Source organism: Eurypyga helias, unplaced genomic scaffold, assembly GCF_000690775.1.
Source record: "Eurypyga helias isolate BGI_N326 unplaced genomic scaffold, ASM69077v1 scaffold14963, whole genome shotgun sequence".
In the NCBI taxonomy this organism is placed as follows: domain Eukaryota; kingdom Metazoa; phylum Chordata; class Aves; order Eurypygiformes; family Eurypygidae; genus Eurypyga; species Eurypyga helias.
Genome location: NW_010243195.1, coordinates 28193 through 82723, shown reverse-complemented (window position 1 = coordinate 82723; position 54531 = coordinate 28193). Strand labels below are relative to the sequence as shown.

The 54531-nt window shown below is 46.6% G+C and overlaps 1 protein-coding gene across 1 annotated transcript; it reads left to right on the top strand.

The window, feature by feature from the left end:
* The first annotated feature begins 22069 nt into the window (after window positions 1–22069).
* MRAS (muscle RAS oncogene homolog) lies at window positions 22070–40616 on the top strand. The gene is made up of 5 exons (XM_010149320.1): window positions 22070–22283; window positions 31095–31248; window positions 34529–34628; window positions 35936–36015; window positions 39639–40616. Exons 1-5 carry the CDS (start codon window positions 22091–22093, stop codon window positions 39736–39738), a joined length of 627 nt encoding a protein of 208 aa, XP_010147622.1. The 5' UTR covers window positions 22070–22090; the 3' UTR covers window positions 39739–40616.
* Window positions 40617–54531: the final 13915 nt, after the last annotated feature.

The window sequence follows — 54531 nt, the reverse complement described above, 5'->3', positions numbered from 1 at the left end:
GGTGTGTGGTTCCTTCCCGGCTGAACCTCGGAGACGGGCTGTATGAACAGCGGTGGGCCCGCGGAGGGTCCCGTCTTCTTCGGGGTGCGGTGGGGAGAGGGGGACGGAGATGCACGGTGCGATGGGTTGTTGGGCTTTTGTTGGGGTTCCCCTCCCCGGCAGATTCAGAGCCGCGCTAATCTTTACTTTCCTACCCTTCCGTGTTCTGATCTGTGTTTCGCAAGATTTCTTGTCTTGTGTTAAAGCTGCTCTTGGACCACTCGAATACTCGGTGAAAGCTTCCAGGTTCGTGTGTTTGAGTTATCGGCTAGACTTTTAGGAGAAAGATACAGATGCTATCTTTAACTACAAACAAGAAGAGTAGGAGGTACTTTTTTTTCCCCCTTGTTTTATTTTTCTCTGGTTTAAGAAAATGAACTGAACCACAGCTGAAGGACAAGGACTTCTCAGCTCTCGTGCTTGGGATTAGGAAGAAAACTTTTAACTTCTTTTTTTTTTTAAGCTACTCAAGAGCCCTAGAAACAGTGTTTAGAAAACCCAGCTTCCCAGACAGAGAAGCTAAGATAAAGCCACACTGGCTACAAGCTGAGGAGCAAGTTAAGAGTTAGACCCTGGGTGGACCAGTCTCAGCATCCTGCACTGGGCTGCTCTAAGAACCCTCCCTGTCAAGCTGATCATCCAACACACCGGCACTTTACACCGACGTGGTTCGGAGTAGAGGCTGGGGTTTTGTTAGAAGAGCAAAGTGCCCAGTGGAGTCCTGACCCCCATGTGAGACTCTCCCCCAGTACAGGTAACGGCAGCACTTCTGCACCCGTCAGCTGGCACTTTTCTGCATTAGTTGCCTAATGTTAGAATAAGTGTGAAAATCTAAGCCACCAACTCCTTAGGTATCTTAAGTCATCTAATTCGAATGTTGGTGGCAGGCTTAAAGGGATGCTATTGACTGGAAATATTTATATCTTACCTGGAAACTGTTGTTAATACAATAGTTGGCACTAAGAACAAGTGCACTGATTTTGTAGTCATACCTGGATGTAGATGTGCTTTCTGAATTTTCACTGTGAAGTTACCCAGTTAGCTCAGGCCCATTCTGTACAGGAGAGATGCACTTCAAAAACCTAAGACTGCATGGGTCAGCTATCATTGTTTTTCTTTGTGGAAGGTGCTTGCCTGTTGCTCTGAATCTGATAGGGTCTATTAATTTAAGAAAAAAAACAGGAGAAGATAAGAGAGAGAACAAGGGTGTGGCAAGGAAATTATGAAGTAATAGCTTTAAAAGAAACCACCTCCCAGTAGCATAGTTTTGGACTGCCTAATAGAGATGAGATTTCTTTCTATGTACTTGAGTCTGAAAATACAAAGCTGACGGCATCTCTTTAAAAATAATAGTGCATATAGAAAGTGGGTATTCCTTGTGTTATGGTTCTGCATTGATTTGTTTGACTTTGATTTTGCTCCTCTCTTCCAGGAGATATCCCATACTATAGAGTGTGTAGCCCAGATTGCAGAGGGCCAAACACCCCACTAGCATGATTCCCAAATCAGAGCAGCTGCACCGGGGTCAGAGCTGGCCCAGCATCCATTTTCAGAAATGATGTGAAAGACAGTTTTCTATTTATTGAAGGTTTTGGTGGGTGCTTTCACAAGCTTTTTTTTTTTTTTTTCTTTGTGGAGGAACTAAGAATTACAGAAACAAAGCTTGCCTTCTTCATGGGGGGATTTCTTGGTATGTGTTGTGTTGGATTTTTTTTTTTCTTAAGGTTGCACTGAGGCTAACAAAAGGGAGGAATAAAAAACTGTATCACCTGGCAGTTAGAGAAGACTTCTTCTCCCCAGACATTTTTTGCACTGGGGAGACATGGCATTTGGGGACTGGAAGGAGGAGGATGAGTCTTGTACCTGAGCTGGTGTTGTCACTGGCAAAGTAGTACGCGAGGGCAACATAAGGACAAGTGAATACAGGACAAATGAATGTGATGATTCATTATTGCTGACATCGTGCTGTGGTTCCTTAGAGCTCTTCGACTGTGGATGGGAACAGTGTCCTGTACCTGAGACCTGCATGGCCCTCCAGCTTGTACCATGTGCTGTCAGTGGTGTTTTGCTGCTGGGACCATCAGGGCAGACACTCTACTCCCTTCTGTTAATTCTAGAGGGCTCCTTGAGGAAAGCTGCTTGGTTCTGTTAATTTCTGCCCTTTCCTTTTTATCTTCCCTATTTGGGTGTGAATTTTGTGGCTGGATTCAAGCCAAGGGCCTCTGCCTACCTCCCCTGTTGCCAAGCTGGGCATCCCTGCTGACCTGCTGGGTACAGGTGAGTCAATTCATTAGGATGAATCAGTCTGCCCTATGAAAGCTTTAGGCTCCAGACTTCAACTGGATCGGTCTTAATAGGGTTTTGCCTGGTTTGTATGCCTGGCAGTCCTTCTGTGATGCTGTCGCTCCGGGTGGCTCCTCGCTTCAGCATCGCTCAGCCTTGACAGCCTGTGCAGGGGCTCTGGGGCAGCGTGGAGCCCTGACACGTGGGAGCTGCCCTTGCCTCAGCATCCCTTCACCTCTCTCACCTGCAGAGGTGGAGGCAAGGGGGGATTGCACATCAGCCTGGGAATGTGCAGCCCTGGACGCAGAGGGTACTCCAGACTTTGGAGATGGAGAATATTGACATGAATCCACAGGAACGAAGCGAGGAGTGGTTTTGCATGGTTGCGGTGTTTGCAAAAGCTTTTTTGGTCATGAATAAGTAGATCAGGGTGGAGGGGACAGATTAAATGCAGAAAATGTGGAATTCATTTTCGGGTTTCCAAGACAGGGCTGAGGAAGAGAAGTGGTGTTAAAAGATATGGAAATGTGCCTTGCAAGTGACCTTTCAAAGATCAACAATATTATTCTTGGTGTCTGAGGCACCCAAGTTTAATGAAGCATAAAGCAGAAGGGGTTGGGAGGATTTGGTCCAAGTGAAAACAGAATGAGCGTGGGACTGGCAGATGGGAGGAACGTTAGCCCACTCCTTGGTGGAGTTATTGCTTCTTTCTCCTGTTGTTGCTTACAGAGGGACTTGACAGAAGATACTTAGCAGGGAGGGGAGTACAGCCTGCCTGTTCTGCTTGAATGTCACTGGCTGTATTTTTCTCCATGGGGAAAAGAAGGTCCAACGCTCCAGTGGGTCACATCCTGAGTGTTTGTATCCAATGTAAATCTAGAGCAAGTCCATCAACTTCAATAACATCTGCAATAAGCCATGACTGCCTCTTTCTGAACAGAGGGGAAAAATGAACAGCTGTAACTTCAGATGCTGAATTCTTTGGCGTACTCATTTTTTTGAGATTTACGACTCTTATTCTCTGTTTGAGAATGTAGTGGAGCAATTGCTGATCCATGCATGCACGTATATATGAGAAAAGGTCAGCAGAGGAGTAATACGCATGGAAGTCTTGCATGGACATACGGCACGCTGGCCACCTGTTCTTAGATGATGAAATAATGATACAAAAATATGTCTCTTGAAATAATGATGGAGAGAAGAGGTGGGGGCAGGGTTGGGGAAGGTTAATGTTTTTAAATAGTTTGCTGTACTTACTACTAACTCTTCTGATAATCTTACTGCTTCAGACACTAGTTCTTTAGTGAGTGATGGTTGGTGCTGCACGAACATATAGGTTTCATCAGAGAGACCAGTCCAATGGCTGGAGCTGGCTGAAGAGATGGGAAACCTGCCCCCAGGTCCCTTCTCTGTCACAAAAGGTGGGTTGGCTAAGGTCAGCCACTCTTACAGTACCTCTAGTTGTGAATATGCCTCTCGTTAAGCCCGCTTTTCTTCTGAAATGGGGTAGTAGAAATTTCCTCTTTGTGAGGTGTGTTGAGAGCATGAATATAGCAAATGCTGAGATACAGAAGGCATCTAGGTATCTGAGATACTCTGAGATTGCATTCCCCTTCCTGCTGTTTCTCTTCTGGCCAGAACTGACCAACAGAATTGCTCAGTGCTTCTACACTTGAGGTTTTGGAGGTTGTTTTTTAAATTTTTGGCTAAATCTTGTTTGTTTCAGAACTTGTTTGCCATTGATGAGCTTGCATTTAAAATCTTGAACTCCTTTCTTGTACTTTCTTCTACTATTACTACAGAGCAATTTAAAAGTATGCTGAGACCCCTTCACCTTCTCCCAGATAACATAAAGCCTGCCTTGCCTTCTCTTTCAGAAGGTCTGCTTCTGAAAAGAATGTTGTACCAAATATATAACTTTATGCAGAGTGGTAAAAATGGTTTATTCTTTCTTCATCCCTTACAGCTCTCCACTATCTAAGCCTTCTTTGTTGCTGCAAATTCCACATGGTTTCATATAAAGCCTCTTTTGAATGTACAACAGTTCTCAACCCGTTTGAATATGCTAAACCTACCTGAATTGGGGAGTTCATTTCATGGAAAGGAAAATCTGTGTATTTTCCCAAAACCCTCAAATGGTTTACTGACCTCTGCTCTCTGGTATTGCCAACTCCTGACTGCGTCTGCCTAGTTCTTGGTCCAGAGATGAGTGTCACTGAGGACTTCCTGTGGACTATTTCAGATCTGAATGGTGACCTACAGTGACCAAACATGGTGGGCCAGACCACTGTTTTATGTGGTGACGGGTGTTTAGTCCACTGAAGACCAAAAACCTGCTCCAAGTTTCCATCCTCTCCACTGAAAATGAGTACAAGTGCATCAGCTTGCAGCCAGTTTACAATAAACCTACTCCCTGGGCTGTGGGTTAACCTCGCTCAATGTCTTCTGGGGTCAGATCTGTTACTCCTGTATGTGAAAATAAGTCTTGGTGTGCTTTCTGGATTACTGGAGTGTAAATAAAGCAAAAAGGTCTTTCACTTACAGGCTCGCTCATTGGCATATATTAGTAATGCTTATCAGCTTTTCACTGGAACTTTGATGGCATAATTACTCCAAAAGGGTAACATATTCAAAACTACCTGTGTGACTTTGGGAGTTAGATTCCTAAGAGTCTTAGTCATTATTTTAAACAGGAATCAGCTTTTTAAGCCACACATACTCCTGGAAGTTTTAAGAAAAGGCTTCTGTTATCATGTCTTTCAAATGACAGTTTCTAGGGTGAGCGTGGCAGCTCTGCCACTCTGCTCATTTCAGATATTAAATAAGGAGGTTGAAGAAACAATTAGAAAAATACTGTGGAAAATAGGTTCTCATGGGTAATCTTACTAGAGGGGCCCAAGATGTAAAAATGTCTGCTCTTCAGTTCCCTGACAGCAGGATGGATGTGAGCACGTATTTTCAGCTATGTCTTTAGGACAGCTAGGGGGGATGACTGATGTCTTGGCCGTTACTGTAGACAGAACAAAACATACATTTCTCCAGCCATGATTTGGTGCACTGAATTCGAACAACTTGTGACTGGAACAGTTTGAGTCACCAGGGCAAACATGGTTATCAGAAGAAACAGATAAACTGAGAAAACAGTCTTGCATACTCCAGAATTTATGTGTGTGTAGGTAAACTTTAATTTGCTGTCAATCTCAGATTTCTTTTTGAGCAGTGATGGATTAGTCTTGGTATTTGTGCAATTTTTAAAGCGTTGCTGTAACACTTGTAATGCAAAATCTGTTTATTTTGTGACATACCTGTGAGATAGGGACCTGCTATTTATCTCACTTGTACAGCTGGGGAACCAGAGTATTCAGTAAAGCTAAACACAGCGCACAGGATCACGCAGTAAAGTCTGCAGCAGAACAGGCAAGAGGGTGCTGAAACTGAGTCTCCCATCCCAAGAAAACCACCAAGCTCTGGTCCATCAGGTTCCTCCTCAGTGCTTCTGAGGCAGCTTTGGGGCATTTCCTTGGTTAGACAAGGTGGGGTTTGGGTTTTCTAAGGAGGACAGCTTGAGCCTGGTGATGAAGGAAGAAAGACAATGTATGTCTGGGGGAAGATGGGGAATGGGGAGCATCCCCCATCCACCTAGAGATGCCACCACCACTCCTTCAGTGAGCCTGGCCTCCCTGATGCTGGAGCAGGCTGCTCTGCAGCTTTCAAAACTCCGTTCCTCTGGCAAATCCCTGTTCTTCCTGTGCCCAGAGCCAGCTATGCTCTTTTTATTGAAGTTGATATGAGTGGCTGGGTTGATGATGAAGCCCTCTGCCCAGCCGCTGCCTCCACCACTGCTGCCCCTGCGTTCCCTGATGGAGTAGAGCCACCTTCCCTCTGTCCTGGCCTTGTTGAGGTGAGGGGTACCAGTGTTCTGGTTTTGGGGGAAGAAGCTGATGCAAAGCCAGCAGGAGGAATTTTTTGTTTTGGTTTCATAGTGAACAGTAACAATGTGAGTTTTACTGCTCAGAATGTATCCACGTTTATAGGATGCTATATTTAAAAAGGAGAAAAAATGAGTCATGGGGAGCTATGCTAATGCTGGGTATTTATGTCTGCCTCTTGCAAGGCTGAAGGCAGCAGGAGTTGAGCAACACTCTTGTGAAGTGTCTAGAGGATTTACGGATCAAACTAAAGCCCACTGAAGTCAGCTGTAAGTCACGCTGTGCCGCGCACGGGGCCCACATCTTGTACCTTGTACTGGTTACGGTGAAATACTCTTCTTGAAAACCCTGGGAGCGCTCCATGCTGCTGACATCCCTGGGCTCAGGTGGGAGCTCGCTGGGCTGGGAGGTCTTGCCCTCCCAGGGGTTACTGCTTTGCCGGCGAGGGATGTCCTTGTGCCTCTCAGGCTGAGCCTACAGCACCACCTGAGCAGGTACCCCCACCCTGAGTGGAGCAGGTGGATCCTGGGCATGTCCCGGCTTCTGCCTGCTCCTCTGCAAGAGCTGTAGTCCCAAAAAGAAGTAAGGTGGGAGTCTGCTGTGCTACGAGCTGCCGGAGCTCTCCTCTCAGAGCCTGCTAGGGACAGAGGGTTTGGATACTGCCGCTTATGGCATGTCTTGACACCAACTCCATTGGCTTGCAGTTAATGACGAAGTGCCCGTGTTAGGTTTTGTTAGTGTGCTCTGAAGTTCGTTTAATGAAATACTGTTCTATCTCAGGGTGCCAGTGAATTCAGCTGTCCAAGCTTCTACTTGCCAGCATGGCTCAGCTCTGGTCACAGTTAGGGGAGGGACTGGGACCTCTCTGCTGGGTGGGCCAAGAACAGAGGATGGAGAACGCTATGAACAAACCCGGACGGTTCAGTGAGCCCGGAAAATGCAGATTCGGTTACAGCAAGGTGCTCTGCAACTCCTCTGTTTTGCTCACCTATTTGAGAGGAGGGGTTTTTGAAGTTAGCAGAAAATAATTATTAAAGTGAAATATTCAGGTTTATTTGTCCTTTTTTGTTTTAAGAATTGGTCATATCAGTATCAATATGAGCATGTTTAAGCTTCCTTCAGTGTATTTTTGAAGGGTGCACTGGAAAACTGGAAAAGGCTGTAATGGTGTGAGGCTGGCTGTGGTTTTTGAAAACAAATACTTGCTCATCTTGCAATCTTAAAAGGGGTTGAAAAGCTTTTGAATAGGGATCTGGTTTGTATTGCTGGAAGCACAGAGCCTAATGGTGAGCCTGATATGCAATAGCTGGAACAGAGACCCACCCAACCCGATTTGAAAGGATGTTAATGGAGATAGGTACAGTGGGAATCCCATCCTTTTTTTTTCTTGAACTGGCCTTCCCACTTAAAGGGCTACTAAAACATGCCCTGTAGCACGTCTCCAGGTTCCCAGTGACACCAAAAAGGCATTTAGAGGATTTTCTTCTGTAAGTTTGTAAGCCTGTGATACAAGCTCCTTTACCAATTGGTTGTTGCAACACAGACAGACTCCAAAAAGGTATGAAATGGCAAAAAGTAAGAGGATGCAGATGGAATTTAATCTTTCAGGCACATCCAGACATTGTTATCGGGTCTGTCCTCTGTACTTAACATACCCAAATAGCTCTTGAGTGGTCTGCATAGGCAGCTGGCAATTCACTAGAGATTGTGATCTTCAGAAAATATGTAGCTGATGTCTTGTGTAATACATGGTATGGAAGCATTAGTGCTACCAGTGTAAGTACAAGACTTGCTTCATGGGGGATGTCTATCTGTAAAGTAGGACTTATGGGGAAGAAGTTATCTGGTACCCAACACTCAATCCCAGAAATAGCTATCAAGGGTATTCACAGGGCTTGTGGTGTGGGGTGATGAACCGGGAAAAGGGGGAGGTCACCGAAGGAATCACTTTGTCTCAGGAGTGCTCACTGCTGGGCAGCAGACTGGAGGTTGGTTTGGTGGCTGATGGCATTTGGTGGGGACTCCAGTCTGCAAAAAACCTGGGAGGAGACCTGCCTCAGTGCTCTGGCAAAACCCCAAACTGTTGTGGATTGTTTTAGTGAAAACAGCAGTGCAACATGAAGTATTGCCATCGTAGCACTCGGAGTATGATCTCGTCGTAAGGTACCTGCCTAGCCACAAGTCTGCATCTGACGTAACTGTCCCTGGAGAATAAGGCAGGCATCGCCTGAGCCCATCCTGTGCTCGCTCTGCCTTGCTTCCATCTGAAGAGACCTCCGTGGTAGCTGGTGAAGGACTGTAACTCAGGCTTAAAAATCCAAAGGTTACAACGAACCATAGCAATGAGGTGGCCTTAAATGAGTACTTGCAGCTCTTCCCTCAGAAAATGTTTCATAGCTCAAGGGCAGAGCACTGTGAGGGAGACTATTTCCTCCACATGCTGTGGGTGCTTTTGAATTTAATCTCCAAACAGGCAAAATAGCAGGCATGAGGAGCTGAGCAGACCATATGCTTTTCTTCAGGTTTGGTCTGATCTGAAAAGATACTGGATGCTCTGCAAAAATGCTCTGTTGAGCACTGTTTCCTCTGCACATTCTGCACAATGGCTCCATGCAGCACAGAGATGCTGGTGCAATTCTGCATCACCCCTGTCCTGTGAGCAGCGAGTGCTTCGTTACGTGAGATTTACCTGTGGAGTGTTAAGTCCATCTTCAGTAGTTTGGCTTGGAGTGAATGCCTGCGGAGCATGCGAAGTCTTTCATGTTGATCACCAAAGTTAGCTAAGGGGATATAGAATTTCTTATTCTTTTTACCACCTAGCAAGTCTGTTTAATTAAGCATCTGGATTTTGAATTATTTAATAACAGAATGGTTTCAGTCAACTTTTCTGTTAGTAAAAGTCTCCAGCAACCCATTTTTAATCATTGGATTTTTAAATTACAAGCTTCGGAAACTCTTCGAACTTCAGGAGGATGACTTACTGGATCTGGGAGAGCAGAGAAATACAACTCTTTTTCTAAGGTCTCCTGAGCATTGCAAGTCTCTCCCTGTTTACATACCAGCCTCACAAGAATATGGGAATAAATGTGAAGTTGTTGAAGCAAAGCACAAAATTGTGTTTTCAGGCGTATGCTGACTTGAAGCATCTGTTTGATTTTGTGCAGAGCAAGGATAAATCCTTTTGCTGCACAAAACACTGGGAGCAATTCTCTGGTTTGGAGGTCAGATTGCCTGATCTGTTTTGAGGGGAAAAAAGATAGGCAGAAATAACATTAGTTGTGGTTCGCATGGTCTGGGGAAGACTTGCAAAGGGGTGGATGGGTCTGGCCGAGAGCTAGGAAGGCACAGAGAGGAGTTGTTTAAGCCAAAGAGATGAAGGGTTGCTGGGTGGAGGTCTGACACCTTCAAGGCAATGAAGGAGGAGCTGGGGAGGGTGAAGAGGTACCTGCTAGTGTCCTTGGTGAGGCAGGAGGGCAAGGTTTCCTCGTGGGCAGCAGAAGGTGAAGGACTTGCTGAGGAAGCTGCTTGGACCTGACAAGCTCCCAAAATACCTCCCACCCTCAAAGTGCTCCACCTCCCCAAGCCCTCCTGACCCCAGGCTAATGTGCTCTGAGAGGGGTGCACTTCAAAAGCTTTCACAAGCTTAGGGGTGGGTGGACACGGTGGGTGGAACTGATGACCCAAAATAGCATTTCCCCTTCCTAAGGCTGGGTGCATACCAAACTTGTGTCTCTGTGTGGTAAAAGAATATGAACCAAAAGTGCTGAGAGATGCAGTGGTTAAATTGAAACATGCTGTGGCAGGATGAAAGTAATCTTGTCCCTTACCAGCCTTAGTGCTTTGGGGCTATTTTTTTTTTTTTTAGTGGCTGCAATACATGCCGTCTCTATCTGTGCTTTTAATAAAGATATTTTTATATGCAGAAACATGTCAAGACACCATCAGAGTAAACTATCCCATGTTGTGTTGTAGCTCACAAGGTCAAGATAAGACATAAGGATCTCTACATTTGTCTTTCAGTTCAAATTTTATTGTCCTTGAATGTACTGAAGCATAATAAAAAGAACCCTGTGTGGAGTGAATGTCCCTTAAGGAGAACCCAGCAGTTCAAAAAAGGGTCAAATCCAAATTTCTTGCTCCTTCTTCTGTGAGTCCAGTATTTAAAATATAATCATAGAATGGTTTGGGTTGGAAGGCCCCTTAAAGATCATCCAGTTCCAACCCCCCTGCCATGGGCAGGGACACCTTCCACTAGACCAGGTTGCTCCAAGCCTCGTCCAGCCTGGCCTTGAACACTTCCAGGGATGGGGCATCCACAGCTTCTCTAGTCAACCTGTTCCAGTGCCTCACCACCCTCTCCATGAAGAACTTCTTCCTGATATCTAATCTAAACCTCCCCACTTTCAATTTAAACCCGTTACCCCTTGTCCTGTCACTACAGGCCCTTGTAAAAAGTCCCCCCCAGCTTCCTTGTAGCCCCTTCAGGTACTGGAAGGCTGCAATAAGGTCTCCCCGGAGCCTTCCCTTCTCCAGGCTGAACAAGCCCAACTCTCTCAGCCTGTCCCCATAGCAGAGGGGCTCCAGTCCTCTGAGCATCTTCGTGGCCTCCTCTGCACTCGGTCCAACTGGCCTATATTCTTCTTATGTTGAGCGCTCCACAGCTGGAAAATTAAAAAAACACTGGGTGCTTGGCGCCAGAAGCGAGATTCCCCCTTGGGGCTCGCCCCCCCACCTCACCGGGTAAGTGAAAAAATGATCAGAATGATAATGAAAATGAGAGATGTACCTGAGTTGCCAAGACTAAGGCTAGCATCTCTTGTTTAAAAATAATGGCACTATACAGACATAGGAATGGCATATGAGATCTACCATGAGATTAGAGCAATACAACACTGCATCCCGCCATTTTTGAGAAAAGACGTTCATGTCTTAACTGCATTGTGATTTTGCAGCAGGATGGGTGTTACTTCACAGCTGTGTGGTGGATGGAAGGAAAAAATGGATCTCCCTGAACTCTGGTGGTAGAGCCTAAATGTTTCTGTGAAACTTCTCAGCCAAGATCTGTAGGGGATTGAACTCATGAGAATCTGAGCAAGGAAACCTGTTTACACTGGAGAGCAGAGTAATTGAACTAAAACAATGCTCTGGAAGAGCTAATCAAGGACCAGGGATTCTTCTTTGAAAGTAGCTATTGACCTAAAAAGCAACTTTGGCCAGTTACTTCGCTTTATTCAGTTCATACATGGTCTTACCTGTGGAACGACCCTTGCCATTGCCCAGGTACTGCAGAAGTCTTGTACGAATGTAGTTGACCACGGCAGGTACAACTGCACATCGTACCACTCACAGTCAAGGAAAAGTGAGCGTGTCCAGCCCCAGTAAATGATGAGAAATGCAGTGATATTTGTGTTTAACCAGTGTTTTATCCTCTTGTCCCATCAAAGGTCCTTATCTGCTCCGTCACCAATACTGAGTGGTGTGTATGCTGTCTGCTTTGCTGCAGGGAGGGAGCTCCTCGGTGGGACCTCTCTTGGGGAGCCTGACTGTACAGTTTCTGGAAATCTTTTAGCGCCAACCCAGTGATTGGACCAAAGGCATCATTTTTGGTGTGGGGCACTGGCAGGCTGAGCACTTACAAGGCTGACTTCTGAAATGAGGATTATTGTGTGTGGTGTGTTTCCCCCATGTAAATGCTAGAACCAGTTTATAATGCAAAAGCAGAAGATGATGTCTGGTGTGTGTGAAAGATTTGTGGCAGCGGCAGGCATGCCTCACCCTTTTCCTTTAACTGGGGAAAGACTCTGCTGTCGCTCTTTATTTTCTTTTTTATTTTTTTTCCCCAAATGGCAATTGATTTTTGAGGGAGTTTATCTTTTCCTGAAGTTGGGAGTGAATTTCTGATGCGATTGCACAGAGGTAGTGGTGGTTGGAGCCCTGCTGTTGCCTCGTTTGTCGGAGGTGCTTCACGGGAGTGCAAAGCACTTTTGAGGTATGATTTCCCGTAGCACGTTAATCCAGTGAAGTGCTGTAGACTTGCTTACTGGCACTGTTTAAACCCATAATGCAGCACCACCTGCCAAACCACGGGGCATAATGGAAGTGTTAATGAATGTACATATATACCCTCCCACGCAGCTGCAAGTTGAATGACTTAAAAGTTGAGGCAGAGGGTTTAGTCTGAGCATAGAAGGAACCAGGCTTAGGATATCCTGATGCAGGTTTGTGCTGAAACTGGGGGGTGAGGCGTGGCCACAGGGGTCTAGAGTTGGTCAACTGACCTGTCGGGTGCTTTCAAAGATGTGTTGATTTTCAGCTGCTGCTCTCTGATATATGGAATCATGCACTCGTGACACCCAAGAAGAAACTTTAGCATTCAGGAGCAAAGTGCAGGTGCTGAGCAGCACCGGCTGGGACCCTGTACGTCTTTTCTGAAGGGGTATCCTTGTGGGATGCTTCTCTCCCGTGTTGGCAGAGTGAATCCGCTCAATAGGAGGGAAGGCTTGAGTCATGCACGGGTAAATTCTTCCTCAAGGGTGGTTTGGCCAGTTGCCCGCTGGTCTGAACGTCAGGGTGTACGTTTGCCACCGGGAGGGCTTGCCCAGGCTGGCAGGGAGCAGGAGGAGGACAGCAGGAAGGGAGCTGACAGCCAAGGAGGCTGCCAAGGAGAAGGGCTGAGAAGTGTTGGGGCTGGCTGGGGTGCTGGCAGTGTACATGCACCCTGTCCTCAGGTGGGTTCATGGGGACGCTGTGGCTTTGTGGAGCAGAGGAGGGACCTGCACAGCACCCCCCCCCCCATCCTGTTCCTCACCCTGGTACCTGGCCTGGAGCTCTGCCCACACTCTTCTTTCAGACAAGCCCATTGGATTTGCCAGATATGGAGTTGCCTCCCCATCATGTTGTGTGTAAAAAGAGGCTTATGCTCTCGGCAGACACTGTAATGAACCTGGAAAAAATGACTGTTATGGGTCTTGGGTCAGTGATGAGATCTTGGCCCAAGTTTTCCAAGTGACAGAGTAATGACATGGACCCAGGAAATGCCTGGAAAATAGCCTTCAACACAGTTCTGGGATTTAGAATCATGATATTCCGCCTAAAATCTGCCAAGTGCCTATTTGAGTAAACCTGGGAGGTGGTGTTTGTGTGAACCTGGGAGATGGCTGCTCCTTCATCTTCTGGAGTCCGTGCTGGTGAAGCTCTGCTAAAGCTCCAGCATCACAGGGTGTTCTGTGTCTTCTGTACCTGTAAATGGGTATTAAATCCGTTGGGGGGAACAAGGAGGACTGCTCTCAACCCAGGAGCCTGGGAAAATTGACAGAGAGCCCTACAAGCCTGTCCTGTGCCCTGGCGTGTAAAAGTGGTGCAGAAACATCTGTGCAGCTCCATAGCTCACAGGTACTTCCAGGGAACAGTGCGATACAGAGAGGGGATGGGTGATCTGTCTATTTTTCCATAGGATATGGTCAATAATAGCCTTTTTTCCCTAGAAAGGACATAGTCATGATTCAAGTTTTGCAGAAGATTTGCAGTAGAGTGTGGGTTTTAAGAAGTAGCCTGGAGATCCCCACTCTTCTCACCTTTCTCCATCTGCCCCAAGAGAGGGAGCATCAGCCTGGGACTTGATAGGATTCACATATCTCCTCATGGAAATGTTATTACCAGAGACCTTTGCAGCCTTCAGCTCTTCACAGCTGTCTGAGGAGATGCAAAGTGTGTTTGCCAGGAGGGAAGGGAGTCTTTAAAAATCCATTTACATCCCAAAAGACATCCGGTAGCAACATTGGAGATGTAAAAAGCATTAAATACAGAATTGAGCCTGACTGGAAGACAAAGTTGGAGCCAAATGCATTGACTGATTTGCAGGAGGGTGACTGGAATGAGATGGCCCTGTACCCTTGCTATCCATAAACCATCTCCAAAGCATCCGTAGGTGCCATGAAGTCTGTGCGTTGGCTCAGCCACGCCTGCCCTGTGCACAGCCTGTCCCTAAGAACGCAGTGCCACAAGCCATGAAGGAGGTGGGTGGGGTAGTGGGTGCACAGCTTGGTCAGGATTCGATCAGCACCCCTTGTTTTGGCAGGGTGGGGCTGTGAGCATGGCCCATGCTGGGCAGTTCTGGTGCTGCGTCGGATCCCCCCACGGCTCCATACTGTGGTGCACAAATTCGTCGAGTGGACCGCTCCCTCCTGCCCAAGGGGATGCTGGCTGAGGCCATGAGGGCTGTGTTGTGCACATCTGGCTGTGTCGCCAGCAGCAGGGCCGCGTGCAGGCGGCAGAGCATCTGGCTGCAAACCGAACACTGCTGCAGCACTGGGCTGTTGCTTCGGAAACCTTGCTGAGCAGTGTGAAGGCAGCAAAACCACCCAGGGCAGTGGATGATTTGGGGTCTTTTTACTGGTGTGTCAGCAGACTGGGATGTGTAAGAGGGAAGCTGCCCATTTCCAGGGATTGTGCAAGCAGGAAGGGCAGCTATTGGAATTCGAAGCTGCTTCCTCCACTGTAAATTTGTTCTTGTTGTGTTATCTCTGGCTGGGCAGGGCAGGGGAACATCTTGGCTATCTGATTTTTGCTACAGTGTGTTTAGGTCAGCTTCATCGGTTCCGTGATAACACAGGAGAGGCATACCTGGCCTCACTAGTGAAGAATTTTCAAGAGTAATACGGGAATCTGTCATCCCCCAATGTCTCCTGAGAGAGCTTTGGAAATAACTGAGTAAGGAAAGGGATAGTGGATTTCAACACAAAAGTAGTGATGGAAGTAGAAGTAGCTGAGCCATCCACTTCCTCAGGCTGCAGTTACAGTGCAGGGATGCTCTCTGTTCACACCTGGGCAAAAGACTTGGGTCAGCCTCCAGTGGACACCCCAAAACTGGCAACCATACAGTTTTAATGGAGGTCTGAGAGAGAGAGGAATGGATCTTGCGTAGCTGCTTCCTCATCACGTATCTGGACGCTCCTACAAAACCAGTAGTGGCAGTGCTGTAACTCTACAGATGACCCAAATCTGATTTAAGTGTTATCTTTATTTTAAAAAAAATCAGAATAATCTGGCTTCTGCATCTGACTGTTGGCTTGTCAGAGTGACAGGAATCTTACGTATTTTGAAAAGGGCACTACATCACCGAGAGAAATGGGCTGAAAATTAATAGAGTAGTTGTGGGAGGTGGAGGAGTTGGGGGAGGGAAGTGGAGTGCGTTTTGGATGACATTTGTCAATATGATTGACGCATGCTGTGCTGCATTTACATACAGATCAGGACACCAACCAGCACGTGCTTCCAAGTAAATAGAAGTGAGCCCCTGTGCCCAGCCTGGCCACAGGAAAGCTGCTGCTCAGGGATACAGCAAGGGCTCCTTCTTACCGCTTAAGGATTCACAGTGGGGGGCGAGACCGGGGGCCGCCTACCACCTTAGCAATTTCCAGTGACATGGTTTTTTATTATTACTATTTGTTCAGACTATAATTCCATGTTTCCTGAAATAACTACCAAGTCTTCATCAGCCATTACTGCCTTTCACTGCCTTTTGTGCGAATCTCAAGCGCTTCATTTCTCCCCCGGTGCGTTTTCTTTCTCTTACAGTATATCTCAGCAGCATCTGTGTGGTGGGGGAGGCGATGCGATCTTGGGTTGAAAAGGAGAAAAGGTCTGGCTGGCACAGGAAGCCGGTGAGGAGTTCAGGGTCTTTTTGCACTTGGAGGAGAATTCACAAGGCCACTTCCAGGACCCACAGCTACATCTCCCACATTCAAAACCCAACCGGCTGCAGCTCTTTATTGCTGGGTTGAGGATTTTATTTCTAAACAACAGTTGGTTCATGACTTTTTTTTTTCCCCCTCCTCTTTAGTAGCAATCTGATAGTGCTTTGATCACTGCTCCAAAAGGAAATGCCTGTAATTTCCTGTGCAGGTCTTGCCAGGTGCTGGGCTCCATCAGATCTTCTGGAAGCTGATGGGAGTTGAGGGTGCTCTCACCTGACAGGATCCTCCTTATTAGAAAACCTCAGAGAGCTGAAACCTCACATGGGTTTTGAACAATGTAATGCCAGAACTACAAAGGGTGTCAGGCTCCAGCTTCCCATATGACAGATCTCTTCCATGCTGACCTCCCACTGGAGACTTGCATGCAGTCCAGCCTTTGCTCAGTGTGTCCTTCTGGAGGCATTGAGCAGGCAGGAAATCTGACAGACTAGAGGAAATCTGGCTAAGAGTTAATCATATTTAATGATAATTGGCGGTGGTTGTTCATACACCTACGGGTCCCTTGGGTCTCAAAGGTTTGGGACATGGTCATGCCTACTTGAGTGAGAAATTCCTGATTTTGGTCCTGATAAGTATGACTCAAGGAAGACAGCTGCCTCCTGAAAGGGCATGTCCCGTGTTTCAAGGGTTCTCAGTAGCTCCCAGTCCAAGGGATTGCCTGCAATGCATGAGGCTGAACTATTTTGGTACCTGGCGAGCATCTCTGGGTGTGTCGTGGTTGTTGTGGCTGCAGCCAGCAGTCTGCAAGAGGAACAGGGAGGGAAGTGTTCAGATCTTGCAGAGTTTCAGCCCTGGAGGCATTGCATGGAGCTGCTAATGCCTGCAAAGTGCCCTGGTAAAAGGGCGTAATCGAGTGAGCTGTGGCTAGAGGAAGAGTTATTAATGGCAACCGTAGGAGTAGTTGGCAGCCTTGGTGGCTGATAGTCTTCCTTGGCCTCAGGTGAGGTTGGTGTCTTTAGGTACGCAGAGCTCTGGCAGGGCATAGGTGAGGCACTGTCCATGGACCATAGCAGGCTGATGATGGAAAACTTCCCTGGGCCATGGGTTGACGGAGCTGGTCAGCATGCATACCTGTATCTAAGTATATGCTAAATCTCAGCCTATTGCTATAGTGGCCACAGGCTCTCTGAAGTTGTCAGTTTTGGAGAGCTGCAGCAGAGGAGGAGGGAGCTGGTGGTTCCCACGCAGACCCTGCTGCAGCTTTTTCTTGAGGTTTCATAACAGAATTAAGCAATTTGTGTTGCATGTTGCCATGGAGACCATAAGTCACTGTCATACTGGGCTTATCTGTCAGGGAGCTGGTGTCTTTCATTGCACTAACCTTCCCTGCAAATCCAGGGCTTGGTTCTGAGCTCGTTTACCTGCTGTAATGGCTTTGCCCTGGTAGCTCTGCCTCCAGGAGAGCAGAGCTGGAACCAGGGATAGGGCTACTCGCACATCGAATATCAAATATGTGGGGTCGATTTTATTGTTGTTGTATGTGGTCACACCTGCTCGGATGAACAGAAATTATAATGATTGACACAAGCTGAGATCTATCCCACTTGCATTCAGGGCAAGTTTTGCAACAAGGGTGGAGATTAGATGTTGTAGATGTAGATTAGACTACCTACATGTTGTGGTGACCTGTTGGGGCTTGGTGGTCCAGGCACACAAACTAAGCTCAATTTCACCATCTTTGGTGTTTTTATATTACTTGGCTGCTCCAAGGGGATAGCTCAGCCCTTCCACTCAATCCCCATGTCTTTCCTTGCCATCCACCCTACAACTAGCCACAGTTCTGACTGTCTCAGCATTACTGGCGTGTGCTGTCAGGACACAGATCTTGCCAGTGTGAATGAAGATGGTGGCATATATCAGCCTCCTTCCAGTGACTTAACCAGAGCCCTGATGGCATTCGTCAGCGTGGGTATGGATCCTTCTTTTGGCTCCTTCAAAATAAACAACATAAAAATTGTAAGATGATTATAATCAGCACTTATTAGCGTATTACCACATGCTGCTTTGTATTCAGACAATAGATAAAAACGTCTGCGCTTCGTTTTTCTCTAGTCAGGTCTACAGCCAACACGCTTGTTCTTGCTCCCATCTGAGGAGGACTCTGTCAGTACTCTTGCCAAAAACACATGAAAATCAGCCTGAATCTTGTGCACTTGCCCGTAGCGACGTAACCAGTCGGCACGGAAGCTCTGCACACAGTTTAATGTTTTCCGGGAGGTGACATATGTTGTTTTTAAGGTTTGATTTGTTGGCTGGGTTAGATGATAATCTTGTCGAGGTATGAGCTGTCGTCTTGCTTTGGTTATCAGAGCAGGTGGAGGTGTAGAGGAATTGAAGTAGTTGGCTTTCAGAGTGTTTGCTTTACGTACCTGCCTGTTGGGAGCACAGGACCAGCCATCTCAGTAGAAGGAAGTGTTGCCCTGAGCAGTAGGAACAACCCTGCAGAAACATCTAAACTTGCTGCCTTTTGACACTCAATAGAAGTTTTCATCTGTTCATGATACCATCACCTAAAATATGGGGGTTTATGCTCAACAAACCAGCCTAAAGTTCTTAATTTGTGGGTTTGTTTTCTTTTGGTTTTTTTTTTTCATCGTTATATAATTTTGGCTTGTCTCAACTTGAACAAGAGGCCTTTGCAGTTCTTACTAGCCTCAGTGATCTCACCTCTGTGATCACCCTCTCTCTCCCTCTACCAGGGTTTTCTTCTTAGAGGAGAAACTAAGAAACTATTAATGAACTATTCAGTTCTTGCTATTCTCCCCAGGCTACATAATATTCAGGCTGGTAGCTTAGATGTACAGTATGACCAAACTTCTGGAAACGATGGGAAGCAAATGCCTCGATTCAACCCATAAGCGTGTTGGGCAGAGTCATAGTTTGTACAGTGGGCTAAATATTATTCTAGTACTTTGGGGAGCATTTCATGCAAGATAAGCTTGAGGCTTCTTAGGAGTGGGTTAAAGGGGCTGGTACAAAATGTCAGTGAAAATATAATGCTTGTGTGCCGAGCAGTAGCTTGTGGTTTTGTGATGAGGTCAAAAATCGTGCACAAGCAGAGCATGGTTTTCACATCCACAGCCAGTCCCCCTGCCATGTCACTAACAATTGGTCTTTCATACCGCCTGGCCAGAGCCACTCTGCCGTGTAAAGAATGATGGGTTGAAATCTTGGCCATGGGCAAAGCAAAAAAAAAATTATCAGATGTGTTTGTGGGGCAGGGTTCTATCCAGGACCTCTGTCCTAAGGAACCTTTGAGGATCTTCTGACCCAAGCAGGATTACGTGGAAAAAAAACCTGGTCTTCCAAGCAAAAATGAGAAATCCAGTTGTAATTCATAGGTTTCTATGCAGCCAAGTGTGCTGCTTGTTGATGTATGATATTGTAAATATGAGAAAGTTGCTTACTCTGCCAGAAAGGGGAGTAAGAAACTTTACTTCGGGATGGTGGTGAGGAACTGCAATAAGACTGGTTGAGACCTCAGCTGGCACTTGGTCTCCTTCTCCCCACGTAGCAGCTGTTCTCAAGAATTTCCCCCAATGATAGTTTCAAAACAAGCAGACTTGATCATTTTTCTTCTTACTCTGAAAATTTTGGCTTGTCTCAACTTGAACAAGAGGCTTTTGCAGTTCTTACTAGCCTCAGTGATCTTGCCTCCGTGATCACCCTCTCTCCCTCTTACAGGGTTTTCTTTTTACAGGAGAAACTAAGTCAGCTCCTATACATTTGGTTCAAGGAGAAATATTTGATCTAAATCTACCCTCTTTCAGTTTAAACCTGTTACCCCTTGTCCTATCGGTACGTGCCCTTGTAAAAAGTCCCCCCCAACTTCCTTGTAGCCCCTTCAGGTTCTGGAAGGCTGCAATAAGGTCTCCCCAGAGCCTTCTCTTCTCCAGGCTGAACAAGCCCAACTCTCTCAGCCTGTCCCCGTAGGAGAGGTGCTCCAGCCCTCTGAGCATCTTCGTGGCCTCCTCTGGACTCGCTCCAACTGATCGGTATCCTTCTTATGTTGAGGACCCCGGAGCTGGAGGTAGTACTCTAGGTAGGGTCTCACAAGAGCAGAGCAGAGGGGGAGAATCCCCTCCCTCGACCTGCTGGCCACGCTTCTTTTGATGCAGCCCAGGATACGATTGGCTTTCTGGGCTGCCAGCACACACTGTCAGATCATGTTGAGTCAACCAACACCCTCAACAGCCCTTCTTGTCAGGGCTGTTCTCAGTCCAGTCTCCACCCAGCCTGTATTTGTTTGGAACTAGATTATCTTTAAGGTCCCTTCCAACCTCATGGTTTAACTACTAAACCCAGCACACAACCCAAAACTTAATTGAGTGTCTTCAATTAGAGGTCAAGACATGCCCCATCCCTGGAAGTGTTCAAGGCCAGGCTGGATGAGGCTTTGAACAACCTGGTCTAGTGGAAGGTTATGTTCTTTTCTGTTTGAAAAACAGCCCAAGTTGGCTTTTGGGCCTCTGGAAATGAAGAGTCAGTGTTTTGTTTGGAAAAATACAAAAAAGCAAAGAATTTCTGAAAAAAAAATATACTATAGGCTGAAATAAAATTATATTTGTTGGCAACTTGACTTGCCGTGTGCACGCAGAAGCCCTGCAGCCTCCTTTCCTAAGACACCACTTGGGCCAGCTGCTGCACCAAGCTCATTGGCCTTGCTCAGTGGTTTTGGAGAACAAAAAACTTAAAGTCCTCTTCCTAAGGAAGAAAAATCCATATGGTTACTGGGAGAGTCTCTAAAAGCTTGTGTGGCATAGTGGGGATGCTGCAGTCCATGGAGGTTCCCTCAGAGCTGTCCTCATCCCGGCTCGACGCTTACCCCAGCCAGCGCCGGCAGCCCGAAGGGCACGAGCAAAACCAACACGGATGGGCGCAGGTGCCTGCAGAAAGCGTCGCCACAGCTGCTCCCACGCCGGATGGCTGGCACTAAGAAAACTGATACCAAGGAAATCCGCTGCCACAGGGGATTCAAACTGTCTGAAAAGCCTCCCTGGAAATGCAGTGGTCACTGAGATGTGTGAGATGGCCACCCATTCCCATGTGAATTGAGTGAGCGTCGCTGCTGCCCACGGGTGGGTGCTCCCGCCCTGCCCTCCGTAGCGTACGCACAAAACCGCCTGCCAGGCTTCTAAGATCAGCAGTCACTGCTGTTCATTGTTGAAAGGGGACGATTCAGCAATGGCTGCCCCTTCTCCTTTCTCCACACACGTGTGCCGCTGCCCAGTTGCAGCCGGAGAATGTTTTTTCTTCTTTAAGAGTCTGTTCCTCATGGCTCACCAGAGATAAGAGGAGTGGCATGACCGCGCTGCAGGGGAGGCTGCTGTCCTGGCTCTCTGGGCTGTGTCATAGCTACCAGCCTTCCTGCCGTTGCAGCATTGGTTTGGTTTGGTTTTTTTTAAAAAAAAGGCAACACACAACCCACCTGTCATTCCTGGCCTGCCGCCTTCTTGGGTTTATTTCTCAAACTTTAAAATGAGGGAGAAGAAAGCAGCTAAAAGCATTTTTTCTGCCAGAATAGGCAGGTTTGGACCTTTAACTCTGGTTTCATCCATCATCACCGGTGCTGCCTGCAGATCTGGCCCCAGGATGTAACGCACCATTTAATGTTTGCTCTACCTCGGGTTGGGCAGTGAAGACTAGCACGGCTCTGGCTTATCAATGGGTTTTGGTCACTGGTGACTGGAAATTACCTGGAGCTTGACAGCTGCTCTGAGCCAGGGTGATTTTTGGCATGGCTATGCGGACCTAGCCCCTATAGGAAAGGTATTCAGATGATAAAAGTTTTGAACGTGCATTTGGTGGCAATTAACGATCCTCGTAGATGAGGCAGGAGTAAACAAGCCACAACAATGGGGTTGTCTGCCCTCCCAAGTGATGGGTCTGAGTCGTGGTGGAGCTGTTGGGGGGAAGGGTAGGTGTGGCTGCTGCTGTCCCAAAGGACTTTGGATGTCAGTACTGCCTTCATCCTCGCTTCTTAGGCAGCAGGTAAAAGCGGCCCTGTGCATGTTGCCCTCTTTTCGTTGCTGACGAGTGATCGGAGATGATCTCTTTCCCCAGCAGGTTTAGCACACTGGAAGCATGGCTACAAGTGCTGTTCCCAGCGAAAACCTCCCCACGTACAAGCTGGTGGTGGTTGGAGACGGTGGCGTGGGGAAGAGCGCTCTCACCATTCAGTTTTTCCAGAAGATTTTTGTGCCGGACTATGACCCAACTATTGAAGACTCCTACCTGAAGCACACGGAAATAGACGGGCAATGGGCAATTCTTGATGGTAAGCAAGCTACTTCCATGGCCCCCTTTCTCTTCTAGCTGAGCATAAATTTACATAGACCTCAGTGCCTCCCACAGCGTGTCGTGCCCTTGTGTCCCTCCCACTCTGCTGTGGGCTGCTAGGAGTTTGAGTGCAAACTGGTCTGTGAGCTGCGGCGCGTGGTCCGTAGCTGATCTCCAGCAAAGCTTCCGCTTCCAGTGGCGTTGGTTCCAGTTCTGCACAGAAACATTTCTCGCAGGAGAGTGAAAACCTGCAGATCATCATAGACATCTGGGGTAGGCTTCTGCAGAGGGTGAATTATAGCCCTGCGAGGTGGCTATTGCTAATGAATCTTCATTGTGGTTAGGCGCATCCCCTGGGAAATCACAGTGAGTGGGTAACTGAATGAGGGTTATAACCAGAAAGAACATTTAATCAAAACTGTCATCCACTGACAGTGAAGAATTCTAACACCTCTTAACTCCCATCATTCAGGCGTGATGTTTTCATATCTAGTTACCTCTTTCATTTAAATACAAGTAAGTTACCAGCCTGGAAAGCTGCTGTAACGAAGATCTTTCAGTTCTTTGAAGAAAAACCACTTAAAAAAACCCACAAACCACAAACCAAACAATCAAACACAAACAAACAAACAAAAAAACCCAGCAAATCCCCTCCCTCCTGAAAAAAAAAAAACCAAAACGATCTTGATTCTGCAGGTGAGGAAAAAGCCCTGTATTACTTAAAGCTGCATCTTACTAGTTTGTGCTGCAGGAGACAGACTGACCACAGCCTTAAGGGGGATCTTGCTGTTCAAGGTTATAAGTTTTGTTTGCTTTATACAATAATTAGGTAGTGCATAAAAGCAAGCGTTTGGTTTTTTTTGCCTCAGTTACCCAAGTGCATGTCTGTGGTCACTATCACAACTGAACTAAATTTAACCTCACTGGCATCGAGTTCCTACCTCCACCCCCTTGTCATGAGGGAGCTCAAGATCTTTGGTGTCTCTCTGTATGTATCATCGGTGTGTGGGGACAGAAAACTGGGGGATTGCCATGAGTGGTGGAATGTGCAGTCTGGTGGGGTTTGCTGTGAAGACTGTAAGCTTGGTCTGGAAAGTTCATGTCTTACTTGCATTCTTAAAGATTTATCAGATACAGTTTAGTGAGTACAAATGGCTTCAAGGTCCTTAAAGAGCAGCCTTTACCCAGTATTTAAAAAAAAAAAAACCAAACAATTTATTCCTGACAACATTTGTTTATTTAAACATGTTAGTAGTCGATAGCTGACAGAAGGGAATATTTGTTAAAGTGGTGCCCGAATGTGTCTGTTGCTGTCATCTGCATCAGAGATACCTGCTCTCAGTTAACCATAACATAATATACCCGTGCACCTTTATTTTTAACAGGCCACTGCTGTATAAAAGAAAAATTCAATTCTGCTGTAAATAAAATATTATAATGTTAAATGTTAGTCCAGAATCCAGCCCTCTAAAGTACCTTTATCTTTGCTGGTATGCCCTGTGTTCTGATGTAACAGTACCAGCTGCTGTACACATTTGTGTTGGCTGAAACAGCCTGGGTTTTGTAAATTATTTGAAAGTAGAAAAAGCATCTTTCACTGAATATTTGGAATTTTTGTTTAGTCAAAAAAACCAAAAGCTAACCCTGACCTGGGGTGGGAGTGGGGAAAGAGGTTATTCTCCAACAAGCAGAAATTTAACCCTGTTTTTTTAATGAAAAAGCCTTTCTTTTGCTCTGATGGAGTTCAGTGTCTGTACTCGGGCTGAACTGAATTCAGCTGTGGCCTTGAATGGCATGTTGGGAATCCCTGACTTCCAGAGTTTGTGGGCCCACAGATGCCTTGCAGCCACAGAAGTGAAACTGCAGCTTCTCCTTCTCTTTCCTACTGCTTGAGATTTTGAACAATTAGAATTTTAGAAGAAAGTCAGTGTTCTTGCTTGGAAAAGCATGTGAGCCTTTACCATCTGCCCAGTAGAAACAGGCATAAAGACTAACACACGTGCCTTCTGCCACAGCTTTCTGTCATAGGCTTTGGATCTAGGCCATTCTCAGAGGTCACTGAGACAGCTTGGACAGCTGCTATTGCTGTGTTTGCATGAATCACTTATGGCATAAAATTAGGGACAAACATGGTAGGAAGGGTGAAGATGCATCATGATAAATTGTAGATTTTCCAGTTGCCCTTTATGACCAAATCCTTTACAAGCTGATGTTTTGTGCAGTGCTTGCTGGGGAGAATAAGCTGCCCACCCCAAAATAGGAACTGGTTCTAGAAGACGAGACTACCAAGTGAGGATACAGCGTGAGGGGCTCTGTAAGTTTTTAAGTTTGCAGAAATAGTTATTTAAACTATTGGCATCCAACAACTTAATTAAAAAGAAAAAGCAAACATAGCCCGCCCTCTTCCAGGCTGTTGCCTGAGCAGTTCTGTTCAAAGCATCTCTAGCATTTAGTATCTGCACCAGCATTATGTTGTAAAAAAACAGCTTGCATAAAGCATTTGGCTTCCCTTCATGAAGACCTCCACCCACATTTATTCAATAGCATTAACTGGCAGTGTGATGAAATGTTTGACTTGCAGGTTTTTTTCTTTGCTGAAACCTTTTACTGAAAGGCTTAAATGAAATAGGCTTTTATTTCAGATTTTAGACCTTGGAGCCAAACCTGCATTCAAACTCTTCTTTTACATATTTGCTGTCTGGCTTGGGCATGTCTTTGTGTCTATTTTCTTACCAAAGAAGAGACTGTGATAGTTCCCTGCCTCCCAGAAGATTGTGGGACCTGTGCTTGGTGTGTTCAAGTCCAGCACTGCACCAAAATGATTTATTGTTGGCCTTATGCCGGCTTTATAAGACCACAGATGCAGTGTTTGGAGGACAAGTGTTGCAGAGTGGAATAGGGCATTTAACCCAAATAAAGGATGCAAAGCCAATTTGTGGCTAGCTGTTTTTTTCAGTTGCTGCCACCCCAACGAGGCTTTAAGATCAGTTTCCAGTCGTCTTCTGCATATGTTATCTTCATTTATTCCCTGCTGTTCATACTGAAATCAGCACGGTGATGTGCTTGGTTAAATGCATTCACGCGCAGGTGCCGTATCGACACATCAGGTCAGAATTAAGTGGGGTCAGGGTTAATTTGCTTTGATTAGCTGTTGCTCCAATTGAGTTCCTATCATTCATTTTGTACACTCCTTTCTGTGTGCAGGCTAACTTAGCAAATAGCAGAGGATTTCTTTTTGTGTCGCTGCAAAATGCTAGTCTGGAATTACTAATCTGGGCATGAAGCCAAAGTGGCCTATCTTAATAATGGCTAAAAATTCCCAATGGTTCAAAATTCCTTACGGCTCATAAACCACACAGAGATAAAAGGTGGTGAGGAAGAGGAGAGGAAGAGATGGCCACAAGCACGTGGCTTGGGCATGTTGATGTAGTAGGCTAGACCCTTAGCTGTTAGGAGGGTTGTGCCAGCAAAGCAAGGAGTTGTGCCTGTGTGTTGGGTGAAAGGAGGCTGTAGTTTCCCTCCTCTTCCCTTTTCCCTCCCTGGTATGATGTGATGAAACTCACTGCCTGGAAGTTGTCTTCCTACTCCTGAGCTCCAATTTTCCTTTTTTTTTCTCTTCTTCCCAAGTCCCCCTCTCAATCCCTGGGTGCCCTTGCGTTGGGCTGGACCTGCGCAGCCCTGGTGTACACCCCTGCGGCGTAACAGCAAGCACCGCTCCTTCCCCTGGCCTCCCGCTCTGCCCTTTCTACCCGTGTCTCCCATGCATCCCGTTTTGCTGAGGGTTTTTACTGCTAGTCGTCCGAGGACAGGCTGTCTGCTTTTCTGCTCAGGAAGCTTGGGAAGGATTCAGCCAGGAGGCCAGCAGGAGATCAAAGGTCACTTCAGACTTGTAGGCAGAAGGGTTGGTTTGTGGCTCCCTTTTTTTTTTTTAATTTAAACTTTGGGTAGCATCACTGAAAGAATTAAAATTCAAATGAAGTTTGCACTTTCAGTATTTTATTTGTGTGTATAGTGTCTCCCCTCCCTTAATTACTGAGATTTTGCAACCTTGAAAGAGGGGTTTTTGTCTTGGGTTGTGGGGATTTTTTTCCTGCCAGGAAAATTTTGATGTCGCAACATGGAAAACACAAGGCTTTGAATACTTGCCCTTTGTTAGAGAAAGAGCTCCTTTAAAGGCTCGCATCTTTATTCTGTTTATTGATGTGGAAGCCTTTCTTCTGAAGGCCCCTCTTTTCTTTTTCCTTAAAAAAGGGCAAGAATTCAAGTATTTGGGTTTTCCATGTTATAACATCTGTGTATTTAGTTAGGGCACAGAAGAAGGGCTCATGAAAGCCCCAGTGTTTCCCCGTCGCATGTTTTTTCCTGAGGAAGGCTGTCATGCTGGAGGCAGTGTGGCTGTATCTGAGAGAGAGCAGAAGCATCAGTGACCAAGTGAGGCATCTATCTCGCCTTGTTCGCAGCACGGGCACCTCAGACCTCTTCAGAGTGACTTGGGGTGGGGGAATATAAGCATCCTGACCCATGCAGCCCCTTAAAGGCTTGCACATGTACTGCACACCTAGCCAAAAGGATTTCACTGGAGACTGCTTACAAAGATTAAGTTGTACACATTGTGCTCGCCTTTCTGAGCATGAGACTGGGGTAGGCACAAACAGGTGTGTCCCGTCCCTGAGCTTCGTGAAATGTGGGACTATTCTGGATGCTGGAGAGCGAGGCAGTCCAAGAGCCATGTTGAGCTGCTCTTAGGACCAGCTTCGGCAATGTGCAGTTGCTGCTTGGAACGGGCTGCTGGTGTCTGATTCAGGCAGTGAAACCCAAGGACTGAAGGACAGAAACTGGGTTTAACCTGCCTGTCTGGTCATTTTTGGTCCCTTAGATACAGTGGACAGTGGAGAAACTCTCTTGAGTTGATCTGTACACCTAACTACCCATCAGTGAAAGATAAAGATGTAGGAGGGAATTTTGCCTTGGTATGAAAAGAGAAGAGGAACGCATCTGCATAACCAGATCTGAGCTCCCCGAAGGCTGGGAAGGCTGTGTCTGAATCTGAACTGAATCCAGCTTAGCCCCTAGAAAAAGCAGTGCTGTGACTTAGATTTCATAGGATGCCTCTGCCCTTACATGCCTCTGTCTCTGGATGGGCACTCAGCACACTGTCAGTTACAGAGACGTAGCCGCAGAATATACCTGGAAGCACCAAGTACTTCTATTTTTGGCCACAAATTCCTGTGTACTGCTGGGCTCCTGTGTCAGCTCAGAAGTGCTCTCTAAGCAGCCGCACTCTTGCCTAAGCCATGAAGATTCACAGAAAAATGGTGTGTGGAGCTCTAAGGGGGCAAGGCTCAATTAGCATGGAGTTCATCACAACAGTTGGGGTCCCATCCACTGGAAAGAGGAAAAGGCCATCTCTTCACTCAGCAACCTCTTACCTGCAAAGCAGGAGACCTCCCTGCTGGGCTTTCACAGCCTAATTGCTCTTAGTTTAGTCTCCAGCTGACAGCGTGATAGCTCTGTAAAATGGCTTTGCCCTCTTCGGATGTCTGTTCCTACATCACACATGGTCCTTGGCGCCTCTCTCCTCAGTCTTTACCCAGACGCTTTCGTTAACACTCCTCCTTGCTGCTTCTTCAGTCAAGTTTGTGGGAACTTCACCAAGTTTGCTGTCGGATGTCCCTGACCGTGCGCTGATTCCAGTTCTTGGAAGAATGAGGTAGGGGAAACCTGCTGTGCTTTGGTCCAGCCTTGTTTCCACACTGCCTTTTATGCGCTGCCAGTGGGGCAGCTGCCAGTAAGAGGCAACTGCTGTTTTAAAGTGTACCAGGGGAAGAGAGAGCTCACAGTTGTTCTCTGCTCATGATTATTTCTACATCTTCTGGCATCCCATCTGCAGAAACGGGAATTTTAAAAGAAGGTGTATGCTGGCTGACATTCTAAATCTCCTTACCCCTTTGTGAAGCCAGGCAAATCACCTTCCTAAGGCCTGTCCTTGCTACTTTCCCATTTTTGTAGGCAAGAACCTTCTTGAATCTTTTAAGCCACAAGATTACACCAGAAGCAAAGCCACTTGCATCTCTCCCTTTTTCAGTGCTGATGCTTTCCAGGATGTAGTCCCATCCTGCCTACGAAGGATGCAGATCACACTCCTCTGTGACTGTTTATAATCCATGTAGCACAGAAGTGCTAGAATGGGGTGTTGTCTTTAGGAAGAACACATTTAAAGTTAAAAAAATTACTTTCTCTGGCTATCCACATGATGCTTAACTTTGCCTGAATGACCCATCTGAGATTAACCTTAACCGTCACTGCTGCATGTCTTTTACTTGCATTTCCAAAGTGCCATTTTCAATGCTGCCTGGACTTGCTCACCTTTCTATGAATGGTGCAAGGGAATTCCCTTAAATAGCAGCTGCTGACACAGCAACTCTGCCTGTGTTTGGTGTGACGTTGTGGCCAAGATCCAGGTGAGGTAGGAGTGGCAGGATTGCAGCCCTGTGCTGTCTCCCAGGCTAGTCCCCTGCCCCCTTGAAGGGGATGGAAAGCTTCGAAGAGGCAGCAGCTAGGGATGCGTTGAAGGGTGCAAGAGCAGAGCTGGATGCTCCTCATGCATTTCATGGGATGTTTGCAGATGTGCCAGCGCAAGGGGAAGTCCCTAAGCAAATTACCATGCAGGATACAGCACATTCATCTCCACCTTCCTGCCCACGGCTTGTGCTTGGGCACCTGCCCTGGCTCGAGGGGGCGGAGGGGGAGGGCAGGAGAACCTGGCCCCTGCAAGAAGCTGTCCCACTCCACCACAAGTTGGATATGTGTGTTGGAGAGGGGAAGGGAGTGTGTGTGTGTTGGTTGTCAGCTCTCAGCCCTACCCTGATACTGCGTCCAGCTGGTGCAGGAGTCAGATGAGGCCAGACCAGCCTCTCTTTACAGGTTGGGCGGGTAGGAAGGATTAATTTCCTCTTCCATCCAAGCCACACCATCCTGGCCTTATTCCATGGTAGCAATTCTGCCCAAGGCATAGAAATTCACCAGCACATGTGGTGTCTTTGGGTTGTTTTTCTGTTTTCTTTTTTGTTTTCTTTTTTGTACAGTCCTTAAGAATAGCCTAGATGCTTTTGAGATGAGACCTTTGTTTCCTAGATTTAGAGGGGAGAAGCAGGATAAAAAGCTATGAAGAGACACCCATGACTTTCCAGCAAGCTCCAACTGCTTGGCAAACAAGCCAAAATCTCTGGGTCTCTGCAAGAGCCTACAAGCCCTTTTCACCTTATGGGCTCATGGAAACAGATGTTCAAGACCGGCTAAGGCTGGTGAACGAGTAAGGCTGAAGGCTCTAAAGGGCCTGTCATCACCAAGTAAGGTCTCCAGGTCTTCCAGTGTAGCTGTCTTTCCTCCAGACACACCGTGAAGGCGTGGGCTGGCCCGTGGGGTGCGGTGTGATGTGCAGGGTGCCTGCCGCTGGCCACCCATGCTGAGTCAGCAGGTAACGCCAGGAGCAAAGCGGACTTTATCCTGACCCCATCTGGAAGTTGGGGCAGCCTGAGTACTTACCCCTTGCTAGGACTGTGGGCCTGCTCAGACTAGAAAAACCCGTATTGAGCCCTGCTGCTCTGTCAGCAGTACGTTCCTGCCACAGTCTCCATCCAGCAGTGCCCTGGGCTTTCCCTGTCACTCGTGGGCAGCAGATGCTAACGCTGTGGCTGTGCAGCGGAGGCGGAAACAGTTTTCCCACCCAGCCCAGTTGACTGGGATGTGAAAATGTTCCCAGTCATCACGAAGGTCCCGCATTTGCCTCTAGGATACAACGATGCCTTAGGACTATTACTTCTAAGCAGCCGATGCATTTTGAGCTCATGCTGTGTTTGTACTGGCATATCCTAAGCTGATGAACTCCTCTTGTACCCTCCTCCTGCCAGCCAAAATCCTGGCAGCGTACGAAGCTGGGGCCCAAGAACTGACATTGATGATGTGCGTCAATGTGTGGTGTTTACCCAGAAGGTCCGTGAAGGGACCCCCTGCAAGGCAGAGTCATGGAGAACCAGTGAGTTACAGTTGCGTTAGAGAGGAGGTTAATGTAGTGGGGAACAGCATCTGTGCTACTGCCACAACTGCGGTGTTTTAGGGGATTTGAGCATAGATTTAGGCATTGTCAATGCACAGAAACACAATTGTTACATAGGATATGCAAGTCACTTAAAGCATTTCCACCTGTGTTAACTAGCTTCTCAATATCAGCACACCATTTGGGACTAAATATTTAAGGGGAGTTCCTGAAGGCTGTACCATCTTGCTCTGAAAGCACATAATTGTGTAGAAATAATACCCAGGTATTATTGAGAAAAGGAAAATGCTTGTAGCTATTACTCTTGGTTGTCTCCCAGCAGTGCTTCACCATGCAGTTTGTAGATTGTCCTTGACATTTAAACTGGCATTTACGTACTCTTCCAGTCTTGGCTTTTTCCGTGTGAGAGAGAGCTGGGAAGAGGAAGGCTGGAGGGCTGCAAAATACTTTGAGCTGTGTCTTGCCAGAGGAGCAACTCCCTAAAGTCAGTGGTCAGTATTTGGTACTGGAAAAAGAAAGTAAAATCCACTCAGTCTTCTTCCCCTTCGTTTGCTCCCAGCCTAGGCACACAGTGATGAGTAGGGTCTGGCAGTGGGTTTTGGTTTGTAACAGGAAACCACCTTGTCCATCCAACTGGCTTTTGTCAAATCTTGCGGCCTTTGAGAGGACCAAGCCCAGCACAGGCAGAAAGGCCATATAGGATGCAGCCACAGGTCTTCACAGTAACTAAAACCTTTGTCTCTTCTGTCTTAGTTTTGGATACTGCGGGCCAAGAGGAGTTCAGTGCAATGCGGGAGCAGTACATGAGGACTGGAGATGGTTTCCTTATAGTCTACTCGGTGACAGACAAGGCTAGCTTCGAGCATGTGGACCGCTTCCACCAACTGATCCTCAGAGTCAAGGACAGGTGGGTGCCATGGAGCCAGGCGCTGCCTGGCCCTGTTCCCGACGCTCTGGACACTGTGCTGTGGGGGTGGTTGCACGTCTCACCCTGCCTTTTACCTCTTGGGTGTGCCGAGGTAGATCCTTGCACAGTGTATGTGGGTTAGTAGACTTCCATATGAGGAATAAGAAGTATTTTACATTTTCTGATAAGCATCTAGTGCCTTCAACATGGAAAAGTTCAGTAGTGTTACTGTGAGGTGAAAATGGGTCTGGAAGGGAGAAACTCCAGCCAGAATGGTCTGGCAGAGCAGCGTGAGAAAGGCAGACACCTTTGAAGGTAACCAGTTTGGCTCTGAAGAGGGAGAAAGATGCTCTGTGCACAGTGCAGGCACTTCGGGAACTCCAGCAAGGAGTCAGCAAGCGTTCAGCCCTAATCCTTTTGTATGTCCTGGTAGCATCCTCCTTTCCCTGGCTTCAGTTTATGCCAAACAAACTTTAGAAGGTGCTGCATGATTTGGGGCCATGAACAAGTGTATTGAAGGGGAAAATGCCTCACGTTGGAAGGAACTGTATTTCTTACGTGTAAGTTAATGCATCGTGCTCTGCAGCAACTGTTTTCAATGAATAAAACATCTCAGTGTGACTGGGGAGAAAGCAGGAGAGGTCACCTGCTCCCCTCCTTGTGCGTGCATGAGAGAAGGTGGTGCTGAGAGTTTAATCATGGTAAGAAAATGTGTCCTGACAGAGCGAGGGGAAGCTGGCAGGGTTTTATCTCTGAGATAACTCCCTCTTCCCATCCCAGTTCAAGAGGCGACAAATCCATCCTCACTGGGTGGGGTGTTAATTAAGCCCTTATATGTCTGCAGCTCTGAAACACTTAGTTTTTCCATTCATAATGGCTTTTAATTATGGAAGTCATCAAGAAAAGCCACCAGAGGGTTCGGGCCTCATTGCTGGCTTCCTTTCACAGCTCTGAATAACTTCCCCACAGGAAGGGTGGACTTGTATCATGTGAGGTTCACAGCTGACAGCTCTTCCAGTAAAGCATCCAAAGCAAAGCCCACAAGAGTGAAAAGTAAAGGAAAAACCGCCCTTTGATTTCATCTGAATGAAGAAAAATGTCAGTCACTCAGTCTGCCTCCTGGATAAGGACAGTCTTTTCTTCACTGCCAGCTACTGCCAGCTCAGCTTGGGGCAAATTAAATCTGTTTCTGAAAGTTGAAGACAGGACAGCATTTCCTGTAACCTGCCCCAAAACAATGTCGGTTTTATCTAATTTAACTTTGTGAAAATAAGGTGTGGTATTCATTGTTTTGCTCTGGACTGAAACTTTACCCCTCCGTACGCTGTGCAAGCACTGCGGCCGGCGTGTGAGAAGCAGGAAGTGAAACAGGCTGGTGAGGTTGTTTTTGTTCCCCGCTCAACAGAGCTCAGGGAGCTTAGCACTGCATCCAAAACCTGAGCTCGTTCAGAAAATTGCAGGAGCAGCATGAGTAAAGAAACTGTCCTGCCAGACCCGCAGGTAGCTGGGAGCAGAGCATCATCCTGGTTTTCAAGCTAGCAGTCAGTTTTGGCAACTTAAAATCCAAAGGAATTGCAGGCTGCCGTGTTAGCAGAGCTGTTCAAAGCCATTTCTTTCCACAACCTTCATTACAGTAAAACTTCCCACTATAGTAGCTTTGTCCAACTAGCAGTCGTATGGCTTACAACAGGGAACAAAGTCCCCACAGAGTTTTATGCCTGATGTAAACAAGGCAAATGAGATACTGTTCAAATGTAATCCCTTTCTTATCAATGTGCCGCAAGCCAAAAAGGGATCAAATAATCCAGACAAGCAAGTGTTTTGCTCCAGAATGATCAGAGTCAAGATATATCAATGCTTAAGTATTAAAATTAAATCAAAGCCACATTATCAGAATGAATAACTGTAAGACTCATTTAAAATGCAGAGTGCAGTACGGTATTTTTCCAGCCAGAGCAATGGGGCAGCGTGCCAGAGAGAAGATGGAGCCCTTATCGTCTCGATGAAAAATGACACAGAAATGCTGTTTGAAAATCCAGAGTTACTCAGGGAAGTGTTTTATGCAGCAATGAGTATGGCCAGCTGCTCCTCACCCCAATGAAATCAGCTGTGTTACAGCAGAAAACACTGGGATCATTTTAGGAGGGTTTCAGGTTGAATGTAAGAGGATAATACTGCAATAATTGTCAGTGATCAGAAGTGACCTCCTCCCTAGCAGCAGGTAAGGGTCCTACAGCACCACTTTGTGTCACGCAGCCGGAGGAGAGGCTGTCTTGTGGGAGGTGGGGTAGGAAGCAGCTGCGCTGCCAGGATCTCCTGTGACACGAACTAGCTCGGTTTGGTTTAATCGTCAGAGCTACGGGGCTTTCTACCAGGGGAGACCCTGGCCCACACAGCTGGTCAGAAGAGCCTTGTGCGGGATGTGCTGGGGATAGATGGGTCTCTTCTCAGGCGCTGGCTGAAGACAGTCACTTGCGTGATAAAGCTAGACAAAGACTGAGTATTATTACAGAGGTAGATGGTGTTGGTACAAAAGGATGGTTGGTCATCAGGTTTTTGCTCTGCGATTCCAAGCAGGAGATGGTAGGTAATGGCATCTGGAAGCTTAGCAAGACTCTTTGGTTCCCTCCAGCCTCCTTCCAGCCAGCCTTTCAATTTGTTTTGGGGTTACAGCTGATGGGGATCTTTGCTCCCAGTCGTTTTCTCCCCCATTTCATGTCCCTCTAAGCACCAGCTCCCAGAGTCCATCTTTTCTTCCCCTGTGGTTGCTCTCAGTGGGTGACCAGGACAGGAACTGACACCAGTTCCTCCACCATACCTCATTACCTTGCAGTGACGAGCAGCTGCCAAGGTACGCAGTTCCTGAGCTGCCTTAACCGTTACAGAAGAGGCCCAATCTCCTGCTCAGGATGTATCTCTGTGTCTGTTAATTACCTGACTAATTCTGTAGTTCTTTCTTTACCTAGTTGGATCTTCAGTCTTAGCAATTATCAGGCATTGCAAAAGCGATGTCACCGAGTCCCTGAAGTGCCTGCAAATAAGAATGAATGTGTGCATGCATGCAGCTTGTCAAGTAATTTTTTATAATATGAACGTACGTGTAGCACAGTCTGTGGAGTGATGCATGCTCATTTGGTCTTTCTTTGTATTTCTTTACACATATGTGGTATGTCTCTAGCTGAAAATGTTAAAAGATGTCAGCATCAGAAAGTGAAACTTCTGCTCAGCATTTTGTATATTAGTCTACTAATAATTGGGTGGTGGGTTTGATTTTTTCCAGAGAGTCCTTTCCAATGATTTTGGTGGCGAACAAAGTTGATCTAATGCATTTACGGAAAATTACAAGAGAACAAGGAAGAGAAATGGCAACAAAACATAATGTAAGTTTGCGGGATTGTTTAATTGGTTGTTCTAAGTCCCATTACAGGCATTCACAATTGAATTCGCTGCTCATTTGGAGCTGAATTAAAGCATTTCTCTTACAGCTGAACATTTGCAATTATATTTTTGACTGCTACAAAGTAGTAGCTACACAGTTTCCTTTCAGTAGGGACAGTTGATCATTGAAACTAGAACCTCTGCGGTGCGCCAGGGCCATCATGCAGCCACATGTACAGGGTGTCTGCAAGTGGTGAGAAATGTGAAATGTTCAAAATGAGGAAAGTGCACCCTCCCAGGGTGAAAAAGCAAAGCCAGACATTAGGAATTATACCCAGGAGTCCATACAAAGTGAGCTTGTTAAAGATAGTGAAGTTACAGGGGTGTTAAGCCTGCCTAAATCTGGCCCACCATCTTAGCTCTGCATTATTCATGCCATAGTTTAGCCCAAGAAATTGGTCTTGGACGGGTGTAGCTGAGACGATACTCTGCTAATCACCTCTACATGCCAGCAGCCCTGAATACCCAGAGGGAGGCAACAACTCCCGTAGGAGGAACTGAATGGAAAGGTGAAGGCAAACAAGCTTTGAGACCTCTTGGAAGCTTGATGTGCCTAAACAGCAAAGTGCAGTGTTTCTGAACAAGCCACGATGGGAGTTTGGCAGGGCAGGTGCGCTCTCTCCCCAGGGAAGCTCATTTCTCTAGAAGCCAGGACACTAATCTGCAACACAACATGTTGCACCCATCTGTACGCACATGCTTTGGGAAGGGCCGTGTACGAAAATACCTTATCAAAGGCAGTTTTATAAATCTGCCAGCGTGCTGGACAAGCACTCTAGGAACCCCCATCTGGCTGTCAGACTTTGAAGGAGAAGATCGTTTTACACTGAAGGGGAATTGTAGTCATGAAATATTCATGCAGTAGTCCTAATAAAATGTGGCAAGCAAGAATTTTTGGCAAGTGCTCGTCTTTCAACAACCTTCAGCTATTTTCATGTCTGCAAGCACAACTTAGGGGGAGAGAACATCTGACGACATGAAGTCTGTGATTATTCTTCCCGAAACCCAGAGCTCTGATAGCAGTTGGTTTGCCTGGTGCTTGTTCCAGACCTTTTGTAAGCACTTGCGGACCTTGCTGGGACCGTGAAGGTGTTGATAGCGGTGTCATGACAACACTTTGTTTACCTTTATTTCTCTGGTCTCTTAGGCACCCAATTTCTCCAGCCTTTAGGGTTTTTCATTTTGAAACTTGCTTGCTACCAGCATGTAGGCTGTTACCAATCTTTCGTGATACACTTCTCTCCTCCAGATTCCCTATATAGAAACGAGCGCCAAGGACCCACCTCTAAACGTTGACAAGGCCTTCCATGATCTCGTGAGGGTAATAAGGTAAGCTGCAAACTCTTCACTTGCTCACTGCCCGTGGACAGGACGTGCAGGAGTCCAGGCCTGGAGAGCCTGCTTTGGCAGAGCAAGGGCCAGGGGTTCAGTTTCGGTTGGGGGTGGGAGATTTCTGGGGTTTATTAAACTTTCTTGTGCTGTATGTGCATAGGGATGTTACTAGCACTTCGTTACCCTGTCAGGACATCAGTGCTAGGCAGGTTGAGAACTAGCCGTGGCCATGATTAAAATACATTATTCAGTGAACTGTGCAAAGCCTACTATAATGATCAGCTTTAAAAGGCCAGTGTTAAAAGCCCTTTTCATAGCTTTGTCCTCTCAGGGTCTCGTGTTGCCAGAAGTTAAAAAGGACTGGCAAAAAATTCTACAAAATTGTAATGTTGTAGGTGACTTCTAAGATTTTCTGCTCACTAAATGGAAAAAATTAAGCTGCTTTGTATGAGAAACAGCATGACCTAATGGCTAAGCCACAGGTTTCCTCCTCAGACTGCAGAGGTTTGTTCCCAGTTTTGGCATGAGCTGCCTTTGCTTTCTTTTGGCAAACGCCTGCTCTCCGGGCGAATCCCTGCTCCGGCTGCTGGCGTGAAGGGACTGACTGCCTTCCAAAATCCTGGCTGCCCTGCAGGAAAAGAGCTGCACGCACATCTCGGCTGATAACCTCAAATCTCTCTGAGAAGATTTGTTTTCCTGGCACCAGTTGTCTGCCAGATTTTTCTGGGCCCTCATTTTTCATGTTTTGGGAGGGTGCTGAGCTGAAATCATGCTCCTCCCCGCCGTGCAGTCAAAGTGCCTCGCTCGGCAATTAAACCATGAGGCATTTATTCACAGTATATCTGTACTTGTGAATCTCTGAGCACAGCCTCAAGTCAGCCTCCATCAAAAGCAGATGGTACTGCCCACTCTTCCCACATGTCTCAAAAGCAGGGGGCAGAAAGCCTTTGGAGAACTACAGAGCTGAGTTGGAAATGTCCCAGGCTGTTTCCCAACTGTTCTCAGCATTAGTTGGACAGAATACTACTTTTGTTTTACAGGGAGCTCTTGCCACCATCTATTCTACTCTGGGGAAAAAAAAAACCCACACATAACAAAAATAAGATGGTGAGGCTCTCTGCTATTTCTACATATCATGACTCCAGACAGGCACAGGCTGGAAGGAGGGTTGTAATGAGACATTGCTAAGTTCAAGCTCTGAACATGCCAGAACAGGTGATGTATCTCAAGTTCCCTGAGTAGTTACCGTGACAGTTGTTACCAGACAGGTGAAACCCTCTGTGGCATCAAGGGCGCCAGAGATGTGCTCGAACTCAGGTAAGGTCAGAGAGCAGAGAGATGCTGTGTGACCTAGCTGGTCATTTGCCACAATGCAGCTTCGCTTCGTCTTTGGACATTGCAAACTATCCACAGCCATAGGATGGCATCACCCTCCACGTATTGCTTTTCTCTTCTATAAGTGAGCTTTTCCAACTGAAAGGTAAATTTACAGCTCCCTAATAACTGTGTCAGTCCTGGAGTGCTTTCCAAATGTAGAGGCTCCTCAGGGCCCATGTGAGTTTGCAGGGTGAGGATGCTTGTTCAGGGTTGGCACTGTTTGTGCTCTTTGCACTTGGCTAATTCCCAGTTTATTTATCATCATGCAAGAAACTGTTGTTTGGAATTAACCCAGGAAGGAGTGAAGTGATTCAGCTGCATCCAGCTCTGGGGGCCCCAACATCAGAAGGATGTTGACTGGTTGGGGTGAGTCCAGAGGAGACCACGAAGATGATCAGAGGGCTGGAGCACCTCTGCTGTGGGGACAGGCTGAGAGAGTTGGGCTTGTTCAGCCTGGAGAAGAGGAGGCTCTGGGGAGACCTTAGAGCACCTTCCAGTATCTGAAAGTTCATGCAAGAAAGCTGGAGGGGGAGACTTTTTATAAGGGCCTGTAGTGACAGGACAAGGGGTAACAGGTTTAAATTGAAAGTGGGGAGGTTTAGATTAGATATCAGGAAGAAGTTATTCACAGAGAGGTTGGTGAGGCACTGGAACAGGTTGCCCAGAGAAGCTGTGGATGCCCCATCCCTGGAAGTGTTCAAGGCCAGGCTGGATGAGGCTTTGAGCAACCTGGTCTAGTGGAAGGTGTCCCTGCCCATGGCAGGGGGGGTGGGACTAGATGATCTTTAAGGTCCCTTCCAACCCAAACCATTCTGTGACTCTATGACTGTGTCCAGACAATAGATCTTTTAATTTTCCCGATAGCCCTTTTATGCTGCAGCACTGCATACGCAGGCACTGTCACAGCAGAAATCTTGAACAGGCGCGGGACATGATTTTCTGGCTCTTTAAAATAGTTCCAGAACGCTGTGAACAGCTTGCAGCCACTTAATGTTTATACAAATTAACTTTAAAGTATTTTTTTTATTTCAGCTTTCTAGTTTTGATCTTTAGAGTTTCGTGGTTCTGAAGCTTCCAGCCTTCATATGTGCTGAAAAAAGAAATCTTATTAGTCAAAGCTGAGTTTTTCAGATGGTTGCAAGCATTTGGGAGCTGAGGCTGTAAGAAAAACACCAGATAAAGCCATAACGATTTGTTCCCCAGCTCTGTCTTATTCTGGTCTGAATAGCTTGGTCTAAACACTCAATTTAGTGCCTGGCATATTACATAGCGAACAGGCTGGTTTCCAACTACTCAGACTCTCAGGTTGGTTATTTAGACACTGAATCTGCAGAAGCTGCTGGTGTTGGTATGGTTTATCTTGCAGTAAAATCTAAGTCTACGGGCTGCCTGTCAGGTGTTCGAACTACAAAGCTTTCGTCTGTTGAATTTGCACCACTCGGCTGGCTGAGGGGTGGCTGCAAACGGGTGCAGTTGCAGGCAGACGTGTGGGCAACGCGTTGTCTTCCCAAAAAGGGAGAAGCCCTCAACATAACATTGGGTTACCCACCCGGCTGCCGGGGCACAGTGCAGGACAGGAGTGCTCTCAGCTTCTGGTGGCTGTGACTTCAGACAGCCAGGGACATCTTTCTAGGGTCAGCTGTCTCTCTGTGCTACGGTGCTCTTCACAACGTCCAGGGGAGGCCAGAGCCCCATCGACAGCAGACTTTGTTTTTTCAGTATTAATTTTGAACCCCTCTATAACCAAGTTCACAGCAGCGCAGCTGGCTGAGGGCAATGCCAGCTGAGAGCAAACCTTTACTTCTCTGTGCACCCTGTGTCTCTTTCATCCTCTTCCCTAATGAGCATTAGCAGCAGTGTGATGGATGACGTTGCATTGCTTAGAGCATCCCTGTTTCCCAGAACAGCCCCTGGCAGGGGAGGAGGCAGCAGTTCATCCAGGGCAACCGGAGGCATAGTGCCCTGGCAGGACATACATCCTGGCCGTTAGCCTTAATGTGTGCTTGTGGCTTCTTTCCTCCTTCCTTAAAAATGCAGGCGCTTGTCTTGTTAGCTGTGTGCCATGAAAAGCCCCGTGGGTGTGGAAGGGCACATGGAGATATTTATGGAGATACATATGCAAATATACATATGAACCCCAAGTTGCCTTTCTGCTGGCTGCCCAGGGCTCAGGATGCCCACATCCAACCAGCCCAGTCACTGCTTCTCCTCACCTGCTTATTTTCCTCTGTCTCCCAAAACAGGCAACAGATCCCAGAGAAAAGCCAGAAGAAGAAGAAGAAGACCAAATGGCGAGGGGACAGAGCCACGGGCTCCCACAAACTCCAGTGTGTCATTTTGTGACGGGACTGCCTGGGAGAGCCTTGGATGGCTCCCTCCTCCTGCTGCGACCCACCGCCAGCCCAGGCAAGGAGCAGCAGCGCGACGCCCGTGTGGCCCCCCACGGCGGCTCGGACTCGGAGGAGGCAGCTGGAGGGGGTCCGGACCCCCAGAGAGGGGCTGTGCGTCAGGGCGGCGTGGGAGCCACGCAAACGGGAGGCAGAAGGGATCAGCAGGACCTTGTCTCTCAAACATCCCCAGCGCCTTCCAGGGGCCTCCATGATGTTTATTTAAAAAAAAAAAAAAGAAGAAGAAAAAAAAAGTGTTGGTTTTATCTGCAAACATTTCTCCTTGTGACCCGTTTCTGAACAGCCATGAATAGCCCCCCTGTTTGGTACAGTCGTCTTGTATGTGTGGGGGAGGGGAAAGGGCTTTTCTTTTTTTTCTCTAATTTTTTTTTTTTTTATCCTCTTCTCCTTTTTCGTTGTTTGCTCAGCAAGCGTTGGGTTGCAAGGAAACACGGCCGGGGTTGGATTTTTTGCACTGAACTCTCTCTTACGCGGCAGTGCCAAAACACGACTTCATATGAAAGTGCATAGATTTGGAGGAAGAAAATGAATTCCAGCTGCTCTGGGTGCTCCAGACATTGTGTCAGACTCTGGAGGGCAGCCAGCTCACAGACCATAAACTCCAGCTTAGGAAAGGAGGTTTGGGCTTGGATTATTTTTTTTTTCCTGACTCTTTGTCAAGAGGTTCTGTTTCTGTTTTGTAATTTGGGGCATGTCAAAGTTAAGACATTTTGTTAACCTGGAAGTATTTAAATTAAAGTAATTTACAGATGGAAGGGTATGTCATCTTTGAGGGGGAGGAGGGAGAGAGGAAGTAAAACCTAAACTGAATTTGTTTTCTGGGTGTTGAATTTCTCCCTCATAAATGTGTGTAAAGTGGTGTGATCTAAATCCCTCTTTATTACTCCTTAACCTTTCCCTGCAAAGCCACTCTTGGGTAGAAGAATTGTTTTGCTTTTCCCAGGCTCATCTCGCACACATACAGAAAAAATCTGTTCATGGGCTTTGGCTCAACGTTTCTTCATTTCTTCTCCCCGCTTTGCTAAGAGCTGGTGACTTGAAAGGAAGAGGTGTTTTGCAAGTGACTCAAGTGGGATGTGTCTCTTCGTAGGTTTACTGTATCTAAAATGTCTCCCTGAAAACAGTAGAGATTAAATAACTGTGCCTTAGGAAAAGGCAAGGCAAAAAACCTGCAGCCATTCAAGCTGCCATCTGTGGCACCAGAAATACGGTTGTGCAAATCCTGGAGGGGCCACGTTTTCTCTCCCACCCTTGCTGCCACTAAGAATTGCGGTAGCAATTTTTTCCTTAATTTAATGGATTGTCATCTGCTGGACTGAGGCCATCAGCTCCATTCACAGGGTCACCAAACCCCTTTAAAAGTAACAACTTGCTTTTTCAGCTTGAATCCTATTCAAATATGCTTTATGGGCATGACTTAAAATATTGGCAGAGCATGAATGCCTGAGATTCGTGGGTCTGAGTGCAGAAAATCCTGGTGTTGGGTATCGAAGATCTGTTCAAGATGGTACATCATCACAGACTTAGTTGTTTATGTTTGTCTTTGCAATCTATTTGCCACCATATTCCGTTTCTTGACTCCTTGTCAAGCCACCCTGTGAAATGGGAGTTGGCTGCTGATTGATTTTCAGGTGAGTGCAAGTAATTAAAACATTTTCCTAATTCGTCCAGTCTTCACCAGAAGATGGCAAATGTCTGTGGCTTAGTAAGCTGCTTAGCATAACACTGGCTCCAGTGCCTCTGTCCTCTTGTGTGGTGACGTGTGCTGGGGATGGATTAAGGGGGGGGATGTTGGGAAGAAGTATCTTCCATGGACTCTTTGCATTGGATGTGGGCCATACGCTTCAGTGAAGTTGCAACACCCTGTGTCAGCTGAGATCTGGCTCCAGACCATCACAGCATTTCTCCCACTGCAACGTTTCCTTGTTGGCTGAACTGTGGTGACCGAAACCATCCGGGTCAAATCCGGGCTCTTGGGACTTGCCACTGTCTTCTGGGGGTGAAGAGCTCCCTGTAGGCATCTCATTTGCTCTGTCTTGAAAACCTCTGGTAAATCAGAAGGTGGCTGGTATGTGTGACCAACCCAATTTGCTGTAACCCCCTTTACCACTTTCCTGCCAGAATCTCTGTCTAGTCTGACTACTGGCTTAATTTTTTTTAATTATACACAACTAATGCTATGGCATCCCGCACACAGGAAGATGATAGCATTTTCAGGGAGCCCTGCTAACACCCCCTAGAGCCCTTCCACTTAAAAATAACCTGATTTCTGCTGAAATCCCTCATCCTTATTATTTTTATCTAAGCCCTTGGGAATTCTTGCTTGAAAACAGCATGTGTGTATCTTGAGTCACATCTGCTGGATACGCAGCACTGCGTGTGAGAAATTATCTGCCTTTTCTGAAGCATCTTAATTGTTCAAATTCTTTAGCAGCTAACAGCTATTGCAGAGTAACGGGGGGAGGAGTGGAAAGAAGCAGATTAACAACTAAATATGGGTAGTGGAAAATGGGGAAAGCATACCTGTTTTCTATGTTCATCAACTTGTTTATAGCAAGGAGCGTTCTCCAACAGGACTTGCATCTCTAATGAGTCTAGGGTGCTCAAAATAGGAAGGTGTACAAAGCCCATTTCCATCTAACTCACCCTTTTGCATTCAGTGCTGTTAGCATGCCCAGAGCACCTTCCCTGCCATATGCAGCACCTAGAGGCCTGGGTCGTGAGACACTGTGGAGCATCCGATGGTAAGGGACTCGTGCCGTGGTCAGAGACAGTCTGGAGAAGGATCCTGTAAGGGTGTGCTTGGTCCAAGCTGATGGTCCAAGTGACCTAACATTGTCTCCAGCCCCTGGGTAAATCTGCGTTCGCTCATCTTGGAGCAATCTGGTTTCTCTTCTGCTAAACAAGAATTTAGAAAGGAGAGCTGGCCGTAGCCTTACCTTGCTTTCAGTAGACAACTAGAAAATGAAAAGAGGAGAGGTGTAAAACATAGCAGATTCATTTGTATTTGATAACCAAATGGTCTCCTTTTTTTCATTTCAGATACCGTATAGTATTTGTAAAGCAACAAAACGATTCTTAAGCTACCGAAGTTTTGGCTTTGTAAAGGTGTAATTCACCTCCCCAGCCTGGGATCTCACCCCAGCTGTACCACTGCCTTCAGGTAAACGGCATTGCTGCTTCCTTGCTCAGGTCCTTCTGCCTGTAAAGCAGCAATAATGGCACTAGCTTGTTTTCTTGATGGCTTTAGAGACATACGGCATTTATTGTACAAGCAAAGTTGTCTGTTTCCTTTGCATCTCATTTAAGGAAAAAGGGGAGGTGGGAAGGAAGAGAAGGAAAAGTACCTGGCTAAAATAAGTATTTTCTCCTGGCATGAGCAGAGGATTTAATTATCCCTTTTGCCTGCCAACTCTAAATGGAACAAAAGCCTGAAAAGAACAAAAAAAAAACCAAACATAAAACCCCAACTGTGCAGTCCTATGGCTGGTGGGCTACCTAAAAACCTGCTTTCTTGGCCAAGGCCAGGGCTATCGCTGGCAAAGCTGCTCAATGACATCTGGGTACATCTAAGTAAACCTTGTTCAGATGATGGTGCTTAGCAGAAAAACGCTAGAGATGGTGAACAAGACAAGCAGGAGCTTAACGAGGGGCTGAGATTGCTTGGTTTGGATCAGATGTTTCAGTTTAACAAGAGGCCATTGCAGTATGTTGTTCTGTTCCTTAATCTGTCATAATTAATTTTGGCTGGCTCTTTAAACCTACAGCTGTACTTGAATTTGTAAATTGGGGTAGGCTGAGGGTTTTAGACATACATGATGTGTCTCGTCTCGAGAGGAAATGAGCATTATTAGGCACAGAGAGGACAGCACTGCAATACTGGCTTAGACTTTTATTTTTTTTTTGCTTGTTGCCATCCTATGGCCAAAACCGACTGCCCAGAGCTTTGTTCTTCTCCAGTGATTTCAAGGGATGTTCACTAAATGCTGCTGAAGTGCTTGAGAAGGAGGTGATCCCCACGAACCTCTGCTAAGAGAAGACTATAATGAGGAATACAGAATATATGAGTGTTTTAAGAGACACAATGTGTGGAGTACTCCATGTGTCAGGGTTGAAATGCGTATTTACTAATGAGAGGGAGAGAGAGGGCTTGAAAGAAGTTTGGCACTAGAAAAATAGCCAAGCCCTGTGACAGCTGCCAGCTCAACCTGTGTAACTGGGACTGGGCAGAAAAGCTCTGTGTCTGGAAATCCAAGTTCTGTGAGTTGGGGTTCAGTGGCCAATCTCTCTGTTGTAGGCTGGGGAGAAAGGAGGACCTTTAGTGTAAGTGAAGTGCTGCGTTACACATCCAGCCCTACAGTAAAAAAGAAATGAAGGATGCTGCGGCCAGCGGTCATACAGGCTCAGTTCTGCATCTCGATGTAATTAATGCCATTTGGGATGCCTTGGGGTATCCAGGGCATTCGCCTGGAAGTTTCAGATGTAACACATCTAGGACCTATGAGAGATCTTTGCCTTTCTGGAGCAACAGCTAGCAGTCAGGTAAGGTTCACCTGAGCATCTGATTTGGCTCCAGGTGCATATCTTCAGGCAGCTAATTCAGCCATGATGGTTTGAGAGCCCTTTCCTAGTTCACAGCAGCACTCTGAGAAAGACTGTGGACAACATTTCAAGACTCTCTGGATATTCTAGCTCTTCTTTTGCAAAGGGTTCTCACCTGGTTTTTAGGGACTCACCAGTGCATGAAAACAAATCTGAAAGAGAAGTCACCAATTTTGCAAAGTGTATTAATTGGATCTTGCACACAGGCTAAGCATTCTCATGAGTATCGCTTGCACAATTAGGCTGTAAATAATTCAGTATTTGGCTATCAGGGATTCCATCAATATTATGTAGGCTTTTTGCTTCTTTTTCTCCTGCATGCGAGGGGAATAAATATTTCATAGATGATCTCACAGACAGTTTCTGGGATGACATGGGACTTGCAGCAGAACAGAGCAGGAAGATGACTCCGCGTGTGCTGGATCCCACGATAGGGAGAGATGAGGAGCATGGAGGTATGCTCTGTCTTGGGGTGTTTTACTCACCACTGTGGCAAATCCCTCCAGCTCCAAGAAGTCACCAGTAAGTGGCCAGCAGGTCAGGCAGGCCAAGTCTTCCCAAAGCAGGAGAAATGTGCGGGCACTGCATCGTGGCTGTGTGCGGCGCCAAAGGGAGGGGACCAGGGGAAGGAGGCTTAGCGTGTGAGACCCCCCAGGTTGGTTGAGTGCAGGGTTAGTGTTCCTGACAGTGCTGGGATGTCCTGCAGTGCTGAGTGAGGAGTAGAGACAGGCAAAATCACCTCATCCTTCTGGCAGTTTTGGGACAGCCTTTTTATTTCTTTTGAATTGAGGGCTCCCTTTGCGAAATCTGGGGTACCAGCAACATCATGCCAAGCCCAACAGAGTAGTCTGTCTTGCCACAAGCATTACAGCTCCTCTGGTTTCCGTCCCTCCTCCCACGTCTCCTCTGCAGACCAGGGCATGTAAACGTAGTCTGGGAGCTCAGACTGGGCATGTGGTCAGGTCCAGGAGCCAAAGAGGAGGGACTTGGACAAAATCCTGTATTTGCCCAATAAGAGAGCAGGAGCAAGAGGAGGAGGAAGGAGCTTTGTGAATTGAGAGCCTGTTCTGTAAAGCCAAATCCTCTGCAAATCTGGGTAACAGGCATTGTACAGTCTCTCATTAGGAAAATCTCTGCTGAGAAGTCAGCCCAGCTGGACGAGTCACGAGCTGGTCCTTGGACTGCCCACACAGAGGTGGTTATCGCGGAGCTTCTGTGACAGCAGCTCCTCTCAACTGCTATGGTCATGCCTAACCAGCCCAAGACCCAGTCAGGTATTTGGCATGCCTCTTTGCATCTCAATAGCCCCTTAGCACAGGAGTCCTGGTGCTGGGAGCCTGCTGAAAGTCTTGGGCACATGCTTGTGGGGCAGGGGTTTCTTTTCTGCAAGCTCCGTAATAAGGGCTGTGTTTCAAACAACAGTTCCCGGGATGCGAGCCGACAAAAAGCAGGAAATTCAAAGTGAAGGCTGATGCGCTGGGCTCTGCTTACACAATTGTGGAGGTTGAACAAAGCACAATGGTGTGAGCTGGGGACAGGGTGCTGCTCACGCTCCCCTGGGAGCTTCCTGCCTTGCCTTGCCCTCATCGCCGTCTCCAGACCTTCACAAGAGCTTAAGCCGGTTTCTGGCACTGAGTTTCCCACAGAGCTGGTCACAGAGTTTCATTCCCACGTTTTTTTTTGCTTGGCTTAGTGAAGTCTCTTTGTTTCCTTCAGCACCCTTTGGCCAGGAGGGTTTGCTTGCTGATGGGAGCTGTTTGGGCAGCCTTTGGCAGAAGGTGTTTCATGGGGAAGAGAAGTCATGCCGCCAGCATGAGATCCTTAAAGTCAGAGATGGCAATCTGCTAAGGTTCTGGTGGGTTTTCTCTAACATGTAATGATTATTTAGGGAAAATTCACACAGTATTGCTGTCATAAGAATAGAGAAGTGGCACTAATGATTTTTCATTTCAAGATCTTCAAGCATTCATGAATAAATCCAACCGCTTTGCAGTTAGGACACTCAGGCGGCAGGTCTTGTTCTGTCGGCTGCAGAAATGAGAGTGGAGAGAACTGAAATGTGGAGGAACGAAGAGCTGAAGTTGGTGAGATGCATGAACACCTAGCACTGCTGGGAAACTACAACTAGGACAGACTTAACTGAAGATAAATATTAAATGCTGAAAGAGGAGGTCTGTCTTGAGTGTTTCAGTCCCTGATACAAACTGTAAAAACCTACTAGATAGAGGCTTCTTCCAGAAGCAGTGTGTTTCCCAGTATTTTCAATTGATTTTTTTTCCTAAACAATCCAACTCCTTCCTAATTTAGGATTCAGTTTATTACAACGTGGAGACAAAATAAAAATGTTCTACAAGTTCTACTTCATTTAGGACAAAAACAGTTTACTTTTTGTAAAATGCCTTTGGACTTATTGACATGACAACTTTGTTTTTTCTTACAGAACAAAAGCCTGAATCCTGTTGTCCCCTGAAGCCCCCAGTACCAGTGACTGCATCAGTGGTGGGCTGCCCTGCCCTAGGAAAACCAACCCGTGAGCACCAAGCATAAGCCATGTGAGCCCACAGCTACTTCAAGTTTCCAAGGGGCAGAGGCTAATGCTTATTTTTAAAGTGACATGTCTTTTGGCAATGTTGTCCTAAGGCAACAACAAAGGAAAGATGCTACCTAGTGCCAGTCTGGCTGTTCCTCTTAGCATCCTGAGGACTTTCAGAACTGGCCATATAAATAATGTTACTGATGCCTGTGCTGAATAAACTACTTCTGCTTGCTGGGCCAGTTAGCATCAGCCTGGCCAATGCTACAGGGAGGAAGGCTGCCTATGTATTTCTTATGTTTTATTGCCAACTAATGCCAAATTACAGGCTTATTCAGCCCTAGCAATGGACTCAGTTGGATCTCCTCTTACTGTGACCAGTATGGGACTTGTAGCATCGAAAAATAACTGGATAGCCAGCTGGTTACGGCACAGAACATTTTACTGCCCAGCTGCCTCTTCTCAGCAATAGCCTTTTACCACAAGCTCTGTAAAGGTGGGATAGAACTGGTGCTCCTCTCTGGAGAGGCTGGTGCCTTGCATTTGATGGTGTGGGCTTAGGTTTGTGTCTACTGCATGAAGCAACTTCAAGGACAGGATCAAATTCATTGCCCACCTGTATCACTAAGGGGGTCTTGTAGCATCTCTTTGGGGCAATTTGGCTGCTTCCCAGAAATTAATCCCCTGCATCGACCAGCCAAGTTCAGGAACAATTTGTCAGTGTTTTCACTTGGTGTCAGGATTAGCTGTTTTACAGAGAGGTTGGACTGCAGGAGGGTATCTGGGGGGAGAGGTGGCCTCACCTGACATGGAGACTGGCCATGTCCCTGCGCTATCCATTAGTCTCAGCTGCACCTTGCGACAACGTCCAGCAGCAAATGCAGACAGGGTGAGTGGTGTGGGCTTCTTCGGACACAGCCAGCTGTAGAGTGTCTGGTGTGTTGGGGAGGACAATATATCTTAGGGACCCCGTCATGTGTGTCAGGGTAGGGACTCACAGAAGGACTGCCCGGAGCTGGGCACCACTGTAACCAGCTGGGGTTTGTGGTGAGGGCATACTATGGTTTTCCAGATTCCTACTGTCCCCTTCTCTTTCCTACTGGTGCAGAAAATAACTCAAGGAACAACTAAACAGCAGAAAAAGCTTCTCTAACACCCTAGTCCTCTGTGTCCCTTCTCAGTAAAGGTTAGGAGTAAAACTGCCCCAAAAACAATGGTGAAAAAATTGCCGAAGGAGGAGGGTGTAAAAGGGAAACTAAGCAATCTGCACTGGCATTAGTGGTGGATGTTTCTGACTATTGCTGTTATTGGCTGTTCAAACACTTATCAAAAAACAACAACAAAAAAAAAGAAGTGGAGATGGCAGCCTCAAATCAAACAGAAGATTTCAAAGAGTTCACAAACTTTTTCTAAATATGTTAACCTTCCAAAGCCTGTTAGTAGACTTAAATAATCATGACCTAGTACTTACTGAGTAACTAAAATCTTTTTTGAGTTCACATTTATACTCCAGGAGATCATTGTAAAAGAAAGGGCTGAAAAATCCCATTTGGATGTGAATATTTAATACGGCTGTTGGGAAAGCTGCTGTGCTGACATTAATTTGGGCAGATAATCAAATAAGTATTAAAACACACAATTATGCAGAGATAAAATTAGAACAGGAAAAAGCTCTAAATTAAGCCAAAATAAAATGGCTCATAAAGCCCTATTGATGATGGCTTTTCAAACACACTGGAACTAAATACCAGTGTTGTTACTTTATATTCAGGATTATAGATCAGCAGTAGTACCTGGTATGGAAATATAGGATGGATGTTGGGTTTGTTCCTCAGAGACCCACTTCAGAGTCCATGAATATTAACCGGAGCCTTTCTTTTAAGTCCAGCAGGCTTTGAATCAGGCTCCATCACCTTCTGATCAGGGACTCCAACAATTCCTTTGATCGGCAGCTTGCAGGAAAAGCAGACGTGAAACGTATTGCAAAAGCCAAGCTCCAACAGGAGTTCTGTTCAATTACGTCTTAACATTAAACTGTAGCTAATATGCTTTTACCAGATGTCCTGATGAAATACTATTAAGAGCCGGTGCATTGCATTAATTAAAGTGAAATTTCATAATGAATTCTTTTTGCAAGGCAGCAGGGGTGAATCGGTGACCTACATAACCTCCCTTCCCTCTGAAATAGCTTTCCAAACTAATGAAATGAATCCCCCTGCTCATGGCTTGAGAGCGGAGGGAGCCGGGCTTTGCATCCCAGCTACAGGCTGCGACACGAAAAAATCCAGGCGCTCTCTGCAGAGATTACAGCTCGCGTTTCATTGTGTCTAGCAACAAGAGGGAACTTTGAGAGGCAGGAGGACTCTCCATTAAGGGCATCTTGCATAACGGGAGGCTTTTGAAAGCTCCATTAAAATTCTTGGACAGTGCCCTTGTAGAGAAGCCGGGGGATAAGCTGGCTGACCCTCTACCTTATAAACCGGCATGAACACACAGACAGTTAAATGCACATTCATTTGAGAGTAAGAGGCTTAGGGGATGTCATTAAAATATAATCCACAGTGCACAACAAATGCATGCAGCTGGCAGGCTTGAACCCGTTTTCACAAGCACTTTCGGAGAGGAGCAGGAGAATAAGCGTTATCCAGCTTGTGTATGCAGGGAGTGGACAGGAGGAGGGGAGACCCCTGTTCCTGGGCATATGTTTTTAAAAGCAAAAACATGCCTGTGAATTCCGATTATGCCTGTGTTAGTATGTTTTTATCCACGGTGGTTTGAGATTAAAAGCGATTTATGATGTTCCTAATTCTCAGCAGTCTATGTTTCACTAAGCCATTGCAGTGCAATCAAAACAGTGCCTGTACCAATGCTGGATTGTGCCAGCGAGTCCTAATTGCCTGAAAGATAATGGTGTCATTAAAGTCTCTTGCCCCTGTGAGCCTTGTGCTCCTCGACAGAAAAGATGCTTTTATTGTTGGTTTCAAAGGAGCCCTCAGTCACTGCTAAAGCACATTGTCCATTCAGAGGTACTGGGAGGCTGTCTTCTGTAGCTGCTTTATTTCTCTGCTTTTCCCTTCTCAGGCAGAGGATGGGGGAGGGTAGTGAAGACAAACACAGAAAAAAATGTTGATTTTTCATCAAGAAATCCAAAATACAAATCAGCTATTACTCAGAAACCATGAGGGGAAGAAGTGGCTGAGACCTTGCACTGGTTAGGCTTGTAGCAACAGAAATGGAGAGTGCTACTGCAAAAGGAGTCACAGCACAAAAAATGCCAGCTTCATCCATAAGTTTCAATTCAGTAATGATTTTGACAGAAAAGCTGTGACCAGCTTCTTTATTCATACAAAAGTCATGTGGCTCTGCAGTCTAATTCATAGCCATCCTTCTTACTGGACAATTTCAATTAAGAAATGACCTCTCCCTAAAACATGCAATTCTGCTACATAATTTATTCCTCTCTTCATCTGGTAACATCTTTCTAAAAGGCAGAAAGACACTTATGCAGGTAAATTAATTGCTTGTCAGTTTATGGGTGGGGGTTTTATTTCCATGGAATCCTAGAATGGTTTGGGTTGGAAGGGACCTTAAAGACCATCCAGTTCCAACCCCCCTGCCATGGGCAGGGACACCTTCCACTAGACCAGGTTGCTCAAAGCCTCATCCAGCCTGGCCTTGAACACTTCCAGGGATGGGGCATCCACAGCTTCTCTGGGCAACCTGTTCCAGTGTCTCACCACCCTCTCTGTGAAGAACTTCTTCCTGATATCTAATCTAAATCTTCTCATCAACAAACATCCCCAAGCTCTCAATCCATTCTCCACCCAGCCTGTACTTGTATTTGGGATTGCTCCGACGCAGGTGCAGGACCTTGTGCTTGGCCTTGTTGAACTCCATGAGGTTGGCAGTGGCCCACCTCTCCAGCCTGTCCAGGTCCCTCTGGATGGCTTCCCTTCCCTCCCGCATCTTGACCGCGCCACACAGCTTGGTGTTGTCATCAAACTTGCTGAGGGTGCACTCAATCCAACTGTCCATGTCACTGACAAAGATGTTAAACAGCGCTGGTCCCAGTACCGACTCCTGAGGAATGTCGCTCGTCCATGGAATGGAAGAGTGAAAGGAAAATTTATCTGAGTGCTGATTTGTGGAGAGATGGTTTACTCCCATAAGCTCCAAAGTACAAATGCTCTGCTTGAAAGTACCACGCACCAGCAAGGCAAAGCATTTTCTCTGCAACGCATGCTTTTGATGAGCACTCCAGATGATGTTGTAATGGCCTGCCATAAGTCTCTTAAGCATTACTGAGTGTGCATTTAACTTCAATGGTTTTATGAGGGTAGCAGGTCAGATGGACTTCAGCCCTCTGCAAACAAAGCCTCTTACTGTATTCAGCGGATATTACTTGTGCTAGGTCTTTAGAGATTAAATACATCTCTGTTCAGTTTTGTATGGCAAAAATGCAGAAAATACTTGTTAATAGGCTACCTCTGCATGTCGCTGTGATTTTTATGTGGTCTTGTATTGCTAAACCCAGTGACTTAGAACCCCAGCCCCAGGCTCTTTGACTGAGCAGGGCACTGGGCAAAGGAAACTGAGAGGTGGTTGTCGAAGCACAAGAACCAGCAAGGCTCAGAATGCAGGTAGACAAAAATAAACTGCTTCTTCACAGAGAGGGTGGTGAAGCACTGGAACAGGTTGCTGAGAGAAGTTGTGGATGCTGCATTCGTGGCTCCCTGGCTATGCCCTGCCAGGCACTCGCTCTGATGCCCAAACCCTGCAAAATGTGAGGTCAGATCTTAATCCAGTGTATTCAAAATAGACACCAGTTTACTTGTTTTTATAAAGGACCAGAGCACAAATGGCAGTAAATGCATGAGCCTTTTGGCTTAATCCCATTTCAGACACAAAAAAGAAAACCTTGCCTGACAGCCACAAGCTCTCTGGGAAGAGTTGGCTCTTCCTATGTTTCCCTAACTATAATTTTACACAGTCATGTGCTGTCATACTCCAATCCTCCTCGAGTGTCACTTGAAAAAAAGGAAAATCTGTTGTCAGTTATAATGACAATGCACTGAAGATGGCTTACAGCAGAGAATGGAGCTTTATAGCAGCCGGCTGTGACAAATCTGGGTTGTGAGAGAACATTGTGTGTGTCCTAGAGATTATAGCTTTTAAAATAAAAACCTCATTCTAGTTCCCTGGGGCTTTTTAATGAATTGCCACATGCAACATTGCCTTAAACGAAGCCTCAGTGATTACCCATCTGACTGCAGCTCACTTGATGTTTACAAAATAAAAGAACAGCTAGCACCCTGAAAACCCTAAAACAACTTGAAGAGCTCTACCGAGTCTAAGGATGCACCCCACTTTAAAGGCAATGAAGTAGGAGGCACCAGATGAGAGAAAGCTTTCAAAGAGGTAGGGTTTTGGAGGCTGCCCCATGTCTTACCGTGGTTAATGTTGCTCAAGGGGATGATACACCCATCTCTGAATCATGGACCAGTTACACCACACACAGTCCAGGAAACAGACTGATGGCCTTAAGTGCCAGTCAGATGCCAGTATTATTCAGACACCCAGATAAAGGGAAATCGTGTTTTACACCACTGGCAAGAGCTAGGATGAGGCCAGGAGCAGTGGTCCTGACGTATGACTCAGAGGGAAGCGGTTCTTGTTGGACCATGAGGATTACGGTCCAGTGAGGCTTGGGGTAATGTGCCTAGGGCCAGGGATGTCCAGTTCCATCCAGACACTTGTTTAAACATATAAGCACTATGTTTTTTCCCTCTTGGATAGATGTGCTGGTCACAGCATTTATCTCCGTGCATTTGGCTTAGGTGTGCATGTGAAGAGTCCAAACTACCACGGCTCCCTCTGCAGTTGTTGGATGAGATGGGCTCCTCTCCCACATAATACAGGCTCCTCTGCAGGTGACCAGGCAGGAAAGCCTGCCTCCCTCCAGTGAAAATACAAGGGCCTCTGGAGACCACAGTCCTAAATTAGAAACCTCATTCAAATGCTTCAGGTTGGGTTGTGCAAAGGCTCACCTCAGTGCCAAGAGTTGGTGGAGACCTCTGGCTCCCCTGTCCCACCTTAACCACCCTCTGTGCCCGTGCACTCACTCTGCACCCTCTGAGGCTCTCCCAGTCCTGCTACAGCCTGTACACACAAACCTAACAACTCCTTCAGGTCAAACTGTGTTTTAAAGTATCCCAAACTGGATTGCTCAGAACAGGCTCTGTGCTCGTGGAAGAAGGCTAACACATCCCAGTGCATCAGACTTGCTACGCATGGGACACAGTGTCTCTCTGCATTTGCCCAGGGTTTCCGGATACCCAGCAGCCTAGGCTGGCAGCCACCCAGATATCCACTAGCTCATCGCCCGCGTCGCTGTAGAGTTGGCAGGTCCACACGCTTCCTCGATGTCTACCCCGTATTCATCTTCTGTTCTCCTGGGCTTGACGGCTTCCAGGGTAAATCTGGGTCAACATCTTTCCATAGGATTTCTGTTCCCTTCCTGCCGTGGCTGGCAGAAGGGGATGTGCCAGGACAGTACTGAGGGGCCGTTGACTGATGAGGGAGGACAGGCAGGGAATGAGGGGTTTTGGTTTAACTGTGTCAAAGCTGTGCATGAATGCACAGACAGGCATCACTAGCAAATGTCAGTAAAAATCAGAGTGTGATGAAAGAAAATCTCTTGGTTTCTCCAAAAATTGCACATATCCATCTGAATCAGTGGGAAATTCAGTGTTTGCTTTTTTACTATGGCTAATAGTTGCTCAGGTTTCATAATTTTAAGCCATTATTCTTAATATATATAACAACCCAGGTTTAAAACCATACTTAAACCAATGCAGCTCTGGCTGTTGGGAAGCCCACAGAAAAAAATAAAAAAAAGTCTCATCCTTATTTCAGTAAATGTGCGGGAGGATCAGTATGAGTAAAAGCTCTTGTTAGTTCTCTCATGCTTTGCTTTTAGTAATTGGTTGATATTTTGGGAATGGAATAATCTGTGGAAGTTGCTTTCTGTAGCATGCACTGCTAACCTTTTTTTTTTTTTTCCAGAAGATCCTTTTGAAATTAGATACAGCTTTTGGAATTAACCCAGACACGGCTTTTCAAGCCAGAAGCATTTGTATAAGCATCATCAATCATGCCACTGGCTCTTATTGCTACTGTATATTCACTTTCTACCTGGTTTGAATTCCTAATTGGCCCTGCTGCGCAACTTAAAGCCCTGAAGAAAGCCGTGGAAGGGAGGTGGGGAAGAGTATTGCTTCCCCAGCTGGGATCAGGAGGGTTTCTTGCAAATTACCCTGATAAAGTCCATTTCCTGGAGAAAACAGACAAGAAGCAGTTGGTAACAGGGTGAGTAAGAGTCGGATGTGATGGGGTATGATGTACAAAAGTATGTACAACTGGCTCGATTATCATCGGAGCAGTTGGCCTGGCAGCTGCTTGTATCATGTGCTTCAGGCTCGTGTACTGTAATGCAAGCACACGAGAAGTCCTTTGGACAGGAACAGAGCAGATAATTCAAGAGACAGGCTGTTTTTTTCTGATTTAAGTACAAGCGATGTTCTGAAAAATGCA

Bases quoted from the DNA above. Each gene is read 5' to 3' on its own strand.
- MRAS (XM_010149320.1), top strand. From the start codon at position 22,091: ATGGCTACAAGTGCTGTTCCCAGCGAAAACCTCCCCACGTACAAGCTG. The intron at 34,629-35,935 runs GTAAGTTTGCGG...TCTCTCCTCCAG, and splicing joins AAATGGCAACAAAACATAAT to ATTCCCTATATAGAAACGAG. The intron at 36,016-39,638 runs GTAAGCTGCAAA...CTCCCAAAACAG, and splicing joins GATCTCGTGAGGGTAATAAG to GCAACAGATCCCAGAGAAAA.